This window comes from Cupressus sempervirens, chromosome 2, assembly GCF_028749045.1.
Source record: "Cupressus sempervirens isolate cs-2001-9-10 chromosome 2, ASM2874904v1, whole genome shotgun sequence".
Lineage (NCBI taxonomy): Eukaryota > Viridiplantae > Streptophyta > Pinopsida > Cupressales > Cupressaceae > Cupressus > Cupressus sempervirens.
In genome coordinates this window covers 779,595,310-779,667,398 of record NC_143119.1, presented here as the reverse complement: position 1 = coordinate 779,667,398, position 72,089 = coordinate 779,595,310, and the positions used below count along the sequence as shown (strand labels likewise).

General features: G+C 34.9%; 1 long non-coding RNA gene across 3 annotated transcripts; it reads left to right on the top strand.

Moving 5' to 3' along the window:
- The first annotated feature begins 19,913 nt into the window (after window positions 1-19,913).
- Window positions 19,914-58,778, top strand: LOC149575789 (uncharacterized). 3 transcript variants are annotated; one of them, XR_016360235.1, is made up of 5 exons: window positions 19,925-20,850; window positions 20,986-21,046; window positions 58,202-58,298; window positions 58,412-58,489; window positions 58,615-58,778. It is a non-coding gene; the product is annotated as an uncharacterized LOC149575789 (long non-coding RNA). The 3 variants fall into 3 exon arrangements; XR_016360236.1 differs by lacking the exons at window positions 58,202-58,298; window positions 58,412-58,489; window positions 58,615-58,778 and adding an exon at window positions 27,133-27,627 and having other exon boundaries at window positions 19,929-20,850; XR_016360234.1 differs by lacking the exons at window positions 58,202-58,298; window positions 58,412-58,489; window positions 58,615-58,778 and adding an exon at window positions 27,133-27,627 and having other exon boundaries at window positions 19,914-21,046.
- Window positions 58,779-72,089: the final 13,311 nt, after the last annotated feature.

Here is a 72,089-nt window from a genome sequence, read left to right as displayed (position 1 = left end):
CTCCGAGATATGCCCCATCAAAGATTGCAGCCCTGTGGCATTTAGTGACCCTTAGGGACATTCTGGTTCGGCATGCCTGAGAACATTCAAGCATTGAAGGGGACAAGACAAGGTTGGGGATAGGGTTTACCCGGCCACCTGGAGCTAATGGAGTAGACAGTTTGATCCCATGATGAAAGATGAGAGAGATTTGGCAGTTGGCAACTTTTTACTGGCCAACACTACAAGTTTCAGCATCACCCGAGATGGTGTTGTAAAATGAAAACAGAATGTGATCTCCAAAAAGCGAGAGAGTTTATTGTAGGTCTCTGCAACACGGTCCTGTAGGAACTAGAATCGCATCCATACCTTGCACAAGGTCCGAGATATGCCCCGTCAAAGATTGCAGCCCTATGGAATTTAGTGACCCTTGGGGACATTCCGGATTGGCGTGCCTGAGAACGTTTGAGCACTAAAGGGGATAGGATGAGGTTGGGGATAGGGTTTACCCGGCCACTCAGAGCTAACAGAGTAGACAGTTCGATCCCACGACGAAAGGTGAGAGAGATTTGGCAGTTGGCAACTATGTACTGGCCCACACTGCAAGTTTCAGCATCACCCGAGATGGCATTGTAAAAAAAAAATGAAGTGTGATCTCCAAAAAGTGAGAGAGGTTATTTTAGGTCTCTACAACATGGTCCTGTAGGAACTAGAATCGCATCCATAGCTCACACAAGCTCCGAGATATGCCCCGTCAAAGATCGCAGCCCTGTGGCATTTAGTGACCCTTAGGGACATTCTGGTTCAACGTGCCTAAGAACGTTCGAGCACTGAAGGGGATAGGAAGAGGTTGGGGATAAGGTTTACTCGGCCACTCGGAGCTAATGGAGCAGACCGTTTGATCCCATGACGAAAGATGAGAGAGATTTGGCAGTTGGCAACTTTGTACTGGCCAACACTACAAGTTTCAACATCACCCGAGATGGCATTGTAGAATGAAAATAGAATGTGATCTCCAAAAAGTGAGAGAGGTTATTGTATGTCTCTGCAACACAGTCCTGTAGAAATTGCAATCTCATCCATATCTTGCACGAGCTCCGAGATATGCCCCGTCAAAGATCACAGCCCTGTGGCATTTAGTGACCCTTAGGGACATTCTGGTTCAGCGTGCCTGAGAACATTCAAGAATTGAAGGGGACAAGACAAGGTTGGGAATAGGTTTTACCCGGCCACCTGGAGCTAATGGAGCAGACAGTTTGATCCCATGACGAAAGATGAGAGAGATTTGGCAGTTGGCAACTTTGTACTGGCCAACACTACAAGTTTCAGCATCACCCGAGATGGCATTGTAGAATGAAAATGGAATGTGATCTCCAAAAAGTGAGAGAGGTTATTGTAGGTCTCTGCAACACAGTCTTGTAGGAATTGGAATCTCATCCATATCTTGCACGAGCTTCGAGATATGCCCCATCAAATATTGCAGCCCTGTGGCATTTAGTGACCCTTAGGGACATTCTGGTTCGGCGTGCCTGAGAACATTCAAGCATTGAAGGGGACAAGAAAAGGTTGGGGATAGGTTTTACTCGGCCACCCGGAGCTAATGGAGCAGACAGTTTGATCCCATGACGAAAGATGAGAGAGATTTGGTAGTTGGCAACTTTGTATTGGCCAACACTACAAGTTTTAGCATCACCCGAGATGGTGTTGTAAAATGAAAACAGAATGTGATCTCCAAAAAGTGAGAGAGGTTATTGTAGGTCTCCACAACACGGTCCTATAGAAACTAGAATCGCATCCATACCTTGCACGAGCTCCGAGATATGTCTTGTCAAAGATCGTAGCCCTATGGCATTTAGTGACCCTTGGGGACATTCTGGATTGGCGTGCCTGAGAAAGTTCGAGCACTAAAGGGGATAGGATGAGGTTGGAGATAGGGTTTACCCAACCACTCAGAGCTAACGGATCAGATAGTTCAATCCCACGATGAAAGGTGAGAGAGATTTGGCAGTTGGCAACTTTGTACTGGCCCACACTACAAGTTTCAGCATCACCCGAGATGGCGTTGTAAAACAAAAATGGAGTGTGATCTCCAAAAAGTGAGAGAGGTTATTGTAGGTCTCCGCAACACGGTCCTATAGGAACTAGAATTGCATCCATACCTTGCATGAGCTTCGAGATATGATATGCCCTGTCAAAGATCGCAGCCCTGTGGCATTTAGTGACCCTTAGGGACATTCTGGTTCAGCGTGCCTGAGAACGTTTGAGCACTAAAGGGGACAGGAAGAGGTTGGGGATAAGGTTTACCCGGCCACCCGGAGCTAATGGAGGAGACAGTTTGATCCCACGACGAAAGATGAGAGAGATTTGGTAGTTGGCAACTTTGTACTGGCAAATACTACAAGTTTTAGCATCACCCGAGATGGCGTTGTAAAATGAAAATAGAATTTGATCTCCAAAAATTGAGGGAGTTTATTGTAGGTCTCCACAACATGATCCTGTAGGAACTAGAATCCCATCCATACCTTGCACGAGCTCCGAGATATGCCCCATCAAAGATCGCAGCCCTATGGCATTTAGTGACCCTTGGGGACATTTCAGATTGGCGTGCCTGAGAACGTTCAAGCACTGAAGGGGATAGGACGAGGTTGGGGATAGGGTTTACTCGGCCCCCTAGAGCTAACGAAGCAGACAGTTCGATCCCACGACGAAAGGTGAGAGAGATTTGGCAGTTGGCAACTTTGAACTGGCCCACACTGCAAGTTTCAGCATCACCCGAGATGGCGTTGTAAAACAAAAATGGAGTGTGATCTCCAAAAAGTGAGAGAGGTTATTGTAGGTCTTTGCAACATGGTCCTATAGGAACTAGAATCGCATCCATACCTCGCACGAGCTCCGAGATGTGCTTTGTCAAAGATCGCAGCCCTATGGCATTTAGTGACCCTTGGGGACATTCTGGATTGGCGTGCTTGAGAATGTTTGAGCACTGAAGGGGATAGGACGAGATTGGGGCCACATGGAGCTAATAGAGTAGACAATTTGATCCCACGAGGAAAGGTGAGAGAGATTTGGCAGTTGGCAACTTTGTATTAGCCGACATTGCAAGTTTCAGCATCACCCGAGATGGCGTCGTAAAATGAAAACGGAGTGTGATCTCCAAAAAGTGAGAGAGGTTATTGTAGGTCTCCAAAAAGAGTGTTTAAAAATGAAAAAATAGCGGGGGGTCCTTTGTATGGTTTGGGAGTTTGACCATTAAAACTAGAAATTGTCCTAGTAGTAAGTGCTGGTAATAGTTTTGAAATTTGATTGTTGAGTGTTGAGAAACCTCAAGTTTGGGATTTTTCTTGTTGGTTTGAGTCTATAATAACCATTTCCATCTGAAAAGTCGAGTGTTGAAACCATTTAAGAAGTATTTGCATAGTTTTCCCTAAAATTTGAGTGCATAAAAAGGGGTATGTGATTGCTCCCAAGGTGGATTTAGTGGTTTCTCCAAACAAGAGTTGCATTTTATGTTTGAAGTCATCTAATATAACCAAAGTGAAGGTGGTTGAACCATTTTGGGGTTCTAGAGACATTGCAAAGTAAGAGTTCTAGAAAGCCCTAGGGTAAAGGGGCTAGAAAGGAGGGTTTTGTAAAAACCATTGTAAAGTTGATCATGAGACCAAAAAAATAAAAGAATCCTTGCATTTGAGTTGTGTCTTAAGAATTTTTTGGGTCATGGGAGTTCCAAAAGTCAAGGGATTGTGAGTTGCTTTGTAAATGGCCTCAAACTAGGCCTAGTTGGCAGACTGAAATAGCCAGTTTTGAGTGATATTTTACAAAAGAAGTGTAGTTGGTTTTGGAGTATATTTTAGAGTGAGGAAAAGGGTATTTTAATCACCCAATAGTTTAGGACTAGCAAGGGCTAGTTGGAACAAGCCTAGAAGAGGCAAAATTGAGAAAGTGTAAGAGATGAGTTGCAAGAAACAACTACTGTAGATGATGCAAATATTGACGAGTTGTAAAGTGAGGGGGAGGAAATCAATATTGAATCCTTCCTAAAAATAAATGGCTTATTAGATGAACCAATTAACACTTTGTTGAGGAGTTATGGACAAAATATGAACGGACTAGGTACAATTGCACCTAAAAATACCCAACCAGAAAACCTGAACCAGCCAGTGGACTATTATAGGAGATAAAACCTTGAGCATACAACAAACATTGATATTAGATTAAGCTTGCTAATGCAAGATTCACAACTAGATTGGTTGTAGGAGGTTGTCACAAACCTTGGGTAACCAAATACTTGTGGGGATGAAAATGTTTCCCTTTTAATTCCATCCCCACCACATGTTGACCCCAAGGACGTCATCTAATGCTTTGAAAATGGTGGCAACCATGATGAAATAAATAGTTAACAATTTTTTGATACCCAGGCCCAAAATGACTATGATGGAGATGATGATTTTATATGTTACATGCCACTAGACAGAAAACAACATAGTGGTTTACCCAGTAGATTCCTATAGCTACCAAAGAAAAGGATACAAAATTCTAAGGAACAAGAGAGACTAAGAAGTTATTTGAGGCTAATGCACTTTACATGAAGGAGAAGATCAGGGATAGGAAAGATGGGAGAGAGGAAAAGATTGCAAGAAATGAGATCTTATATGCTATAGAGAGGGGAAAATGAGTTGCGGAGAAGGTTGCACTAAAGGAATAGAAGAGGAAAGAAAGAGAGGATAATATAAATGTTTGAAAGAGATATAGACCAAATATTGGAGGTGCACCTTCAACAACTATAGAAATTATATTTACAACACTAGTGGAAGGAGATGTAATTGCACTAGCCCTAGAATCAATTAGTATGCCCAACATACCTCTTCTCCCATAGCATAAATCACATTTTGATATGTTCAATGCTCTAGATTAGGAAATATTCTTACTTAATAAGTGTAACCCCAAGCATTGTCACCATAGTTGGCAACAAATGGTGAGAGTCCTAATCAACTAGTGAAAAAAATGACTAAGTTGATGGAGATGAATCCTACATTACACACATCTCCTAGTAGTGGACAGGAGGATGTTGGGATTGGGAGCATAGCACCTATTCCCTTTCCCAGTTTTATGGACAATTGATGGGAACTCAAGTAGATGGGAGAAATTCAAATTTTTTTGAAGCGATAAAGTTTTGTGATGCATTTAGAATATCTAAGATAGACTTATTTTTTAAGTGAACTAAACCATTCTTACATTACTATTTAAATGTATTTGTATTGTTATAATAGTTTGATTGTTGGTCATGGCGTAAAATATGTAAAGTTTAGAAATATAAATAGTTCATCATAGAGATATTATAGAATTAATTTATTTTAAATAATAGAAATAATCATAACAAATAGATAGAAATAAAAAATAATAATTTTATACAAAAAGTTTTAATTTATTTTAAATAATTAAATAATAGAAACATCGTAGAATTAATAATTCAGTATAATCATAACAAATAGACACTAAACAATCCCAAATTCAAACATACGAAGGTCCAACTAGAATAATGACTTTAAATAACCAAATACCAAAGCCAAACAAAGGAAATGGGACTTTTACCTTAAATGAATAAATTACATGAAGAAGGGTGGCTGGCTGTTTGGAAATCTACTTATTTTTCTTCTCTCCCTCCTGTCATCCAAGAGAACATGCAATGAAAGAAAAATATCATCACAATAAGAAAATATGAAAAATATTGTTCTAGCTTTAAAAAAATTGGAGAAATCAAAACATAAAATCTAGATTCTAAACAAATCAAAACATAAAATCTATGATTTAAACTAAATCTCATCACTTACGCATCATAACAATACGGTCCACCTTATTCATGTGGACAGTCTTGGGGAAGAGGTTGCAACAATGTATTTGGATCCAGTTGATCACTCTTTCTCTCTCTCCCTCTCTCTGTATTCAATCTAATGAGCCAACTGGATCTGCTCGACATTTTAATGTCTCAAGTATTGCCTCATGGTCTGACTCGCGAACTCTCCAAAGATTCTTATTATGTGGTTTTCCACCATATTTTATCAAGTGGACATTTGATGCGACAACAAGATTTGAATAATGAAGAATCTTCCTCTCTGTTTGCCAATCCTCGAATAACCACAAGTTAGGGTTCTTCATAAAATATCGTCTAAGCCATGTGCCGGTTACAACCACCGCACCGACATGGTACTCTAAACCTTCACCATCTATAACCGAGTGATCCAATTTTTGTTTGGCTTGAACACAACGACACAAATAATAATCTGTCCCTTCTTCATTGTCTTTAGGTGCAATAACAGCAAAAACATGGCCTGCAGTGACAAATGTACAAAATGCGGTCATTAATTTAGAAAATACTTGTGTAAAAGTTATAAAGTTACATATTGAAATTACAAAGATATATAAATATATATATTACCAGGTTGCACTAGATCAGACAAGCGGTCAAAGTCAATAGACGATTCCATCTGTACCATTTCTAGTGCTTGTGGGGGACGATAGGTGTCAATTGGGTCCAAAACCCGTATATCCCATTTGTCCACCCATTCAGTCAACTCACAGTCATCCCAATTTTCCTCTACACATGATGGACAATAGCATGCCATTTTTTGTTTGTGGATACTCCATGAACCTGCATCAGAGCTTCTAAAAGAGTGCAACTCACTGGATCCTGTTAGTGTGCAACAATCTTGATATGGTGCAATGTTAGTATTATCTATCAACCAAAAAAATCTACAAACCGTAGACTCACCTTCCTTACCTGGACCCATTGTAGTGTTACACCATTGGACAATGGATTTTGCATCTGTCAATATTGCTCCATCTTTGTACTTTAGTTTTTCATGAGCTAAGGCTCTTTTGATGCATGCGCCTGCACCATCGTGCTCTCCCTTTCCATGACCAGCCTCTGTGAAATTCCACATGTATTGAATTCTACACAACTTGTGCATCCTGCTCAACCAATAGAACATCCGTGCATTCTTGAATTGAGATGCACAATTGTCTAACCAAATAATGTGCTGACGATATGTGATGCCCCTGTTAGCCAAATCTCCATAAAATAGTTGAAAACAACCATGTACGAACTCCGTAGAATGTGATCGATCATCGCTGATGTAAAAATGGTACTCCCTCAAAATCTTCCTGTCATCCTCTGTACTTGTAGGTGAATGCATGAATGTTATGTGAACAAATATGGAAACCTGTTGAGAATTATAATACTTTGCATGCACCTCATTTTGTGGTTGTAGTGTGTAGTTCTCTGTGAAATCTACAACCGAAACAATGGTATCTAGTGGAAACGTATCCTTGCACAACTTGAATTGCAAATCCAACCATCGAGCTCTATGGGTATGCCTTGCATACTCGTAAATAATCTTTTCACGAAAAATCTTCATGAACTCATACACTGGAATCTTTTCAATGACTAAATCACACCTTTTACCATGTTTCCCATCTTTTAGAGCATATGTCACTGTCTTAAATTTTCCATAATCTACTATTTCATTTCCAATTGCATGTGTACTATCCATATGTTGACAAGTTGATAAAAGTTGCAAAGAACCACAAAATAAGCACGTACCATCCAAGCATGATGTCTTGTAAAATTGTTGGCCGTCCCTTATTTCACATAAAATGTTGGATATGAATTTCCTTGAAGATCTTGGTGGCTCATTTATGTCACAATCCTGCAAAACAAACTAAGAATGCAAAATTATGCATATATGCCTAAAAACATCAAAATGGTTAGAAAATTCAATATGTATCCTACAACAACAAGTTGTGCGTGTGTTATTTATCTTCACATAAAAAGGTTTACCCATCTCAAAAAATCTTTGACTTATTCGAATTTGAGGATACATACCAATAAATTTTGCAAAAAATTGTGTCTGAGTTGTGTCCAAAAAATGTTTTGCATGTGGCTCGCGATTTTGGCTACCAATCCTCCTTCTTACAACATCTCTTTGATTAGGGGAAACACGTGTGTTATTTTTCCAAAAATCTTCGATCAATGATTTCAAGGCTTCACTAATTTCTTTATCCTTTCGCGGTAGTCTATCGCTAAATGTCCATAACTCATTTTTTGTTGGATCTTCCAATCTCTCATGCCTTAGCATGGCTCTCCTTAGAGTACCTCTAGCAATTTTTAATGTTTTGCTTGTCTTTCTTATGAGTCGAGCTTTCTTCATTTAGCTACTTACTATTTTCGATGTAAGTACTCATCTTGCGATATTACTATCTTTGGTGCGTGATTTAGAACCCACTTTGTCATAAGCATTCATTAGATTCTTTACAATATTTTTTTCATTTGAATCATCCATCATTCTTAGCCCAAGAATCTTCATGATAGGCATAAATTTTAAATTCTTCATCATTTCAACAAATAATTGGCATTGACCTGTAATATTTAATTCATCAAAAAATAATCTCCACATACAATTAACTTTTCTTTGACAAGTACACTAGCTAATCTTGTCAGGCATTGATTTCAAAATGTTACTCTCAATATCAATCAAATATTTTGGTCTTCTAAAATGAATTCTAGAAGGTGTTATAATCTCTTCAATTCTCTCAACATTTTGAACATCAAAATAAGGTTGAGTGTATTGCGTACCTTGAATCGAAGATGATGTGCCTTGGCAATAAGATGCAAAAGATGGAATATCACCTACTTGATGTGTTGATGTTGTGCCTTCAACATGACATGATGGAGTGTGTATATCGTCGGATCTACAAATCGGTGTCTCTTCAACATGAGAGGACGATATGACTTCAACATTGGAAGATGGTGTAGCGGATGATATGACTCCAACATTAGAAGATGGTGTAGCTTCACAATTCAATTGTCTTCTTGAGCGTAACAGTCTCATTTGTTCTCTTTGTCTTTCCAATTCTTCCTCTTTGTTTCTTGGTACCGGTGGTTCTTGATCCTCTTCGAAAGTCAATTCTTCATTATTGCTTTGCAATTTTCTTTGCTCACGTAGTAATTTCATTTTATCTCTTTTAATTGCCAAATCTCTCTCCCTATCTTCATTTGTTTGATTTTTTGGTTTCTTCCTTGGCATGATGATGATTTCTACATGTCAAATTATTCAAACATTTGAATTACTTAAAATGTGTAAATTACAAATTATTCAAATACATATAAAAATTATAATTATTTGAATGAATACACAATATATATATAAAATGACTTGTCAAATTTCTAACCATTTCGAAATAACATTTCATTGAAACATACAAATTTCAATGAATTCACTATATATTAAACATGTCAAATTATAATCAAATTTGTATCTATATATCAACAAACAATATTTAAAATAGATTGCACTAACCTTTTTTATACAAGGAATATTCAAAAAGTCTTCAAATCGTGTATCCAATGATTGAATTTGGTGTTTGTTAGCTTCCAAAAGTGTTTGCCACCTTAAAATAGTGTTTGTTAGCTTGAAATAGTGTTTGCCACTTTGAAAGAATGTTTGCTGTGTTGAAACCCGCAATTTCTGTCGGGATAACAGAGTGTAGAATAGAACAAAAGCAGAGAATGAATGAAACGGGCCCCAAAGTTGCTTTTTGACCGTTTTTAGGTGATTTCACATAGTGTGTATGCGCTATAGTGCGTACGCACTATAGCGCGTACGCACTATATTAGAACACATCACTCTCCACCTTCCCTACTCTCTCTCTCTCCCTACTCTCTCTCTTCCTACTCTCTCTCCCCTCTCCCATCCTTTACTCTTTAGATCTCTCACACACACTCCCATCCTCCCTCTCCCACTTCTTACTCTCTCTCTCTCTGCCACCTCCTACTCTCTCTCACACTCTCCCCCATCCCCTACTCTCTCTTACACACACTCCCATCCGCTACTCTCTCTCCCCTCTCCCATCCCCTAAACTCTCTCTTTTGTAGATACACACTCCCATCCCCCTCTCTCTCTCCCCTCTCCCATCCCTTACTCTCTAGATCACTCACATGCACTCCCATCCCTCTCTCTCCTCCTCTCCCACTCCCTCTCCCACCACCTACTATCTCTCTCTCTCAAGTTCTCTCTCTCCCTCTCTACTCTCTCTCTCCCATCCCCTACTCTTACTCTCTCTCTCTCTCCCATTCCCAAATCTCTCTCACACTCTCTCCCATCCCCTACTCTCTCTCACACTCTCTCCCATCCTTTCACTCTGTCTCTCCCATCTCGTACTCTCTCTTTGCCACCCCCTACTATCTCTCACACTCTCAGACTCTCTCCTATCCCCTACTCTCTCTCTTTCACAGACACACACACACTCACACTCCCATCCCCCCTCTCTCTTCTCTCCCATCCCCTACTCTCTAGATTTGTCACACGCATTCCCATCCCTCTCTCTCCTCCTCTCTCACTCCCTCTCCCAGGTCACCTACTATTTCTCTCTCTCAAGTTCTCTCTCTCCCTCTCTACTCTCTCTCTCCCATCCCCTACTCTTACTCTCTCTCTCTCCCATTCCCAACTCTCTCTCACACTCTCTCCCATCCCCTACTCTCTCTCACACTCTCTCCCATCCTTTCACTCTGTCTCTCCCATCTCGTACTCTCTCTTTGCCACCCCCTACTCTCTCTCACACTCTCACACTCTCTCCTATCCCCTACTCTCTCTCTTTCACAGACACACACACACACACACACTCACACTCCCATCCCCCCTCTCTCTTCTCTCCCATCCCCTACTCTCTAGATTTGTCACACGCACTCCCATCCCTCTCTCTCCTCCTCTCCCACTCCCTCTCCCAAGTCACCTACTATTTCTCTCTCTCAAGTTCTCTCTCTCCCTCTCTACTCTCTCTCTCCCATCCCCTACTCTTACTCTCTCTCTCTCCCATTCCCAACTCTCTCTCACACTCTCTCCCATCCCCTACTCTCTCTCACACTCTCTCCCATCCTTTCACTCTGTCTCTCCCATCCCATACTCTCTCTCTCTCTGCCGCCCCCTACTCTCTCTCTCTCTCACTCTCTCCCATCCTTTCACTCTATCTCTCCCATCCTTTCACTCTATCTCTCCCATCTCGTACTCTCTCTTTGCCACCCCCTACTCTCTCTCACACTCTCACACTCTCTCCCATCCCCTACTCTCTCTCTTTCACAGACACACACACTCTTATCCCCCCACTCTCTTCTCTCCCATCCCCTACTCTCTACATCTGTCACGCACACTCCCATCCCCCCTATCTCTCTCCCTCTCCCTCTCCTACCGCCTACTAGATCTCTCTCTCTCAAGTTCTCTCTCTCCCTCTCTACTCTCTCTCTCTCTCCCATCCCATCCCTTACTCTCACACACTCTCTCTCCCATCCCCTACTCTCTCTCACACTCCCATCCCCTAATCTCACTCTCTCTCTCCCATCCCATACGAGCTCTCTCTGCCACCACCTACTCTCTCTCACACTCTCACACTCTCTCCCATCCCCTACTCTGTCTCTCTTACACACATTCCCATTCCCCCTCTCCCTCTCTCCCTCTCCCACTCCCTCTCCCCCATCCCCTACTCTCTCTCTCCCCTCTCCCATCCCCTACTCTCTCTCTTTCATAGACACGCATTCCCATCCCCCCCTCTCTCTCTCCTCTCCCATCCTCTACTCTCTAGATTTTTCACACACACTCTCATCCCCCCCCTCTCTCTCTCTCTCCCACTCCCTCTTGCACCACCTACTATCTCTCTCTCTCAAGTACTCTCTTTCCCTCTTTACTTTCTCTCTCCCATCCCCTACTCTCACTCTCTCTCTTCCATCCCCTACTCTCTCTCATACTCTCTCTCTCTCTCACCCCCATCCTGTACAAGCTCTCTCTACCACCCCCTACTCTCTCTCAAACTCTCACACTCTCTCTCCCATCCCCTACTCTATCTCTCTTATACACATTCCCATTCCCCCCCCTCTCTCTCTCTCACTCCCTCTCCCATTGCCTACTCTCTCCCATCCCCAACTCTATCTCTCTTACACACTTCCATTCCCCCTCTCCCTCTCCCTCCCACTCCCTCTCCCATCGCCTACTATCTCTCTCTCTCTCTCTCTCTCTCTCTCTCTCCCTCTCTCTCTCTCTCTCTCTCTCTCTCTCTCTCTCTCTCTCTCTCTCTCTCTCTCCCATCCCCTACTCTCACTCTCTCTCTTTGCCACCCCTACTCTCTCTCACACTCTCTCCCATCCCCTACTTTCTCTCTTACACACACTTCCATCCCCCCTCTCTCTCCCTCTCCCACTCCCTCTACCATTGCCTAATCTCTTTCTCCTCCATCCACCCTCTCTCTCCCTCTCCCACTCCCTCTGCCATTGCCTACTCTCTTTCTATCCCATCCCCTACTCTCTCTATCTCTCTCTCGCCTCTCTCATTCCCTACTCTCTCTCTTTCACACACACCCATCCCCCCTCTCTCCTCTCCCATCCTCTACTTTTTCTCTCACTCGCTCTCCCTCTCCCACTGCCTACTCTCACTCTCTCTCTCACTCTCTCTCTCTCTCACTCTCTCCCTCTCTACTCTCTCTCTGCTACCCCCTACCCTCTCTCACATTTTCACACTCTCTCTCTTTCTCTCTTACACACATTTCCATCCCCCCTCTCTCTCTCCCTCTCCCACTCCCTCTCCCATTGCCTACTCTCTCTTCCATCCCCTACTCTCTCTTCCATCCCCTACTCTCTCTCAAGCTACTCTATCTTCCCCCTCTCCCATTCCCTACTCTCTCTCTTTCACACACATGCACTCCCATCCTCCTCTCTCTCGCTCTTCCTCTCCCACTCCGTCTCCCACCACCTACTCTCTCTCTCCCCCATCCCCTACTCTCAATCTCTCTCTCCCAACTTGTACTCTCTCTCACACTTCCTCTCTCTCCCATCCCCTACTTTCAATCTCTCTCCCCCATCCCATACTCTCTCTTTGCCACCTCTACTCTCTCTCTCACACTTCCTCTCTCTCCCATCCCCTACTTTCAATCTCTCTCCCCCATCCCATACTCTCTCTTTGCCACCTCTACTCTCTCTCTCACACTTCCTCTCTCTTGCATCTTGTACTCTCTTTGCCACCCCTACTCTCTCACATTTCCTCTATCTCCTATCCTATACTCTCTCTGCCACCCCTACTCTTTCTCACTTCCTCTCTCCCCTCTCCCATCCCCTACTTTCTCTCTATCTCTCTCACACACACAAATAGCCATTCCCTTGCCCCACCCCCCAACTCTCTCTTGGTTTTGATTTGCAATTTAGGTCTCAATAGTGCATGCGCACTATAGAGTGTGCGCGCTATAGCACGTGCGCACTACTTCGAATTCAATAGCGTTTTAATAGGGCGTGCACGCTATAGGGCGCATGCGCTATTCAAAGCTTTGCATTAAAACCAAGCCTAAGGCTTGGTTTTGCCTTGGAGATCCAACCCAAAGGTTTGGAGTTTATAAACAAGTTTGAGACATGTTTTCCAACAAACATACAAAAAATGATTGATTTTTCTTGTGTTCTCCCCTTCAAGATTCTTCGTGGTTGGGTATCGATAAGATCAGGTTACATAACATTATAGGTCTCTATGTTAGCTATCTAACCATATAATTTATTTTTAATTTGAACTATTTTAAGTCTTTCATCTATAATTTATTTTGAATGTATGTTCATTTTTTGTCAAAAACCACCATGTACTAATTGGGCTGTAGATTTTAGCTCATTCATCAAATTTTGTAACAACTTAGTTTTTTAGAAACTAGACTTCATTGTACACACTTTGAAAAAAAGAAGTTTTGATTTTAGATTAGTTTTCAATCATTTCTAGGGGGAGCACACAGATATTTCACATTTTTGGGATGGGTCTAATTTAAAAATTCATTAAAAAAAAAATACACATTATAAAATTACCCGAAAAATCTGGGATAAACTACATAGTGTTAGGTAACTTTTGATTAGAGCGATTAAAGAATTTCAAAAAAAAAGTTAAAATTTTAGGGGGGCCACACTTTGTACTATGTTATGTTTTTTTGGAATAAACAGTACCACTTTCTGTGGCCCCCTTTTTTGAGGACCTAAAACTAAACCATTTTGAAAAAAAATTAGTAGTTTAGAAACTAGATTCAAAGGACTACGACTTTTGTTTTTTTCATATCTTAAAATTTTGAGCGTAACTATCTTCAAATTCTTGTTGAAGTCCAGAATTTGCTGATTTTAGGAAAAAGGTGTCCACTTATACCCCCCTTTTGGCACCACAACTTTGTGCACTTACCCAGATGTCATTATAAACTTTATTATTTGAATTAAGATTTATCTTTTATGAGTTTTATGCTATTGAGCATTTATGAGAACTTGGGTTTTGAGAACCAATGTTATTTTTTGGGTTGCCTGCTAAGGAACCAAATTCGATCAATATTACTTTTTGTGGTATGGGACACTATTATGGTTTGTAGTTTTTGGGAAGGTAGTCTAGGTGCATGTCTATGGGAGTGTCTTGCAATGGGGGCTAAGGCCCAAAGTGGCTACTAGGGTAACACATTGTAAGTTGTGCAACAAGTGATAACATAGTAATTAAAATATCTTGCCTAGCCCTTTTCCTTGAGATACATTAAAAAGATAAGTTAGAGATTTTTCCTCATCCATGCTTTCAGTGCTTGTATAGACTAAGGATGAGATGGAGATGATACCTTCAGAGGTATGAGTAGTTTCCTCATCATCACAAGAGGGTATTCTAGTTCCGCATAGAGTCACTAGGGGGCCAAGGTCCTGAGAGATTGCTAGGGTAACCTTAGAGTTGGCTCATGTGATGACACTCCATAATATGTAGCTTGAGTCTCCTTCATGATTTTTTTAATATTTGCCTCTAGTGGTGTACTTGTTGGATATTCTTTTAATGGTGCATTTATTGTGAGTTTTTACTCATTGATTGGATGTCATTTTATTATTGATAGATGACTTTTATTAATGAATGATCAGTTATTCATTGGTGGTGTTTTTATTGTTGGAGTTAATGATTGGTAGTTTGGTTTTATTGATAATAGTTGTCATTTATTGGTCATTGTGCTTGTGACACTTAACATTGATTTCAAGGCGGTTGTATATTTTTGGTCTTGGTATTTGTATGTTGACTTAATATGAGATGTTAGTATTGGAATGAGTATCCTTTTGATTTTGGTTATCTTTCTTCTTTAGTAGTTTGTGTACCCTTGAGGTAGTTTTGGCTATCAAGATGCCTTGCCTAAGATTATTTTATGATTTGATTATTTGTGTGTGGATCGTACATTATCTCTCCTGCATAGTGGGAGTGGGAGCCTGATTAGGTAACCACGTAGTCGGGAGGTAGTGTATTCTTACCATTTGGGTCCCCCTTAGATTGAAATATGTTGGATGCTCCTTGATACAATGGTACCATTGTCATTCTTCCTCTTATCTTGAAGACTTCTATTCATTTGATGTATCTATGTATCACATGTTTTGAGATCCTACAAGATATTGTATTGTATATTGATGTACTTGTATCTATTTTCACATACCTTGTGACATGTGCAATGGATGTTATTCATTAGATATGCTTTCATATTATTAGTTGTACTTATGCATTTTCTTATATGATCATATATGTGTTTATTCATTTTATAATTATGGACATTGTAATTGAAACTTAAATTTACTAATAAAACTTTCTTAAATGTGACTCAACGTGAAGGATCCCTTGAGGAATTGAAACTATATTTGCAATTGATTACATGTTCTTGATGTGTATGTATATATAGCTTCTATATTATTGTTACTTTGATGTTGTTTAAACTTAAAAAAGAATAGTTCAGTAAACTTTGTAACATATTAGGTTTATTTCTTTTGGGTTCCCGAGCGGGGCGTTACAGTGGGCTACCCCACAATGAAGATTCCCACTCTTTGGCCAAAACAACATTTTGCATCAGATCTTCACTTGGTGATATTTAGAATAGTTGACACTTCTAATAGCTAAATACAAAATAATTCTAAGCTGAAACAAAGGACTAATTTGTCATATTTTTTGTATAGAGTCTAATTTTTTTAGATAGATAAATTGTGAATCTTTCTACATGCAATTTTTAATAAGAGTGTTGTTTATGTTGTCATACAAAACATTTTCAATAGAAAAAATAGAATTTTTTATTTTTATTTTTTAAATATAGTTTTTTCACACCAATATCCAATGCATGGATATTTTTTCATATGTTTTTGTTTCGTGTAAGCATAATTTAAATAGAGGTGTATGTTTTCATGTTCAATTTTTTTATATATATTTTAATAATTTTTTTTTTGTTTTGTTGAAATCAAAGTATTAATATCCAATGAAAAATATTTTTGAGATCTTTTTGAAATATAATTTTCTATTTTTTCACGTGTGCAAAGAAGATCTTAATGTTCAATGAAAAACCTATATGTACATCAGAAATTAAAAAAATTATAATGATAAAATTAAACATATTCAAAACTACACTCTTTAAGAATCTTAGCATTAGGGCTACGTGTTTACACAAAAGCAATTTCTAAGTGTATTTTAATTTAACTCCCCAAAAGGTAACTATAAGTGATTTAAAATAATAATAATCATAGTTTCAAAAATGGTTCCATTAAAGGCATGACTTAAGATTATTTAGGGGTTCTATTCGAAGGGGCTTAATCTAGCCATCTTCAATTAAATTCCTTCAGATGGAACATTTCAAGGCTTAAATCATTATATTTTCTCAAAAATATGTGATTCTAAGAAAAGAACAAGACACCCTAAGATTGTAACCCAATATTGTGAGATTACCCCTTTATAAAGGAGAGGTCACATATAAATGATAAAATAATACCTTTTTAGATGTAATACATTTTCATTCATAGTAAATAAAGGCATGGATGCATTAAGGATGGAATAATCAAAAGCCAAAAAATACAGGAACATAACAGGGTTACAAATGTATGCATGTAAAAACCTATGAGGATCTATGTGATGATGGATAATTCAGGGGAAGTTGGTTGGGATTAGTAAGATATGACCAAATGTGGTCATAAACCCTTTACAATCAAAATGTGATAGATAAACATAAAAAAATGATAGAGTCAAAAATCCTTCAATACATACTTTATAAACCATGATGTAATTAGAAAATAATAGAAATTAAAAAATACTAATTAATATGAAGGATACAATCCAAGGTCAAAATATTAGGTCATGAAAGAATGGTAGATTCATAAGAAAATATTAAAAAACCACTACTATAAAATATATAGGCTAGTTAAATAATAACTAGCCTAAAATAAAAGCATTAGGGATGATATTAAATAGCTAAAATAAAAGTTAAACATATTCAATTCATATTCAAATATATCAAAAAAAACTAAAATGATTATTACGTTGAATAAATCTGCAATTAAATACACCTTGAATGCAAGTGTAATTAGTTTAATTTTTTATTATTATTAATGTTAGGAACCTACTTTCCATAGTCTAAACAAATATATCCCCATGGAATTTTTGTTACTTGTCAAAATACTTCATTGTTTATGTAAACCCTAGTTTACTTTTGTAGTTGCGAAAGTGATTTCTATATACACAAATTTGAACTCATGTGTTGAACTGAACTTGCCAACTTGATTTGGTATACCTTAGAAACACTTGATGTACCAATTCAATGATGACAAATTATGGCAAGCTAGGGTTTATAAGAAACATGTGTGACGCCTTCATATAATAAGACTTTTTATTCCTTATTACTCTATAGATTATACTTGTGATTTATTTAAAATCGTGCTACTCCTTAAATTTATCAATCTAAGAGGAAATTTGAAATAATTACAGTTTAGTTAGTTGACAATAATTGGTAAAACTGGAGGGAAAGAGGCCAAATTCGAAGTTGAAGTTTAGATCTAAAGGTGTCACTTTGGATTGAATAAATTTTAGAGCTATAAAATTAAAGCAATATATTAGATAATAAATTAAGGGATACGAATAATTTCTTAAAATAAATGATGATAAAATTATTGCGAAGAGCTAAAATACATCACCCTAGATACATTGATTTTATTAAAAATTTAATTACAATAAATCTAAAATATTGTTTAAAATCTATAAAGTGGTGAGTAAGAAAATGTGTCACCCATATTCCAATTAACATTCATCAAATTTGCTAATTCAAATCTGACTAAAAAATATTTAGATGGCCAATAGTCATATGTTGGTATATTCAATAGCTGGAAAAAGGTTAGTAAATGAATAAACCACTTGATCAATTTTTTTTTGCAGGGCGATAATGCATGATTATTAGGGCACTTGTGCATGAGTTTTAAAATAATTGTACAACTTTTACAATGGTCAAAGTGAACTACTCACATGGAAAGACATAATATGTGTGAGAATTGAACTCAAATAACCACTTATTGAAGCTTGTGTGCATAACTCCTCCCTAGTAGACATGAGATTTCTAGAATCCATTATATGCACACAAAGTTTCTAGAAACAACTATTTATGGGCTGTGAACTTGCAAATGACCACTTTTTGACTCTTGTGTGCACAAAAATCCCATAGCAAGCATAAGCTTTCAATAGACAAATTTTCATTCCCAAATTTTCAGGGCAAAACAAAACTAACAATTTTTAATTTTTAATTTTTTGAAGATAAGGCTTAGAAATTTCCATAAGGAACTATACATTATCAACTAGGTCATCGAATGACTAGGAGTTCAGAATACCTGACTAAGAATACCTGACTAGGTCATTATCAACTAGGTCATCGAATGACTAGGAGTTCAGAATACCTGACTAAGCTTACGAGGATTGCAACATTCTTTTGAACCTTAACCAAAAAGATCTTAACCAGGTTGGTGGAAGATTCTACTCCAATTGACTAGGGATTAGTGGATACATCCACAAGAAGAACTCAAGTATTACAAGTTTTCAATGTCAAGTATTGCAACATTCTATTGACTAAGGAACTATACATTATCAACTAGGTCATCGAATGACTAGGAGTTCAGAATACCTGACTAAGCTTACGAGGATTGCAACATTCTTTTGAACCTTAACCAAAAAGATCTTAACCAGGTTGGTGGAAGATTCTACTCCAATTCACTAGGGATTAGTGGATACATCCACAAGAAGAACTCAAGTATTACAAGTTTTCAATGTTAATATACATATTAGGGATTAATAAATGTCGTGTCAAGGCATTCAACTAGGTATGAACTAGAATTTTGCGCCTAGGGTAGGGTTACCATGTATGCTATCCTTATTTTAAGTGTGTAGGTAGCCATACTATACACCATGAGTGACGCAATTAGTTCTCCGAACCAAGATAATGATCTCAAGTAACTTACCTTCCCTCAAGTAATTGATCTAGTAACTAACATTTCTAATTTCCAAGATGTTGTGCCTACTAATGATACTAAGGTCTTATCTTGTTCATCCAATCCATTCTAGAACCACTTATTTCTAGTTAAAGTAGTATGTTGAATGATATCTAGCTAACAAACATCCTACAAGTTATAGCTAATAACTACTCATTTACAAATCAACTACTAATATATATCTATATGTAATAGAAATCTAAATTAAAACTATACTAACTAAACTTCTCAATCTAATTACCATCATCAACTAATGACTTTACTATCACAAACCATGTCACTATTAACAATAGATCACTAGGATTATATAGTAATATTATTATGTTCATAAGGTACTCGTTTAATAATGTCTTTAAAAAATAAAAATTCTATAACAATTTTCTTTACATTCTATGCTTTATCCTAATGAATACTTTAAATCATGACCACCCTTAAAAATATATTATTTTAAAATTTGAATATTTAATACTTTTAATATAAAAATCAAACCTCAATATATAATATTTAAAACACCCATCAAATCAAAAACCTTCCAATTAGTACATTTATCTTCACCTTGATAATGTTTCTTCTCATCATGTGAAAGAGTCGTATACAAGTTGCAGTATCTTATTCGGCATTTTTCTGGAATATTCGTAGGGATCATTTATTGCTTCCCGGTATATACTTTTCCCCCCAAATGAACAATGACAAATGCCCTCAGTTTCAATCAATGCTTCACTGCTTTTCTCAGAAAAAATGGCAGAGGAAGATCTTCAAGGGATCAACATTACAACTCAAAGATTGCTATTTTCTTTCGATCCAGGCATTCAATTGAGCAATTTCACAAATTATCGCAGTTATTTTGTAGGTTTGGGCAGGATGGGCAAATTTCAAGGCAAAAAAGAGGACATATTTGTGGCAGTGAGATGAAGATTTGAACAGGAAATACTGTAATTCCATCGCTTCGATCAGGTGGATTTACAGGTATATCTTCTGAAAGTCACGTTGTTGATGGTGTTGTATGAGTTATCTGAGTTTATTTATGGAGAAAACGAAACACCGGGGCTGTTTTAGCTTTTCGAAATTGCTTTACTCACTATCATTATCTTCCTCTTGGAAATCTTCATCTTCCTTCTCACCTGTGTTTAAGGCCTTTCCGGTCACGTTGTTAGTGATGTTGTATGGTTAATGAAAGGATTTTTCAAGCTGATTCTGGTCTTGGATTGTTTATGAAAGGATTTGGATTATTGATGAGAGGATATTTTTCCCATTGGAGTCTGATATTGTGTGGTTTACGAAAGGATTTTCCAGTGGATCTTCTTGTGAGAAAATTAAGGAATGTCATCTGGATTATGCAAGGTCAATACAGATCTGGTGTTCCATGGACAATTAAAATGTCTGGTTTGATCTGGTATTTCATGGACTCTGAAATTGTATGTCTGCTTCGATCTAAATATATTGTATAAACAAATGAAGAACAGTATTGTTCACAAAACTTCTATGTTTGGGGGTATTTGGCGACCCTCGTCATTTTTTTCTCCGAGAAGCCAGTTGAGTAATTTTAATCTTCCAAAAAGGAAATTCGTTTTTGTTCTCAATTTTTATTTTAACCAATGTGTTTTGAGTCAGATACACAGAAATTATAAATTCTAATGGTCCTTATACACTCAAAGTTTTGATTTTAGGCGAGCAATCTGGCAACAGGAAATGTTGTAAATCCATCGCTTCAATCAGGTGATTTTACGGGTATGTTTTCTGAAACTCACGTTGTTAATGGTGTTGTATGATTTTGAACATATTTAAGGAGAAAACGGAAAATCTCGGCTGCTTTAGCTTTTAAAAATTGCTGTTCATTGTCATCCTGTTGGAAATCTTCATTTTTCTTCTCACTTGTGTTTATGCCTTTTCATTCACGTTGTTAATGGTGTTGTATGGTTGATAAAAGATTTTTTTCCGGTGGATTCTGGTCTTGTATAATTTATAAAAGGATTTTTCCGATGGATTCTGGCGTTGTATAGCTTATGAAAGGATTTTGTAGTGGATTTTATTAATGAGTCTAAACTGGATTATTGATGAAAAACGTTTTCCAATTGAGACTAGTATTTTCTAGTGGATCTTATTGTAAGAATGTTAAGGAATACCATCTGATTGTGCAAGGTCAATACAGATCTGATGTTCCATGGACCTCAAATTGTTTGTCTGCTTCGATCTTAATATATTGTATAAGCAAGAAATGAGTGGCATTCTTTACATAATTTATAGTTTTGGGGTAAGTGTGGAACCTCATCTTTCTTTTCTCACAGAAGCTAGTTGAATAGATATCAATCTTCCAACAGGAAATTCGTTTTTTTTTTCACTTTTAGTTTTAACCAATGCTTTTTGAATCAGATGCACAGCAATTTACAAATTGTAACGGTCCTGCACTGTCAAATTTCTGATCTTTGGCTGTAAATTTTAATGGCGATCAATCTATTATGGAATCTATTTTCACTTTTCACATAGAACAGAAATGTTGTCTACAAATAATACTGTAGGATAACTGAGACTGCTGATTGAATAGATATAAATCTTCCAACAAAGAATTTCTTTGCTTTTTTTATAAATATACTTTGAATCGGATACAGAAAATTATAAATTATAATGATCCTTGCACACTAGAAATTCAGATCTTTGGCTAGCTGTCTGATCTGTAATTTGTAATTTCTAAATTAAAATCGCAATCAATCTTGCAGAATCTTATCTTTCTTTTGTCAGACCAGAGAAATATGATGTGTACAGATAAGATAAGATAAAACTGTAGGATGTTTAAAGTGCTAACTGAATACAAATTAGTCTTCCAAAACTTACAAAGCTTTATTCAGATGCACAGAAAATAATAAGTTATAGTGATCCTTGTACATTAAAATATCTTTTCTTTGGCGAGCAGTCTGTTTTCCGTACAAAATTGTAATATGTAAATTTCAATAGCGATCAATCAGCTGCCGGTGCGACATTCTCTATTCTCTTTTCTTTTTCTTAGCTAAATTGTCATACCAATCATATTCTACTTTTGTGTTGCTAATTTGTCATACCAATCATATTCTACTTTTGTGTTGCTAATTTGTCATACCAACCATTTTACTTTTCTAGTTATTCTACTTTTCTGTTGCCAAATTGTCATACCAATTATTCTACTTTTGTGAGAATATATCATTATTGCTATATTCCAATAACTATCATTTTACTTTCTCAGTGATGAATCTACTCCATCTCTTCTGGCAATTTTTTCAAGCGTGATAATTCTAATACCATAATATCTTTTATGTTGGTATATCTTAATGGTGATCATTATACTTAGCAGGGTATAATCTACTTTGTACTTTTATGTAAAATATTAGTGGTGATCAAAAAAAAAAATTGTTGTTTTTAAAAAGTTTTTTATTTTTATTAATAAATTTTAATCTAAATTAAGTAGTTTTTGATATTGATGAATAGTCTTTTTTAATTAATAAATAATATATTTAGTTACAATTCATAAAAAAGAAATCGGGAGATACAAGATCGAAAGTTCACACAGTCATAGTTAGAATCAACAACTATTCATTAAAAAAAACTTATAAGAAACAACCCTTAGGCAACTAATGAAGTGCCAACAGAGGGGGTGGCTCATTCCAATCATGAAATCTGCAGTCATCCCTAGGATTGGTAGGTGAGTTGGGAAGAATCTAGCCATCAACAACATCGTCGAGGGCCTGGTCTTCATCTTTGCCATCAGTCCGCGGAGGTGAAATAGCCAATTTTGGACGAAAGGGCCATTTACCACAAACAACACGCCGAGCACCAAGAGGGGAGCCACCAGACTCAGGGACCAATCTGTGCCACCCTGGGATGGGAAAGTTGAGCGACAATGCCAACCACCATCGCCACCACTGGAAGAGCGGTGGCAAGAACCCTGCAAGTGTGGCATGTGCAAGCAGTGGCCAGTTCTTGCAAGTGTGGCATGTGCAAGCAGTGGCCAGAAGAACTGTGCCCCAACAACCACTGGTTGAGTGGTATCAATGGAAGCATCAATTTTATTATATATTTAAGTATAATATAAATTGTTTAAATTTGAATTTATCTATAAATATATAAATATACGTATGTTTTATATAATTATCTTTTTACTTATTTTATATATATATATGATTATGGATTTTAACAAATATTAATATTTTGTTGATAAAGAAAAGAAAATTCAATATTTACAAAACTTTATAACTGATATGCTTGTGTGAGTGGTAAATAGTTCAAGTTCAACAACTATCACTATATACTGATTAGATGTAGAAAAGAATCCAAAGACCTTTAATAATAATTTATCCAAAGACCTTTAATAATAATTTTTGTTTGTGTGTGTTCTGTGTGTAAATAGTACAAATTTAACAAACACTATATATTGATTAGATATTGAAAAGAATCTAATGACTATTAATAATAATTTTTGTGTCTGTGTGCATTTCTATGTGTAAATAGTACAAATTTAACAAACACTATATATAGAAAAGAATCCAAAGACATTTTATAATAATTTTTATTTCAATGTGCATGTCTATTTGTAAATAGTACAAATTTTACTATCACTAATATATAAAAGAATCCAAAAACCTTTAACAATAATTTATTTATTTTATTGACTTCATTTTCAAAAACGATATTATGTAAGTTTCTTGTAAAGTTCATGGCTGAGACTATGTATTAAAGAACTCAAGACTTGCAAGTGTAATTAATTGAAATTTCATCATATATAAAAAAGACCATTTATAAAGAAAATAATATAAATATAACTAGCTATATATCTTTATTTTTTAAATGTGAAACATTTTTCAATAGTACATTTATATAGCAGCATAGGATGGGTGTCTTAAGAATAAAATTTATAATTCATTCATTATATAATATAGTTTAACATGAGGAAAATGATACTTTTAAGATATGTCAAAAAATAGTTTATGTTTGACTTGGGTTTTAATTAAAATTTCACATATTTTTAAAAATGGTTTACTATTTGGAAAAATATTATATTAGGTATGTGATATAGGGTAAATTAGTTTGGTATAACGTTAATGTTAACATACTATATATCTGTATGTGCATGTATGCATATATGTGCATTTATACATAAGTGTCTCTCTCTCGCACACATCCATCACTATATGTGCATATGAGAAAAGTGTAGGAGTATGTAACAACCCCCACCTTGCCCCTTTTTTTTAATAACACAGGGCTAAAATTTGGTATATTATATTTATTAAATGTATAAATTAATAACCAAACTCAAATTTTGAATTATATTGTTATAATATATTTTGATATTACATATATTCACATTAAAAATTATAAATATACAAAAATTAAAATAATTCATATAATAATATTCTTGTATTAGTTGTTTTAAAACAACTTATCTTATATAATAATATTTTATCTATTGCTTAATGACTAAAAAAAATTGAACCTATTTTAAAAATATTTTATTTCAATATTTTAAATTTACTTTTTTATGTTTATTTAAATTTAATAATAATTTAGTTTAATGATTAAAATATATTTTAAAATAAAAATTAACGATTCAATATATCCTATTATTTTAATGTTATGAAGTAATAATTTTTTGTAGATAGTAGTGTGATCTGAAACGTTGATGCAAAAGTTAGAATACAATCTACCCAAAAAATACATCAAAGAATAATATTTTTTTAAGATGTAATGAGGTTAAATCAATAAATAAATATATTTATAAAAATACTTAACTGTAGATCTGATTATGTTAGCAAACAATAATTTTTAGTCAAAAATAATGAATTATAACTAATAATACACATATATTAAAGAAAAGGGGCACAATTTGCAATTGAAAGAATAAGGAAAAACATATTTAATGAAAAAACATATTGTGCTTGATAATATGAAAGTCTATAATAGTTTATATAATGTGAATACTTTTTTTATGCATGAATAAAATCACATCTTTTATCAATAATAGCTAATTTGGTTGATTTAAAGACCTTATAAAATAACCACTAATGAGATATGTATTGCGACCTTCATTTTTTTCATAATCAGCTTTGACTTCATCCAAAACATTTGGAAAAATAACTATTTTATTAAATGTCTCCCTTACTTTTTCTATCACATCTCTCATTCTCAAAATTTCATTATTTGAGATGAAATCAATTCTTGCTACTACATTTTCAAAATGTAGATGAAATTTATAACAACTCTTCAATGTAGATTTTTCACATTTATCAATAACAATTTGAGGGGATCCATCAGAGTTCACTAAGCCAACTGGACTTGGCATATTGATTTCAGACCCATGGTCACAGTGGTCCATTATATTAATATTATATCCTAAAAAAACTTAAAAGATTAAAAATTAAAAAATATTACATGTAATTTATCATATATGGCGACCGTGAAAAATTTAGAGCATGTATACAGAAGAAAATATGATTCCCAATAAAAAAAAAACATTATATTCATTTATAATTCAAACAAAAAAAAAACTCATTATAGAAGTGTAACACATCAATATTCTAAATTATTGCTTATAAATTGTACAGTGCGTGTGGTAATCTAAAAGTATAAATATATTTCATAAGAAATCTAAAAGCTATAATTTCAAATTATAAATTATCAAAAATTGTTAATTAAATATGAAATATATTAAATAATTAGAAATAAATATAAATATTGTATATATTCTAATATGAGTTAGTAACACAAGTAAATGTAAATATGAATGACAATTTTGTTTTCCATTTGAAATTGTTTGATTGAATATTGAAATTATCATGGAATTATTTTAAACATTTGAAGTTGTTTGATTGAATATTGAAACCATCATGGAATTATTTTAAATATGATATTGAAATTGATTACAATAGTATCAAGAATCAATCATTTGAATATGAGTCATTGGATTCATTACAGTGTATTCTATTTCATCGAAGTAGGTCATTTGTATCAAGATCCAATACATCAAACCAATATAGGTGCTTAGAGGTTCTTTGTCTCATATATGAAGTATAATTATTTGAGTGCCTCAATTAAGAAAATTCATACATTGATTGCATCCATGTAGGTATATGTTTTATTACAAATTTTCTTAAATTCTTTCATGAAATGGAAGATTAAAAAAAAAACCCTTGAGACCCCCATCCTTCAACAACATGCCGATTCCAAAGCGTATCTAGTAATCCAACAAATTGTATACAAAAAATTTGGCCATGATAGTGAAATTTCTCTAGACCCCAAGTACTAATTTGCGAACCTTGAAACATTATTTTCAACCAATGAGAACCATTTTCATCTAAATATGTGGGGTAAGGAGCTTGTTTTAAATAGATCTTTGAAGGAAAAAAGTACAATTTAGTGGGATCACACTCCTCACAACAAACCAATTAATAAAAAATAAGATCGCTATTGAAATGGTTGAAAATTTGAAGAGTTGGAGGATGAAATCTAAGAAAACTTGCCTTTAGAAGATTTCTTTTTGAAGATAAATATTTTCCCCTTTCTTCACTATGAGTTCTTCTAAGATCAACATACTCATAGAAATTGATGTAGGAGCATCCTAGGTGTAAGGGCAATCTTGCATCACTGAAAAAATATTTTATTTTCAGTCTTTTCTATTTTAATAAGGAGTAGTAGACAGTGTGGTTACTATTTATGGGAACTTTCTATTTTTAGTAAGTTTTTTCTATGAGTTCAGAATGTTCTAATTTTCTATAGGAAGGTTCATTTTAGAGATATAAGCCTACTATAAAAATCTCATTGCTCTAGCTTAAGTATCAAAGAAGTTATTGCAGATTTTTGGTGGAAAAATTTGCAAAAAAATCTGCAGGCTCACCATCGGAGGCTTTAGAGTGCCCAGATGAGGTTTGAAAACTCGATGAAAGGGTGTTGGCGCAGTTCCAAGCCTATAGATCAAGAGCTGGCATTTTCGAAAAGTGGTTATAATAGCCAATCAGAGCAATGGTTCATGAGTTATAGCCTTCAAAAGTTGGGCTACCGAAATTTCTAAAATAATTTGTCAAAAATGTATTTGGCTGATTTTATGTGTATTGTTAGGGTCTATCAACCCTAGGTATTAAGTTTGAGCATTTAGAACCCTCCCGGATGGCATAAAACTGCCTATTTAAGAAAGGCCCGAACATTGTCTAGGACAACTCTGGAGGATAGTTTGCAGCACTGTCTTGCAGATTACTATAATGAAGGCACCCATTTGGTTAGCATATTGTAATTGAGAATTTTGTAATTTTGCATTTGCAGTGATAATAAGAAATCTATATTTTGTTCTCACATTTGCTATTGTTTCTTTGTTTCTATTATGAGTTTATGGTATTAAGGGGAGTCCCCTACATTAGAAATCATCAGTTCTAATTATTCTTTGCCTTACCATTTCCTTTCGAAATATCTAAAAGAAAAGAAAAGAAATGAAATGAAAAATTACTATGTAAAAGAGAATGAAATCTAAATTAAAAAGTTAAAAAATTAAAAAATTATAATTATAATTAAAAAAGTATAATTATAATTAAAAAATTAAAAGAGTACTTGTCAAGTAAAATAATTTAACATAAATAATTAAAAATATGCTCTTTAAATTTTTTTTTTTTTTACAATTTAGCTAGTACCGATATCAAAGAATGATAAAATATTCCTTTTCCGTCCTTCCAAGAAAAATAACATGTATAACCTCCCAGTAAATGATCCATAATATTTTCATAGAACAACTATTTATAAACAATTTTACAATTGTATTTAAATAAAAAAAATGTACGTATTGCAGTCAAAGTTACTGTTATATTAAAGAGAAATGTTTTATGACATATTTTCTATTTCTTGAAGCCTTATTTCTTCTCCTCTTTTATTTTTCCCCTGTGTTATTTTCCCTTTTTGGTTTTCTCATAGTGATCTTAGGAAAATGGTGGCATTATCCTCAATCCCTTTAATGACTTTACATGATAAATTGCATTAAATCTCATTCATGTTTTCTCTATTGGACCTATATCAATTGTTTCTTTTTCAATTGTTAAACCTTGAGATTTGTGTATTGTCAACGCCTAAGCCAACCACAATGGTATTTGAATTGTACAACCTCTTTGTGCAGGATATATCGGAACTAATTTTGGATTTTCTTCATTAAAAGGGAATCTAGAGTAGGTGTCAAATTTCACCAATACATACAAGGGTAATTTTGGTGGCATGGTTCCTAACTTGTACACAATTTCATGAACAAAACCTAGAGCACCATTTACAAGTCCTGGTTCTATCCATAAATTGGAATTCAACATTACTCTTGCATTCTTTGAGATCAACAATTCCATATCTAGTTCATCTATAGAATTGTTATCTGCTCCAATAATATTTGATACTTTAGTTGCAATAATACACGCAACAAGTTCTCTAAGAGAATGTAACACACTTCTATTATGAATGCGAACATTATCATTTGTCAAAAATAAATTATTTTGTAAAATCAAAATCATCATTTATTTATGGAATAATATTACTCCTTATTCTCAACATCGATAAATTCCAATTCACAATTGTCATATTTGCATCTTTAAGATTACCGAGTAATTGACAATTTTTTTTGTTCCAGGTCTTCTCCATCTTGCTTAAAAATCTTTTCTAATGTGACCACATTTTTAAATTCTTCCCATAGTATATTTTCTCTTCTAAAACTCGCATATGGTACTTAGTCTTTTACTAGAGGTAGTTGTCCGAGATCTCCAACTAAAATGATTGAAATTTTTAGGAAAAATAATAAATATTTATCAATTCATTATATTTTCAATATAATATTTTTATATATCATGAATAATATTAATCAAACTTAAAAAAATTAAAATAAATAAATGCCTCCAAAGTTGAGATTGGATTTATGAGGAAATGTCTGACTAAGCCTTGAGTCTATATTCTCATGTAGCTTCTCCCCAATAAAGATAATTTCATATGTCAATATGTATTTAATACGACTCATTTCCTCCTAAAAACTTGTCAAACATGTTCATTCTAGTTGCATGAAATCCTTAACTAGAATTTTCAACTTTGAATGTATTGTTGATCCACCAATGTTAAATGTTGCTACTCCAATTGGTGTGAGGAGTAGTAGAGGGAAGTGATTTGGCATTGCAGCTTGTTTTAGCTATTACTAATTCCACCAATCAAATATGACTTTCCCATACTTGCAATTCCTTGAACAATTATATACAATGGATCCACACTCTCACCCACTTGATAGTGTGTCATAATGATGTCAAATGCTTTTTACTACCTCTCACTAATTTGTTTTTGTTGATATTTTTCTCTGTGATAGAATTTGAAACCAATCCATTTTCTCTCATTTTGTTGATAAAATTTATTGCCACATTACTTTCTTCATCTGACCTATATATATTTGACCTATTATACTGTCTATCTATATCCCTTTGTCCCAACATATCATTTTCAGAAACTTGCATTTCTTATTAATGTTGCAACCATGAAATTATTTCCCATTCATGCTTTGTAGTGTTAACCTGACCAATAATATTGTCTTCGCTTTCAAAATCACTAACATTCTCACTATCTTCTAATTCCATTGCTTGGTTTACATGCCATTGAACATAATTAAATAACCCCCAATTTGAAATTATAGTGTTATTATCTTCACCAATATCAATCACAATTTCTCTAGATGGTTTGTACAAAAGAAAATTTGAGAAACAAAATTCAACAAAATTTATAGACTAATGTGTAGGAACAATTACAAATCTTGGATATACCCTAACAATTGTATTCTTTTATCTTCTTTTCCATTTGTTTTCATTTTTTCTATTCTTGTTAAATATCCACTATCTGGAGGCATCAATCAATGAAAAATATCCATAGAGCCGGGTCTCCTTCTATATGCATCAATAAAGGATTTTGTTGGCTTCTCACTTTCACCTTCATTTGTTTTTGTTATTGGTTTGAAAATTTTGCGTGAAACATTTAGATGAACAAATTTTCTATTACATTCAACCAATGCAAGTTCTAGTAGCATATGGCATGTCTCTTGAGCTCTAACATCTCTTTCAATTATAGTTTTAGTCAAAATTTTCCTGTACACTTTTGAGGAAAACTCATCAGGATTATCTATATTGGCCAAACACATTAGCATTTGGTGGTAGGTTTCTGATTTTCTCTCTGCCTTTGTTGTATATTTTGCAATGTACCTAATAATTTCATGCTCTGACAAAAATGGTTTCCAATCAATATGGCTCTCCAAAATTGGACTATGTAACAATTTTGTGAGTTAACTCTATCATCATTTCTAGTAGGCTCAATTTTTTTTCAACATTTTCAATGTCCTTATATAACTTTGCACCATTTAGATTTAGAGGCCAAGGCGCTTTATACCAATACATTTAAAATATATATTATAGTACAATAAATCATGGTTAATAAGTTTGTTTTCTATATGAAATACACCATTGAAATAATTTATACCTGCAAGCCATTTTTCCTTTTTTTCCCCTAAGACATGCACCTTCCGTACACATTGTCTGTCTTTCAACTATAATTAGAATTTCCTCACAATATTGATCAATATCTACATCCACAAGTTGTCTCGTGTCTCTTAAGCATATATGTTGTGAATTTTTTTGAAATACCTAAATCAAATCATAAAATTAAAATATTGTGCCCAAATCTAGAGGTAGACCTAAAGGGTCTAAGACTAAAATTGAAATTGCAATAGCTATTCAGACTACCCTGGATGATAGATTTATTATTGCTAAATGAGTGACAAAGAGAACAAAAGGTTCTCCTTGTTTGATATGAAGATTAATTCTTGGAATGTCAGAGGCATTAATGCCTCTGACAAAAGATGTAGGATCAAGTAGTTAATTGATTCTATGAATGTAGATATTATCTTATTACAGGAAACTAAGTTATTCAATAATTTATTTGACAAGACACTTACTAAATGGCCCAAGTGGTCTTCTTTGCATTCCCCTAGGATTGGTGCTTCCAGTGGTCTTGCGGTCCTTTGGAATCTCCAAACTATTCAGGGTCAACTTATTCAGCAACACTTCAATTGGAAAATTCTTAAGATGTCTCATTTTGACCTTTCTTTCATTATTATTAATGTTTATGGGCCTTCTTCAACCCAAGAAAAATTAAAGGTTTGGAATAGCATCACTCATTTGATTCAAACCCAAGATTCTTAGAATGTTATTGTTGGGGGAGATTTTAATGCAATTTTTAATCAATTACAAAAAGTTTGAGGGATCTACCCACCACTTAAAACCATTCATGACTTTTCTCATTTTATGGAAAGAAATAATTTAATGGATATTCATCCTACTCAAGGATCATTTACCTAGACAAATAGGAGAGTTGGGTTTGCAAAAATTCTTGTTCGCTTGGATAGATTTCTCCTTTCTCAAGATTGGAAACTATACAACTTCCATTTTCAGTTAGAAGTTTTGTCTTTGCCAGGTTCAGACCATTTTCCAATATCTATTTCACTTTCTCAGGATTCCAATGAGGTCAACAATCAGGAAAAATCCTCTTTTAAGTTTGAAAGGATGTGGCTCTACCATCCTCACTTCCTTCAATTGGTCAAACAATGTTGGGTTAGTGCGCCCTTTGTTCATGGTTCCAAGATGCATCAATTTGCCAACAAACTGAAGCATATCAAAGTACTTATTAAAGATTGGAATCATCATGTTTTTAAGAATGTCTTTCAACAAAAAAAGGTTGTTAAAGCACAACTAAATGATATATACAACACCATCATTCAAAATAGCATGAATAATGATACACACCATAAGCAAAAGAGCCTTCAAACTGAATGGGATGAATTGTGTAATAGTGAATAAGAATATTGGAGACCAAATTCTAAGGAACTATGGCTACAACAAGGTGATAAGAATACTAAATATTTTCATGCATCAGCCAAACAAAAGAGTATAGCTAAAACAATATTTTAGATTTAGAATGCTACTTCAAGAATGATTTTAACCAATGAACAACATATTAGGGATGTTGGTGTTAACTTTTTCAAAAATCTTCTTGCTCCTACAGAATATCCAACACCCTTGGATTCTCAAGTGAATGAACTTCTTAAGGCTATTCCGACAATGGTGTCTCCTTTAGAGAATTCTATGCTTATGGCTTCCTTTTCCATTCACAAAATTCATAAGGTTGTCTTCTCATTCCCACTAGATAAAACCTTAGGCCCTGATGGGCTTACTGCTCTCTTCTACCAATGTTGTTGGGACACCATTGGTTGGGATTTATTTGTTTCTATTGAGAAATCCAAGAAAAATAGATCTATGCTGAAGTATTGAACAATACTACCAATATTGCTTTGATCCCTAAATCCATGGAACCTAAAACTTTTGCATATTTTCAACCCATTTCCTTGTGCAATCTAACATATAAGATTGTCACTAAAGTAATCTACTTGCAACTGCAACTTCTTTTTCCAAACATTATATCTCCTGAACAAGGTGGTTTTGTTCTAGGTAGGGAAACTATGGAGAGAGCTTTGGTTGCTCATGAAGTCGTTCATTCTATTAACTCTTCACAAAATTTTGTGGTCAAATTTGATATGATGAAAGCATATGACAAAGTTTGTTGGACTTTCCTTTTCCAAGTTCTTTAGAAAATGGGTTTTTTGAAAACATGGTGTAAATGGATTAAAGCATGTATTGTTGGATACAATTGTTCAGTTGTGTGTTGTCTTTGATATTACACAAATGTCATATCAGTTATTAGATAGAGTCTACCAAGCTCAATTGGTAAGTAAAGAAAATTACAGAGTCTACCGAGCTCAGATGGTCAGAAAAGTGAATTACAAAGTCTACTGAGCATTCCTGGTAGCTACATTGTGGAGATAGTTTCTACCGAGCTCACTCGGGCGTTGAAGGTTTCTATGACAAAAGTCAGTTTCTACCAATCTCACAAGGTCAACGAAGGAAAGTTAGTGTCTACCAAGTTCACTCGGTCTCCAAAGGATTTTGTAGAGTTCATAGTGTTTACCGAGCTTTAGTTGGTTAACACTAGAAATTTTTTTTGGAGCAGTGTTTATTGAGCAGGGTCAGCCAATGAGGGATTTCATTATTTTGGGAAATAAAGTTTAATGTTTGTAGTCGACTGATGTAATGATTATTGGTAAATGTAACTTGTAAATGAGCCGACTAAATAATTTGTAAGGTATAGATAAAAGGTCAAGTTGTGAATTCAAATATATGACGAATGAATGAGTGAGCATGCAAGTGAGTTGATTGTGTGAAGAGGAAAGTGTGAGAAGAAGGATCAGATATCCTTGAGGAGCAACAAAGGTGTATTAAATCAGAGAGGATCTAGTGAATCAGAACATAGATCTATAACAACAACGTTCATTTTCATCTCATTCAAGTCACTTCATTGTTACTTTTTCATCATTGTAGCTATGATTCCTAAATCTTTTAACAAAGTTGGTTTTACAACCATTTTTGTAAATCCTCTAACAAGGTGGACAATTCTATTGAATTGTTCTTAAGTCCTCTAGCAAGGCCACTCCTAGCAGGGTGATTAAATCCTCTAGCAAGATCACACCTAATAGTGTGTTTTGTAACCTTTAACAGGGTTGGCTCCTAACAGGGCTCACTTCAGAATAGTGAAAATTGGTAGCTAGTTACTTGGTGGTTTTTTTCATATTGGGTTTAAACATTAAATATGGTGTCTCTTGTGTTGATGTTATTTCTTTTATGCATGCATGTTAAATCTTTTTGATTAGTAATAAGATAACATACATCTACCGAGTTACATCATTTTTTTTGTGTGGCTATTGAGTGACAACAGAAACTAAGTTTATAAGACATCTAAGGGATATGTGGATTTCTTTTTGTGGTAACTGATTCACCCCCTCCTCTTAGTTACTCCATGTATATTACCAACAATTGGTATCAGAGTTGTTAGTGCTTGTAGGAAGGATTTCAAGGATCTAAGCTAAAGATCAGGATGCCTTACAAGAGGGAAATTCTAAGGCTTAACAATGATAACTTTTTAGCATGGCAAGGTCTCATGAGACTCCATCTGGCTTCCATTGGAGATATAGGATTAAAATATCTTGATGAAAAAAATGTGACTCCTTCTGGCACACTATCTGCCCTTAGCTATGAAGAATTTGATGATGTCAAAGACTGCAAAACTGCCTTTGAAATGTGGAACAAGCAGAAAGATATCTATGGAGGTGATGATAATGTGAGAAGAGCCAAAGCAGAAAGTCTAAGAGGACAATTTGATCAGACGAGGATGAGAGAGGATGAAAACATTGTCAAATATGTTGAAAGAGTCAAAGTAATCATTAGTGCAATCAAGGCTTCTAGAGGAGACATTGAGGAGGAAACAGTTGTAAGTAAAGTTCTTGGAACATTACTTCCCATTTATGCAATTATAGTTTCTGCAATTCAAGAAAGAAGATGTGAAGCAAATCATAAGATAAATTTAGAAGCAATAGTAGGAAGATTGACTACATTTGAGCTAGATAACTATGACAACTATGTTCTAACTTCCAAGAACATTGAATCAGCATTTGAAGCTAAAATTTCACTTAAAGAAAAGGGCAAGAAGATAAAGGAATCTTAGTCAGAAAGTGAAGAAGAATCAGAATAGAGTTTTGATAGTGATCTTGAGGTGATCGAAGCTCTATTGGCAAGCAAATATTCTAGAGGCAAAGGGAAATACAAAATTAAAGTTCCTCTAATCTATTTTTCACGTGAAGAAATTGGACATATTGCTGCTAGGTGCCCAAACAAGCAAAACAAAGATGAGAAGAAAGGTCACAAGTGCAATGGCAAGAAATATTTCAAATCATTCAAGGACAAAGGTAAGAAAATATGTTTCATGGCTAAGGCTTCTAATGATTATGATGATGGTGAAGATGAAATTGTTTACATTGCTATGAAAGATGAATCTAATAATGATGAGGAAGATAAAATGACACTTATCTCTCATGTGAGCAAAAATGATACGTAGATCATAGATAGTGGTTGCTCTCATCATATGATTGGTGACAAAACAAAGTTTGAACATTTTGAAGACTATGATGGTGGTAGTGTGAGGTTTGGTAATAATGAACCTTGTTGCATAAAAGGAAGAGAAAGAATCTCACTAACCAAAGAGCTTGTATGTGATAATGCCTATTGGGTTGAAGGTCTAAAACACAATTTGTTGAGTGTGGCACAACTACTTAGTATTGGATTCAAGGTAGAATTCATGCATGGAAAAGCAAGACTGCTGGATGACAAAGGAAAGTTGATTGGATCAGGTATACAAGGTAACTTGTTCTATCTTGAACTTGGTGAATGTTCATGCTTTATTACTCAAGTTGAAGAAATTTAGTTATGGAACAGAATATTATGTTATGTGAACTTTGATAATCTGGTAAAAATAAGCAAATTCAGGAAAGTAAGAGTCATTCCTAGTATAAAAAAACCTGATGTTGGTCTATGCAAGAATTGCTAGATTGGTAAGATGGGAAAGACTAGCTTTAAAAGTAAGAACTATCAGTCTAAAGAAGTTTTGGAAATTGTGCATACTAATTTGCATGGACCCATTAGAATTGAAAGCTATACTAGAGAAAAGTTCTTCATTCTTTTTGTTGATGATTACTCTAGAATGATGACTATCATGTATTTGAGAGAGAAATCAAAAGCATTTGAGAAGTTCAAATGGTATTTGGCCAGAGTAGAGAAGGAAACATGGAAAATAATGAAATGCTTGAAGTCAGATAGAAGTGGTGAATTCATCTCCCATGAGTTCAATAACTTTTTCATTGAAAGGGGAATCAAAAGATAGGTATCAACACTTGGAACTCCTTAGCAAAATGGAATAGCTGAAAGAAGGAAGAGATCTATCATGGATTGTGCAAGAACTTTAATGATTAAAAAAAACATTGCTATCAAATACTGGAAGGAAGCTATCAGCACTGCAGTTCATACCTTGAACAGAGTATAGCTGAAGAAAGACTCATTCAAAACCCCTTATGAGTTATGGTATGGCTATAAACCCTATGTAGGTTACCTAAAATTATTTGGAAGTAAATGTTATATTCTAAAAGAATCAAGAAAAGATAAATTTGATGTGAAGGGTGATGAAAGAATATTTTTGGGATATTCTTACAAGAGTAAAGCATATAGATGTTTGAATTTGTCTACTCACAAAGTCATAGAAAGTGCACACATGAAAGTTGATGTGTTTGCAGAAAGGACTAAAGAAGAAAGCAAAAAGGAAGCAGAAGATTACATGAGATTTGTTTTCATTGAACTTGATACAATGCCAGATACATCTATCGATTAGGAAAATCCTACTCCCGAGTCTTTATTCACCAAGTTGCAAGAAGTTTAAACTGAGCTATAAGAACTTGAGTCACATTTAGATGCTACCGAGCCAATGCCTATTGAGTCTAAAGTACCCGAGCAATAGAAAAAAAAACTAGAACCTGAAGTTGAAATACAAAAGGATGACAATGTAATTCATTCAAAAGGAAAGGAACTTGTATTAGCCAAGTATGTTAAGAGACATCATGCATTAGATCAGATCATTGGAGACAAATCTGAAGGTACTATGACAAGAAGTAAGCTAAAAGGTACTTATTTAATTGTTGATTCTGAACCTAGAAATATCAAAGATGCATTAGAAAATGAAAGTTGGATTGAGGCTATGAATGAAGATATATAGCAAATAGAGAAGAACAAAACATGGACTATTGTACCCAAGCCTAAAGATAAGAATGTGATTGTAACTAAGTGGGTATTCAGAAATAAGTTGAATGAATATGGTAAGGTGTCAAGGAACAAAGATAGACTAGTATGTAAAGGCTACTTTGAAGAAGAAGTAATAGACTATGGAGAGACTTTTGCTCCTATTGCAAGATTGGAAGGTGTCAGGACCTTACTTTCATATGCTACATAGAAAGGATTTAAGGTATATCAGATGGATGACAAATTTGCATTTCTCAATGGTATTTTGGAAGAAGAAGTCTATATTGAACAGCCAAAAGGTTTTATTGATCCAAAAAAGAAGGACATGGTCTGCAAATTACACAAAGCATTTTATGGTTTGAAATAAGCCTCTAGAGCATGGTATCAAAGATTACATAACTATCTTATTCAGATAAGTTTTCAAAGAACTAATGATAACAATAGCTTGTATATCAAGGAAAGACCAGATAACAAGATTATTTTGGCAGAAATATTTGTGGATGACACTTTTTTTTATAGGAAATGATGATTTATGCAAAGAATTTTTAGAACAAATGAATAAGAAATTTGAGATGTCAATGTTTGGTGAGATTAAATTCTTTGTTGGTCTTCAAATTTAATAGAGTAAGAGTGGTATCTACATCACTTAGTCTAAATATATTAAGGGGATACTCAAAAAGTTTGGGATGGAAGATTGTAAACCAGTTGGAACTCTTATGTGCATTGGACTAAAGCTTACCAAGGATGATGAATCAAAAGAGCTAGATCAGACATTATATAGATCAATGATTGGAAAGTTGCAGAATGTAGTTCATACAAGGCTAGATAGTGCTCTTGCAGTTGGTATTGTAGCAAGATTTTCAGCAAAACCAAAAGAAAATCACATGATGGCAATCAAAAGGATCGTGAGATACGTAAAAGGCACTGAAGATTATGGATTGTGGTACAAATTTGGAGGTAATTTGGACTTGCAAGTGTTTACTAATGTAGATTGGGCAAGAACCATTGATGACAGAAAGAGTACAAGTGGAGAAGCATTCTTTCTTGGAAAGTGGTTGGTTTCTTGGATGAACAAAAAGTAAAACTGCACATCTCATTCTACAGTAGAAGCATAGTATGTTGTAGCAACAATAAATTGTTCTAATATTGTTTGGTTCAAATAATTATTGGAAGGCATGAACGTGGAAATCAAAGAACTTATTGTTATGTTTTGTGACAATACAAGTGCAATCAACATATCTAAAAATCCAGTGATGCATTCAAAAACCAAGCACGTTGCAATAAAATATTATTTTGTTAGAGAATTGGTGTAGGATAAGGAGATCAGATTGGAATATGTCCATAAAAAAGAACAAATTGTTGACATATTCACCAAGCCATTACCTAAGGATGCATTCTTGTATCTAAGAGGTAAGTTAGGGGTCATTCCCCTATCTGAGGCTCACTAAAATAAAGTTTTAGTGATGCATCAACGTGTATCAAGTTGAAGATCTATCAGTTGATGCATCATAATCAAGAGAACATTGCACATGAATCAGTACTTAAGGTACATTGCTACTTATTTGGTTTGTGTTGTCTTTGGCATGTATTGTCAAAGAGGGAGAGTATACTGTCATATCTATCTAAACTTTGAATTGATTGTGGAGAATCTACTATTTGAAAAGAAGCTATGTAATTCCTTCACAAAGGGAGATTATTGTATTTGAGAAGTTTGTGGCATAAAATATAAGAGGGAGAAATATTCTATTAGAAAAAGACTTGTTCTCAAATTTCATTTGCCATGACATGTTGTGTTTCCATTAATGCGAAAGAGGGAGATTATTGGATACAATTGTTCACTTGTGTGTTGTCTTTGATGTTACAAAAATGTCATATCAATTATTAGATAGAGTCTACCGAGTTTAGTTGGTCAAAAAAGAAAATTATAGAGTCTACCAAGCTCAAATGGTCAGCAAAGTGAATTACAGAGTCTACTGAGCATTCCCAGTAGCTACACTGTGGAGATAGTTTCTATCGAGCTCACTCAGGCATTGAAGGTTTCTATGACAAAAGTCAATTTCTACTGAGCTCACAAGGCCAACGAAGGAAAATTATTGTCTACCGAGTTCACTTGGTCTCCAAAGGATTTTGTAGAGTTCACAATATTTACCGAGCTTAGGTTGGCTAACACTAGAAATCTTTTTTGGAGCAGTGTTTACCGAGCTAGGTTGGCCAATGAAGGATTTCATTATTTTGGAAAATAAAGTTTAATTGTTTCATGTAATGTTTGTAGCTGATTGATGTAATGATTATTCGTAAATGAACTTGTAAATGAGCCGACTAAATAATTTGTAAGGTATAGATAAAAGGTCAAGTTCTGAATTCAAATGCATGATGAATGAATGAGCGAGCATGCAAGTGAGTTGATTGTGTGAAGAGTAAAGTGTGAGAAGAAGGATCAGATATCCTTAAGGAGAAGAAAATGTGTATTTGATCAGAGAGGATCTAATGAAGTAGAACAAAGATCTGTAATAGCAAAGTTCAGTTGCATCTCATTTAGGTCACTTCATTGTTACTTTTTTATCATTGTAGCAACGATTCTTAAATCTCTTAATAGAGTTGGTTTTACAACCATTTTTGCAAATCCTCTAACAAGGTAGACAGTTCTATTGAATTGTTCTTAAGTCCTCTAGCAAGGCCAATCCTAGCAGGGTGATTAAATCCTCTAACAAGGTCACACCTAACAGTGTGTTTTGTAACCTTTAACAAGGTTGGCTCCTAATAGGGCTCACTTTAGAAGAGTAAAAATTGGTAGCTAGTTACTTGGTGGTTTTTCCCATATTTGGTTTCCACATTAAATCTAGTGTCTCTTGTGTTGATGTTATTTTTTTTATGCATGCATGTTAAATATTTGTGATTAGTAATAAGTTAACATACATCTACAGAGTTACAACATTTTTCTGTGTGGATACTGAGTGACAACAGTAACTACGTTTATAAGACATCTAAGGGATTTGTGGATTTATTTTTGTGATAACTGATTCATCCCGCCCTCTCAGTTACTCCATCTATATTTCCAAAATGTATATCTGGAGCCTCATTATCAGTTATCATTAATGGGAAAGCCTCTAGTTTCTCTTCTACACAAGTTGTTAGACAGGGTGATACACTATCACAAGCTTTATTCATCATTATGGCCAAAACTTTCGGCAGGACCATCAAGCTCAATAACTCATTTGGAAAATGGAAGGCTGTGCACATTCATGGCACTTCTTTATCCATCACCCATTCATTATTTTCAGATGACACGCTTTTATTTGGTAGTTCTCATGTTTCTAAGGCCAAGCAGATTAAGTATGTTTTGTAGTTATATTCTGATGTCTCTAGGTAGAAAATTAATCCTCAAAAGTTTAAAAAAAAATCTTTTCAATACCAACAAAGTCATTTCTGACAAAATTGTATGAGTTTTGGGATTCATTGAAGACTTTCTACCTTCTAATTACCTTGGAATTCCATTTTTTATGGGGTCCAACAAGATAAGTTATTAGACTTCTATCATTGATAGAATTAAAAGTAGAATTGTTGCATGGAATGTTAGATGGCTCTCTTTACTAGGAAAATTTCTTGTCATTAAATCAATACTTACAGTTATTCCAAATTACTACCTTGCTATCCTTAAAGCTCCAACCTTAGTCATCTTACAAATTCAAAAACTGACTAGAGGTTTCCTTTGGACAGGTAATTTGTCTGATGATAAGAAAATTCTTCTTATTTCTCTCCAGGACATAACACATACTCTAGTTGTTGGGGGTGTAGGTGTTCATGATTTATCAAATTAGAATATTGCATTTGGTAGTAAATTAGCTTGGCAAATGTATACCAAGTCTCACACTACTTGGTGCCAAATAATGCAACAAAAATATTTGGATAATAATGATCCATCAAGAATATTCTCAATGTCTGATCCTCCAAAGGGGTCTGTGGTTTGGGACTTTTTGGTCTCTTCAAGAGACATTGTTCTTACATATGTTACTTGGGAAGTAAATAGCATATACAAAGTTAACTTTTGGAGAGACTCTTAGAATGGTCAACCTCCATTGATCACTTTTCCCTATACCAAATATCTTTTCTTATTTTCAGAATCTATTTGGGGAACACAAGTTCACCACTATATTTCAACAATTTACCTTTTTTCTAGGAAAGTCTTCTGGAAAGATCTAGATCTACTTCCTCTTTCCTATCAAGATCAATAGCATTTTCATACCATTTTAAATTAGAAACATGTCCTTTTATCCAATTCTGAAGATAAATTGTTGTGGGCACCTACCAAGGATGGTAACTATACTATTAAAGAGGGATATAAACTTATTCAAAGAATTGCTTCAAAAAAGAATCCTTGTAGAGCATACTTATTTTGTTAGAAAAATGCAGTTCTTTCGAAAGCTGGTTGCTTTGCATGACTTGCTATTAAGCATAGGATTCTTACATGTGATAGACTTGTAAGATTGAATATTGCTTCAACTTTCAAATGTGTGTTATGTAATGATGAATTTGAAACAAGTGATCACCTCTTTGCCAAATGTTTGTTTGCTTATTAGTATTGGACCTTTCTTCTACACAAATTAAGCTCTTTTACCCCTCTCCAAAATAAAATATGGGATGTTTTCCAAGCATGGAAAATCATCCATCCTCGCACTCTATTTGCAGGGTTATGGAAGTGCTCCCTAACATTAGTCATCTGGGCTATTTGGTGGGAAATAAATAAATGGATATTCAGAAAAGAGTTTTCTACTATTGATAAGGTGCTTGAAGGTATCAAAAATTCAATTTTAGAAGTAACAAATGCAAGCCTTAGTAGATGTAAGTTTAATCCTATCATTACTCAATGGGATGCCAACATTATGCATGAATGGAAATCACTCTTTATTCCTATTAGCGGTGGATTAACTAGTAAATTTCAAACTAAAGATGATCATTCTAATGTACACTAGTATCTTCCCAATTTAGGGTATGTGAAGATCAATTTTGATGGTGCCTCTAGAGGAAATCCAGGTAAATTAGGGTTAGGAGCATGTATTCGTGATTGTAATGGAAAATTGTTAGCATTTATTTCTAGCCCCTTAGCAATGGGTACCAATAATCTTGCATAAGCTCAAGCCCTTTTTGCTAGTTTAGTTCTTGCCAAAAAAGGTAACTTTCAACAATGCATATTGAAGGTGACTCACATGTAATCATTGATGCTTGCATTAAAAGGTAGACATTCTCCTAGCAACTAAAGTACATTCTCTCTCAAATATGGAATTTGTTAGATTAGTATCATGAGGTATGTATTTCACATACATTATGGGGGGGGGGAATCAAGTTGCTAATTACCTTTCAAATCTAGGTTGTGATGGCATCACAATTTCCACTTTTCAGCTGTCCTCATTTCTTGATCAATTCAATGAGCTACAATTATTGATTACATCAAATATTGTCAAATGTTGTTCTTGATGATATTTTATTGGGCTTGTGTGCCATGATGAATATGATTTTTTCCTAATCGAGATTATTTAAACATAGTTCTCAAAGTTTTGTAATATAGACTCCATAATTGTACTTTGTGTGCCTTGGATGGATGTGTGGTTTATCTCATCTGGGCTTATGGTCATTTCGATGTTTGATGTTATTACATATCACAAGAATATCTATCTTGCATATCCCTTGAGTGTGCTAGTTTCTAATGGAATTTAATTCACACATGAGAGGCAATTTTCGTTGTTCACGCTCACTTATTTCCATCAAGCCATTAGTTTCAATGCTCTTTCATTATCGGTGGTTTGGTATTGTTCTTTGACATGGAGGCTTGTATCAAGTGTGACTCTTGTTCTTAGTTTCCTAGATTAATTTTGCCAAAAAATTATCATATTTGGCTTCAACCAAACATGGACAAATGTGTTATCCCTTTGAATGTTGTTGATTTAGATATGGATGTCATGTTCTTTGTTCATTCATCTTCTATACGATAGGCGATTAGATACATGATTGGGGATGATATTCTCTCCCCCTCCTTTAGGCATTTCCTATTTCCATCCAACATGGTGTCGATATTTATGTCAAATGCAATGGATTTTTTGCAGTTTGTTCCTCTTCTAGAGATCCTAGCTACTAAGGTAGTTCTTTACAAATTCTAGCGTGATCAAAAATTGTAGGTTGCAATGCAACATTATGACTTGTGGGCAGGTAATGCTTTGGTGGGTGGTCTCTTCATGCAGTCCCAGCTCATGCAAAAGCATGACTTTTTGGCTACTTATGAGGCCCTCCAAAAATTGGTTGAAAAATAGAGCTCCTTCCTCATGAAGAATACTCTACAAGTTATGGCGAGGGCACTAGGCTTTCAACTAAATGAGGGGGTTAAGCATGTAGGGCATGCCATCTTGGACTTGTTGGAGTTTCCAAATTATGCTAATTTTCTGTCTCCCAATCCATGGATTTAATCTTAGCTAACCCTTGCTTCTTAGCAATGGTTTGTTGATTTGTAGGATTCTCATTTTTCTGACTTGCAAGAAGCTTCAGGTGAGTTGAGGGGTCACCATCTTCCTTGTTGAAACCAACTTCTCTCCACTCATGATGTCCTAGTATCTTTGGCCCCTTGGGGTGCAACTCACGGGTCAGGTTGGGATTCATCTCCTCAACCCTTACCCAAAGCTAGTTGGGGATGTGAAACTCATGATGCCACTATTTTGACCCCATCTAACATGTCTGCATATGTTGCAATGGAGGAGTGAGAGATTGTTCCATTTCAACTATCAATTTTTTGAAATTTAAACAATTTTTCATTTAGATGACTAATTTTAGTTTTGGAGGAAGTATAGGATCTAAATTATATTCAGAAAACTTATCTCATTGATTTGGTATTTTGTAAATATTGACATTTCTTATCTTTTGTATTTAGCAAGGTTTCCAAGTTTTCTTTTCGATTCTTTCCCGATTGAGCTTTGAATTAGTTTCTTTATATATATATATATATATATATATATATATATATATATATATATATAGATATGTATGTATGTATGTATGTATATATATATGTGTATATATATGTGTATATATATATATATCTATACACACACACATATATATACATACATACACATATATATATATATATATAAATATATATAGGTATATGTATTTATATATATGTACGTATATATATGTATGTATGTGTATATATATATGTATATGTATGTGTATATATATATATATACATATACATATATATATATACACATACATACATATACATACGTACATACATATACATACATACATATACATACATACATACATATATATAGTGGCTTGCCCACTTTTGTCAAAAAATAAAAATAAAATAAAAATTAAAAAACTCTATATTAAAGACATACGAAATTTGTAAATTTATTGTAGATATACCTGCATGTTATGTTTGTGAACATTAGCTCTTGGATTACATGCATGGACAATCTTGTGAAAATAATTTCTAGCTTCATTTACCTTCTCTTCATTATGCCAATCTATTAAATACATACTTGGAATATCATGAAGCTAGAAAAAACCATGTACATGTGGATACCCCCTATGTTTCCATTCATATCTAGATCAAAAGTCTTTAACATTCAATCCCTTCTCTAATATCTCCTTTCAAAACATAGTATGTTTGAGGTGCATGTAGTGAGTGACAATGTGTGGGTAGTCAATAACATTTTGTCTTTTCCAATTCTTGGCTTATCTTGGTTTGTTGGTAGAGTTCCTAGCATTAGTGCATGTAGATCAGGCCAATACATATCAGCTACACTTAACATGAAGACAATTGTAGGCATCCCTAATTGCCTAAGCATGTCACATAATTCTCCTTGACTCTTAGCCCAATATGACCTTGTGCCTTACAAAGTTGTGCCAAATTGTATCAATTTATCCACAAGATGAGAATTTGGTACATTTTCAATATGTTCTCTCAATTCATCTATAGTAATTGGCAATTCTTGGATATGTCTTTTCGCAAATATAGCACTAGACTTTTACGCTCAATGTCTCATTATCATGTTCATCATGTAATACTGAAATCTAGGATGGTTCCCAAATTTGTTATCTCTAAATCAAATTAGATGTTTCATATGTTCATGTAGATGAACTTGTCTCACTCATGGCTCTAGCCAATCACAATCTCCTTTAGGAAATAATGTAGGAAAAGCTATAACTAGTAATTTGGGTGTTACATATTCATTCACTAGAGATGCACCAATTGATGGCCAATCAATCAACCTCAAAGGAATAATATTTGTATTTTTAACCCATGCTTGGATAAATTCCATTTCTCTTTGAAGGTTTGGTGTTCATGTTGCCATAGATGTCACGTGATTTCTATTATCATCATCTCCCTCTATTTCAGGTTCTACATACAACATATCATTTAATTTTGAGTCAAATTCAACATGAACTATCTTTATCTTATTGAAAATATTGGAGTCTTTATATTGTTCAACATCATCTAAAGCATGATCATCTACTTTGACATTAGAATAAAATTTATAATTATTAATCTTATACTTTAGTGCTTAATATACCCGATCTCTATTGACTGTAAAGTCATAATTTGTACCTCACAGATCTTTTTTATGGATAATTATTATTGACAACTCTTTAACTAGATGTGGAAGAGTTTTATATATATTTTCTATATTTTGGAGAAAGCTTATTGTGTCCTTTGTATTTATATTGTCCCCCTATTGCATGTGTCACCTACAATATTGGACTTACATGTGAAATCAACATCTCTTCTACTTGAGTTAAACTTACATGTTCCTTTGGTTGTGAGCTTGGATCCATATTGTTTGATGAATATAATATATTATTTTCTTTAAATCTTGTTGACATCTTGAACACATCAAACCTTCTCTTGTATGTCTTACTTTTAGGCCAAGATAGTATTCTTGACACACATATCACATTTCTGGGTGTACCAAACTATCTAGTTAATGTCAAAAAAGTAGTTGAAGGTTATGAAAAATATTCCCAAAAAAATCATGATAATTCTCATGCATTTTCACATTGCAACTATGAATTGTTTTATTATTATTTTGAACTTGCAGTCCTTGTACTATATTATCTACCCTTCTTCTATCACTTCTTTATCCTTTTTGTTGGTTTTGGTTCACCCTTCGACTTTCCCTTTCCATCTCATTCATTTGTTAATGATGTCTCTTTCTATATTCCCTTTGATAATTTCTTGTATATTCTCTTCCCTCTATGACAAATTGGATATTTATATTTGAAGTACAATTTTTTTGCTCCATTTCTATTTGAGGCATTGTTTGTTGTGGAATTATTCTTGGGTCTCTTTCATTCACATTTCCATCTACTAAATTGTCATTATTCATTCCTACCAAAATTGTTTCTTCTTTTTCTCTATCAGTTCTTTCTTGATATTGTTGATTATAGTACATACTCTAACTATCTCTTTCATTTTCATTCATTTGATCTTGTTTCCTTCCTCTAAACTCTCCTTCATTGGTAGTCCCACAATACTAGTTCCCACTTTTTGGTCAATTTTGACACTTATTTGTTTAAAAAAACTTACATACATATGCTTAAATTACTAAAAAAACTGTAAATAATTTGGAGATGATGTAAACTAGTGATTTGTATAATTTTCTTTCTAGTTTCTAAAAATATTTTTATTTTATTTTTTGAATTGATTGAAGTCCATTTTTCTTTCTCCTTTGAGAAGTGGTGTATATGAAAAGTCAACATTTTTAAAGGGTGATGGTTGTTTTGATCAACGCAACTTGTTCTAAAAATATGATAATGATAAATTTCTTTCAAGACTCGAATGATAACTTCAACACCTAGCAACATTAGTTGATTTTATTCAATTTTGTTAAAAATTGTAGATTTGTTTTGATGGTAAAGTGATGTCAATGATAAATTAGACATAGGTTGATTTTGATCGATATAATTTATTTTGAATAAATTGAAATGCATTTTTTCTTATTTTTCTAGAAAGTTAAAATTCATACCTTTGATTTTAAAAATTATTTTCTTCCATTTTCTATTTTTTCCAAAGCTTCAAACAAAGATTTATGAAATGGCCAAACAACCTATATTTGATAAAATTACTAAAAACATATCACAATAAATACAATGTTTATTAAAAGTATAGTCATTAGAAAGATTATTCAGAGTACAACAATGTGATATATTTAGTTTCATAAAATGGACCTATTTTTCCCTTGTTTGATCCCTCAAAATGACAAAAAATGATTGAAAATTTAGGAAGTTTGAACAAATTTCTATTTTGGGACCTTTGGACGAAGGGGGCTTCAAATGAATCCCTTAAAGAGGCTTCATATGGAGGGGGTTTCATTTGAATCCCCTTAGGAGTATTTTGTGTGGCCCTAGGGGGTTCAAAAGAACCCCTTAGCCCACTTTTTGTCCTCTTATTGGCCCTAGGGGGGTTTGAATGAAGCCCCCTAGCCCACTTTTTGACCATTTATTGATCCTAGGGGCTTCATTCAAAGCCCTTCATGCCGATTAGCATAAAGGGCTTTGAATGAAGCCTAGGGCTTCAAATGAAGCCCCTAGGGCCACAACTTCATTTGAAGCCCCTAGAAAATGATTTTTGCACTTTCCATCTAATTTCTTCATGATGGAAAGTGGGAACCATTATTATGGCCTTATCCTCATATTCCCTTATACATATGATTTGGTGTTTGTTTAGAACCTGCAATTCTTGTACTATACTATCCACGCTTCTTCTTTCATTTCTTTTTCTTTCTTGTTGGTTTCATTTCACCCTTCTATTTTCCCTTTCTATATCATTTACTTGCTCATGACATTTCTTTTTATATGCCCTTTGATAAGTGCTTCTGTATTCTCTTCCCTCCAAGTGAGATTGGATATCTATATTTGTAGTATAATTGTATTGGTCAATTTCTATTTGAGGCATTGCGTGTTGTTGTGGAATATTTATTCTACTGTCCATTTCACTCATATTTCCATCTATTCAATTGTCATTATTCATTCCTACAACAATTTTTTCTTCTCTTTCTTTGTCAATTCTTTGGCTAGGGTACATACTTTGAATTTTTCTTTCAATTTCATTCCTTTGCTCTTGTTCTCTTCTTTTATACTCTTCTCCATATTCCCTTATACATTCAATTTGGTGTCTACGATAGTTAGAGTCATAACTTAGTGTTTTCATATGATTCCTATTTTGTTCTTCGATGGAAACCAATTGTTGTGGACACATATTACTGGGCATAGTATCTATATTTCCTTGAACAATGTTTCGATCATGTAATTCTTCATGTAGTTTTGTTATTTGTCTTCTAGAAAATATTTCCCTATCTTGTTCATTATGAATGAGACGTCGGTTTTCCCTTTCTATAGCACTCATTTGTTCTTGCTTTCTTCATCTATACTCTCTTTGATGCTCCCTTCTATGTTGTCTTCTTTATTCATCAGTTTGAAAGTTCAAAGCTCCATGTGGAATTACTATGAACATCAAATAATTAAATGAGAGTATTTCTAATATAAGATTAAATAATGTGATATTTAATATATATTATTTAAAAACTATATTTTAAAGAATACTATTTGATAATTGTAGACAAATTTAAAACTTAGATATTATCACCAAAAATTAATATGAAATAAGAACATAAACTAAAATTTGATTTATAATTTATATTTTATCAAAATGTAATTTACAAGATACTACTGATTTTTCTAACCCTTGTGTCTTATAAATCATTTTAAAAGTTAGTATTCTATCAGTCATGCAATTAACAAATAATGGTAATTTATTAACACCCAATTTTTGTAATTGAACAAAAAAAATCAGCATATAAAATTGAACATACAAACCATGTTTCAAATATTTACCTAATATACAAAATTGACATATATATAAACATATATAATGTACAAAAAACATATTTATTTTCTTAGAAAAGAAGAAATCATTACATTGTAAAACACATATTTAATTTCTTATTGTTTTCAAACATGATTGATATCACCTGCTTGCTGTTCTATGTGCCTGTTTATCTGCTTGCTTACTAAAATGATCTAAAAAGTCCAGAAACCTTGTCAAAATTAGTTTCTATTGTAAAACTGGTCTGCCTTCTCACGTGAAATCATTTGGGTCTCGTGCAAAATCATCTAGTCCTCGTGCAAAATCATTTTGTTCTCGCATGAAATTAAACCTCTGTCGTCAGTCTTCATGTGACCCTGTGAACTTCTTCGTGTGAAATTAAAACACTGTTATTGACTTTCGCACAATTCAAGAAACTTCTTCGCACAGCCTATAAAGGTTTCTCGCGCGAGATCTTGTGTCAGCATTACCAATTTGGGTCTGTTTTAGCTATCTGCGGATTGCACACTATCTTTTTCTGTGTCCGTCTATTTCTTTGTTTGAAAAAAGTCCCAAATAGTGGCATCCTACTTAGCTAATGACTTGCGATCCATACTTTAACTAGTCTTGTCTCTCAGTTATCTTGCTCTTGTCCTTTAGTGCTTGTTGTACTCTGTGTCATGATAGTCATAATCTTTGGTTTTTCTAGCCTTCAAATCTGACTATTCGTACCTTAATATACTGCAATCTTATCTTGCTTTTTTGAGACTACATTCTAGTTTGGTCTTTGTCTAAGCTTTTGCTTTTTGTCATTGTCTATGACTATGGCAACTTAACTTACGTTCTAAAACTTGGCTATCACTACTTGAAACATAGTACATCAAAATCGCTAATAACCAATGTGCTAAATCCAATATTCCTAGTGAGGAAGAAAAGCTACTTATTGCAAACATGAAGCAACAAATCCAATCAATGAGTACTCAACTTCACAGACTAAAAGAAGAGGAAAACATGTCATCGAACAAATTCTCCTTGAGGGAAATTTTCCCTTCCTTCTATGACAACCAAAAATCACATTCTTGTGATCTTGAATTTAAGATATCTGAGAACACTTCACAAACACCCAAGAAATCTAGAAATATCTTTGAAGAAAAACCTTGGGAACCTAAACCAAAGCGTGATTTCACACCTTTGGGAAAATCTTACAAATTAACCTTGGAAGAACTTCTTCAAGAAAAACTCATTACTTTACCTAAGCTCACTTTGGCAGGAGTTTCCTTTATGAGTAACTATTGTGTCTATCATAGACATAATTTACATAAAACTTCCCATTGTAAGGAGCTGAAAAACAAGATCCAAGATCTCTTTGACAATGGTATAATTCAAAAATCTAAGCTCTCAACTACTAAAGATTCTACTCTCAAGAAGGATCAACCTCATGAAACCATGTCTAGAAATGGTTCAAACACAACTTCTACTGCCTCCAACATACATCCATTTTCTAAATTGTCCAATCTTTCCAACCCATATTCACCAAAAGAACTCACTACTCCCCTAGTTGACTATGTGTACCCTCAAGGACTACCTTTAAAGGAAACTCAAGCTAATTTTGACTTAGCTACAAATCTCTCCAATACTACACAAAGAAAAGATCCAAAACCTCCATGTGTTGCTCCTCTTATTATCCCCAATCCAACTATTCGTCCATTTTCCCTTCAAGAGCTTGTTATGGAGACTCTAGAAATATATTCAAATATAGATTCAGATACTCCCTCATCCTTGGATTTGGTTTCATGTCAAGAGGACCACTTAAATGATGAAGAAACAAGTGTTGATCAAGACCAAGATTCCTTCATCCCCTTTCAAGTCTTCCAAGATCTCGTGCTTCCATCTCAAGAGCCACATAGTCCTCCATCTCCCATGTCATGCACCTCTACTAAGCAAGATCAAGATATTCCTTCCACCATCCTTAAGGAGATTATAAAAGACCAAGAGAAGGATACTTTTCCTATGTTACCTAAAATTTCTTTTGAAGAGAAAAGTGTTCCCTCACTCTCTTGTTCTACCTCACTACATTCACTTCAAAACTATGCTCAAGCTTTAAATAATCCTATCAAAGATATTGCTCCTATAATAGTTGCTCATAAATCTATTAATGGCATTGGTCATGTTGCTCACTCTAAAGATGCTGATATCCATACTCATGGTCCATTCACATCTTCTAAATCTATCCTTGGTCCCTACCCATCTAAGCTAAAGCCTTCAAACCTTCCGTCTATTTTGGGACCTTATGTTCCTCCATCTCCTACTTCCACTCTTAGCTCATTACACATTCCTCCTACCCTACCTCAAGATCAACAAAGATACACATACTTGAGCTCTTCACATCCATGTTTCGATCTAAACCAGTCATATTGGCCTCATTCATCCATAGATCCCAAGTCCTTTGGAAGCAATTTGGATGATCAACTCAAACACAAGTGCATGAATCCATCCTCAAAAGCTCACTGTGTCTCCTCTAATCGACATGTGAATGTCAAGAAGAAAAAAACAAAAAAGAGACCGCAAAGGTCCACTATTCAAAGAGCTCAACCAAAGAAAGTATGGGTTCTTAAATCTATTATTGAAGAAATGCATTCCAAAGCATCTAATGAAAAATCAAAAGCTATATGGATTCCCAAGTCTCTTTTGAAGGACTTGAATATTGAAAACAAATCAAAGTTGACATTCAAGCTTCTAAAGGCTTCCACTCCATCTTCTTCCCAACATCTTCCTAAAAAGGTTTCAAAACCTTCTACTCCACCATCCTCCAAAGTGGCTTTGCTACCTCATATATCTAAGCCTCAATCTATTTCATCCATATGTCCTCCATCATTCCACTACCCTTCAAGGTGTGTGTCAATGTTGATCTTTCTTAATATCTCATCCACCCTCATGAGATCCTCTAAATCTTATGCCTGCTTGCCATCCTTGCTTGTTTCAGTCTTCCAAAACCAACAACCTTATCCTCCATCTACCTCTCATTTTCCTATCTCCCTTCCATTACCCTATCAGCATCTTTGGGCATACCTTTCTATGGTTTTGGCTTATCATAATTTATCCTTCCAATAGGAGCACTATTCAAATTGAAGAAGGCTTGAATTCTTTCCAAAAACTCTAAAAATCCAAAAAAAAGAAAAGAAAAAAAAAAGAAAAAAGCAAAAAAATGTGCCTTGGTGAAAACCTGGAAACAGGCACCTTGGTAGCAAAAGTAAAGGAAAATAAATCTGTCCTATGGTGAAAACCACTTCTTGTGGCACCTTGGACAAGTACCATGATGAAAACCTGGTAAACAGGCGTCATGTTTAATTCTTCCATCCATGACATCCGATTATGATCTTGCTTATCCTTTAGATGTCCTCATTCCTGAAGTCATTCACTCATAACCTCCATAACAAACTTTGCTGTCCTATTTAGTTAACCCTTTGATCTTGATCAATGAAAGAAAGAAGAAAACTTAGTTCTTAGCAATCTCTTGACATGGTTATTTTCTTGGATTACTTACACGATACCCTTCATTACACCATGATCTTATATTGTTATATCCTTTTTCCCTAGCTTGGGTAATCTTGTGAAGCCTTTCCTTGAGGGTAACATTCACTGCTTCATACTCCTTGCCTATCCATCTCCACTTATCCACCAGCTTGCTACTACATATTGTCCTGCACCTTGCTAGACGCTGAAACAAAATCAAGGTAATCCTTCTTGAGAGCTAGTAATCTCTGAAAAAGTTCTAAAATTTTGAAAAAGTCCTAAAAAAAAGTCCTAAAAAAATTGTTATCCTGGTGAAAACCTAGCAAAAGGTGCCTTCGTAACACCAAAAAAAGTGAAAAATCTAAAAAATACAAAAAAAAATAAAATAGAAAAATACCAAAAAAAGTTGAAAAACAAGAAAAGTGCCATTGGTGAAAACCTAGAAATAGGCATCATGGTAGAAAAAAAAGAAAATCCATCCAAGAAGGTGAAAACCTAGTAAATAGGCGCCTCTTGTTCCCAATGCTCCATCTTGTAGCGCATCTTCTGGCTATTTTGTATAGTTGCTTTCACACTTTTGCTTTCCTGCTTTCCTACTTTTTGCTCATGTATCCATGGATTGAGTCTTGTCATAGCTCAGGGCATTCCCCCTTTAGTGTCACTATTTTTGAGATTCTCTTCATAGAATCTCCTTCACAACAATCACCAGTGGTTCTCACTACGTCTGCCTAATGTTGCTAGTCACTATTTTTGAGATTCTCCTCATAGAATCTCCTTCGTGACAATCACCAGTGGTTCTCACTACGTCTGCCTACTGTCGCTAGTGTCACTATTTTTGAGATTCTCCTCAAAAAATCTCCTTCGTGATAGTCACCAGTGGTCCTCATTGCGTCTGCCTACTATCACCAGTGACACTCTCTTTAAGATTCTCCTCATAGAATCTCTTTCGCAACAGTCACCAGTTGTTTCAATTGTGTCTGCCTACTACTGCTAAGTTCATGTCTCAAGATTCCTTTATGGAAGATCTCTTTTGCATCAGTCACCAATCATCCTAGTTGTGTCTTTCTATTGTCACTTAGTCCTTCTTAGGTTCTTCATCGTGAAGATTCTTCTTTGACCTCAGTCACCAGTCGTTTTGGCTGCATCTACCTATTGTTGTCACCTTACTGAAAAGATTTCTTTCAAATGTATTCTGGACATTGACACTTGACATCAATCCCAAAACATTGAACGCAAAAATGATATACTTGTTTGGATATACTGAGCTTTTTCTTTGTTTGCTTTTTTGTTGCTTTATCATATCTCCTCGAGTAACTCGATGATGTCATCTTCGACTAGAGAAGTAATGACTGGGGGCATGATCTTTTTTTGGCTTTCTGTCTGTGGTTTAGTTCCAACAAGTTGATACATTCCTATAAAAGGGGTGTCCACTATAAGAGCCTCCATCTCGTATTGGATGGCCGTGTTTACCTCGACTCCTTTTATACAGATACATTAATGACATTGGTTCTTCTCCTTGTTTGTTGGAGTGAACTCTTCATGCTATAGTACATACTGATACTCATCCTATTAAGTGAACGTACGGGTCATTGCAAGTATATCTAGCACATTTCTATCTCAGGTTACGAATGCAAGGGTCATTACGGACAGTATAAATACTGAGTATTTAGCATAAGATGGATCTCCTATGTGTTTGGTGTGTCTGTTATGCAAGAAACATTCAGGTCATCCTAGCATCTATGCTTTGATGCTTATGCTAACTTGCTACATTAAAAGGGACAAATGTTTTGGTTATTCTAGCTTCTTGTGCCTCGAATGCTTACATTTAATCTCAAAAAACCAATAACATATGTTATATTCATGTTTCCATGATTGCATTGTCAGTGGGAATTGTATAACATACGAGCTTTATTTTATATCCGGTGATGATTAAATATCAAGGCTTGGTAACTAGACCTAGGGTTGCATTTAACATAATCTTGCATTACATACTTCACTTGCATAAGCATGCGATTCAATTGCAAATCTACTTTCACCTTCTCTAATGAGGGATTGCTGATCTCTTCAAAGTATCATGTTATTTCACAAACTGTACAAATGATTGATTAATCACCCTCTTGGCTACTTTGGTTGCTCTAAACCCATTTTTTGGGATTGAATTCAAAATATGACACACTTAAGTGGCTCAAAATGCATTTTAAATTTTTTTGTGCAATCCAAATCTTTCTGATACTTTGCAATTCTTGGAATCTTTTCAACTCAAACTTGGTCTTTTGGATCTCAAAATCACTTCGGATCAACCTCAAAATTTCTTTTGATCATTTTGATCTCTTCATATTTCTTCAAATCGTTCTCATCTCTTTATATTTCTCTAGATCATTCTGATCTTTTTATATTTTTTCAGATCGTTCTGATCTCTTCATATTTCTTCAGATCATTCTGATCTCTCCAAATTTCCTCAGATCATTCTGATCTCTTCATATTTCTTCAAGATCATTCTAATCTCTTTATATTTCTTCTAATCATTCTAACCTCTTTATATTTCTTCTAATCATACTAATCTCTTCTATATTCTACTAAACCTTGGATTTCTTCTGTATCTTTCATCACTCTCCTTACATCATAATTCTGGTGTGTCATCTTTCGATTTTGCTCCTGAGGGGGCAGGATGATTACATCATTGAACTAAATTTCAACTCATTTTGTGTCTCATTACTTGGGGCATCTGGTTCCCATTTTATGTCCTTCTCACTTGGGGCATCTCATTACTTAGGGCATCTTGTCCTCCTCTTTCTAGCATCCTTGTCATCTACTTCATCTTTTCATCATTTGATTACATCTTATAACATTTCTGATCTGATTCTAATGGACAGGTATCGGGATAGTCTAAACCCCGACTCCTGAGGATCAAGCCTCGTTCTAGGGATGATTCTGTGACTCATAATTAGTTCTTATCAACTTAGGTATCTAGGTGTTCTACTTGGATCCTTTAGTATTAAGCTTCATGCTGGAGATGATCCTTAAAAGCTTATCTATTTCAACTTAGGTATCTAGGTGTTCTACCTAGATTCCTTAGGATTAAGCTTCGTGTTGGAGATGATCCTTAAAAGCTTATCTATTTTAATTCAAGTATCTAGGTATTCTACTTGGATTCCTTTGGATTAAGCTCTGTTCTAGAGATAGTCCTTAAAAGATCATCAATTGGTCTCCATAGAATCAATTTTGGAACCAATCTTTTTTTTTTGATATGCGCATCATACTTTTTGATTTTCTTTGAATTGAACGTGTTGCTTGCACATTCATTCAAAGAGGGGCAAAATGTAATACCCCAAAATTGGCTCATTGCCATGATACCAATTCTGGTCTATTTTGATCATTGCTAAAGTCCTATTTCATTAGATAGATTCTTAATCTAACTCGCTACTTGACTTAATTGTCAAATGCAGAAGACCCTAATATGCATTCATCACATTTCTTATTTAATTCCTATAGTACGTACTCATATTAGTCGTATTAAACCTACTTGATTAATTATAATTTAATTTAAAAGTATTTATACTTTATTAAATTCAATTATCTCCTAAGACTAATGTACTATGGGATTAAATTTATTTAATTTAATAAATACGCCTATCTTGATTAACTAAATGTAATTATTTAGTTAAATGGGAAAGGTATTTCTAATTAATTAAAGAAAATTATTTAATTAAATGGAAGGCTATTCTTTAATTAATTAAACAAAGTTATTTAATTAAATAGGAGTAATTCCTAATTAATTAAATATAGTGATTTAATTAAATAAGAAAGTGTCTGTAATTAATTAAATGAAATTATTTAATTAAATAGGAAATATATTTATGAGAGCATATCTCATTTTATTAAATTAAATATCTCTCCAAAATCCTTCTTCAGTTCAAAAAGGGAAATTCCCAGTTCACTGTTGATCAAAAAGGAATTAAATCAGTTAACTCCTTATTCTACTCAAATTAAATCAATTAACTCCTTATTCTACTCAAATTAAACAGTTAACTCCCTTTAATTTCGAAATCTTCCTTTATGACTGAACTTCACCTTTAATCTTGACCATTGATTGAAATCGATCTCAACCGTTGATGGATTCCAGGAAAGTCTATTTAAGAGACCCTCATCTCTTCATTTTGGGGGAGGATAAATTTGGAATTTGCATCAAATTGTTGCTGGAATTCATACTCACATTTGCTCATATTTTACATACATTTGCATCCTTAGCTTAATTTCATTTAGCATAATATGCATATGATTAATCTAGTTTCCTTTACTTGTTCTTAGATTAGAATGCATTTCTCATTCTAGATTAATTTGCATAATCATATAGATTAATTTCATTTCTTAAATCCTTCATTCTTAGAGGGTCTGGTTGCTTAACACCTCAAATCTGAGGATATCTAACAAGAAATATCTCTTTAGATAGAAGGCAATAGGTTGCATTGCTAGCTAATTTTTGGATGAGCAATCCAATGTTCATTCCGGGATGAATCCGCAAATAAAGACTGTGTTGAAGTGTGTGTGTTAGCGAAGGCCGCATATTCACACATAGAGGTATTACCTATTAGTGGGGGGCAGAGTGTGGGGGGTGAGGCATAATCCACTAACAAGGGAAAGGTAATTAAGTTCTTTTAAAGTGATTAAATATTGATGAATTCTTGTAAAATATTTGTGCTAATGAAATTTAGTTACTTTCTTTATTATACATGGCATGGCTACTAGATGAGTCCAGGCATATTCGGTGTCATAGACCCTCTGGCATTTCCATTTGCAATGAGAACCCCATTATATGTATAAGTATCATTTATTTGTTATTTTCCTTATTTTCATAAACAAATTCAAAATTTATTTCCATGATATTAATAGCTAGGATTTTGTATCTCATAGGAAACACCTAGTGCGTAGGACGCTAGATGTGATGGGGACACAACCCAAGCACAGAATGGACACAACAGGAAAGGAAAATTTTATTAACTATGAAAATATGCTATTACACTTAGTGCAGAGAAACAGACTCCAAAACATGCCTTATGGGCTTACAAAAGCATAAATCTGGAGATAATTTCTTCTCCCAGTACCTTCTCTCAAACTCCACTCTGAACTGCCTTTAACAATGCCAGAAATGTTCTTAAATAGACCCCGAAGAGTTAAGGATTAGGAACAAATTCTAGAAAGTGCTAGTTGGCATCCACTGACCAAATAGAAGGCTCTAGAAGTTGCATTAGAAGTTGGCACAAAATTAGAAGAAACTAGAAATGGTAACCGAACTTTTGAGAGGCATAACTTTTGAACCGTAGCTCCAATTGATGAACTGTTTACATTTTCAAAAATCTCTTGAAGTGCCTATAGCCCTATGGACCACCTCCGCTCATCCCCCATTTTTTGGCCCTATTCAAGTTCATTTAATTCCCCTAACCTAACTTTGAAACATTCTTAGGATGTCTCCAGAAACCGAAAGCTGCGATAACTTTCAAACCATGGGGCCTTTTGACCTAATTCTTTTTTTGGAATTCTCTAAATAAAAATTACATTCATCTAGCCAATGTAAACCCTCTAATTTACCAAAATTATGGCTCAATTACATACTCCTATTTTTTTAGCATTTACACATATCCCAAGGTGATTAAAAACTCTAACCCAGAACACTAATAGTGGAACTGTGAGAGTTGGAACCTTTATTTGACCCAAGTGGGTATCCAAAAATGAAAACACATGAAATAGAAACTAAGTCTAAGTACATTTTTTTGGGTGACACAGGATTGCCCTTATACTTATGGATGCTCCTGCATTAGGATGTCAAAGTTTTGTATCTTTTCTCATGCAGCCATTATATCCAAAGGAGGAGTCGATAGAGGTAAGTTTTAGTTTGAATTCTTGATCATATGTTGTAAATTTAGTGCACTATTAATTATAATGTTATAGTTTAAGTTGTAAATCCATATGAAAACCATATGTGAACATATGTAGGCCATAATCAACGAGGTGTAAGCATTGCCGAGGACATATGAGAAGATTCCTAACCCCTGCATGAGGTCAACAAGAGAGGTATTTATGATGAAAGTTTAAAACTATAAAGGATCATTATGCATTTGAGCAATTTCATTTCTATATACATAGAATCATATAAATTCAGTAGTCTAACTTTGGGTTTTCCTTTTTTGTTTATGTAGGAGGCATCTAATCCACCTAGTTCAGTGAAGAGGCTCCATTTTGATGATCCACCAGTAGTATAGGATAGTATAGTTGTCATAGGATGCATCATGAGACATTTTGAGATGGAATATGCCACACTGTATACAAAAGCATTGATATTATACACATTTTGGTGGCATGATCAATCACATTTTGTATATGGATCTATGTATTTTTATTTTTATTTGCATAACTTGTTTATGGATACATGAAATTTGATACATATTTGTACATAATTTGTCTATGGATACATATGTGTGTGTGTGTGTGTGTGTGTGTGTGTGTGTCATTTATGTGCACAAAGTATACATATTTATTTAGTATAGTATAGTTCAATTTATCATGGATCATGTATATTGTTCATGTTTATGGTGTTGGTGTTTCAAAACTACCAAGCAAAAAAGTACTTAATACTAGGATTTTGAGGGTAAATCTTGGTCTAAGGGCTAGCAACCTCCTATATTCAACTAAGAAAAATTCAGATTTGGATCCAACTTCAACAGAATCATAGAGATTCTCTACTCTTTAGGTTCTGCAAAACCAAGGCATGCACACTTGAGGGATATATGGACATATAACTAATTTATAGTTCTTGACTTCAACGTATTCTTATTTTGCAAATAAGTGTTGACCAGCAATTTAACTCTTCACAAAATAAAGTAAAAATTGATTTGATTTATATTTGTGCTCTATGTAATTCCATGAACTCAATAGTTTGCATCCTAAATGGTGACCAGTTCCTAATCCATTGGTACAAAGAAAATCACACCAGTATAACTTGATCTATTCAATTGCCTTATAATTGAAACTATTAAAAGTTAACTCTAAATTCTTGTCTTATGAACATCCTCTCATACACCTAGAAAAAATATCAATTCAATGAAAGCATATTCATTTAATTCCTTGAATTAAGAGCAATCAATGAATAGACATACAACCCATCCAAGCTAAATTAAAATGAAAGAACATTATTCATTCATTCTCAAATCTTTAGATTTATGAAATAGGAGACAAAATTTAGAGACACAGATGTTTGTAGAACCTTCCCTTTGTATTTATTTTTCTTGAAAATAATACATCACTGGCATCGAGTTCAAAATAACTCAAGATTAAATACTGAATCCTTCTATGTTCTAATTATTTTTAGGTATGCAAAGATGAATACATCACAAAATTCACACAAAGACTATTGGATCAACTACAAAAATATCCTAAGACTCAAACTATATAGAATTCAAACCCTTTTTCTAGCCTTGGGATCTCATTTATATAGCATGAGATGCAACAAGCTTCAAGCTTAGAGAAGAATGATACCTATCCTTAAAAAAAAAATATTTTACAAACAAAAGGTTGCTATCATAATAAGAGAAAAATTTGTGCTTCCTTTCTTTCTTGCAACAAAATGTCTCTATCATGAATCTTCTTGTTGTGGGGCCATTTCTATTGCAACTTCTTGTTGCTGAGAGGCTTGATGTGATGATTTGCATAGATGCATTTATTGTTCCTCTAACTGTGGGACCATTTGATTTGCATGTGATGAGTCATGTTCTGATATCTAAAAACTAATTGTGACTCATGGCTCTCTGATGTAACACCCCAACCTTGCTTCCAAACCCCAAGCTCTCTCTCAGGGCTACCTTAGGTCATTCACTAGACCCACTAGGGCTTCTTCACACCCTATAATTACTAGGACCCTGCTCAAGAGATCCTAATCCTTCAGTTGGGGGTACACCAACAAAGTAACATCAAATTTCTTACTAGCTGGCTCCAGTCCGCTATTAACCCTCAAATCCATCTATAGCTCCAAGGGTACCAGTTCTTCATCTAGGGTTTTTGTAGACTCCTTCTAACATCCATGACCCTAAACAATGCTGATTTCATAGGTGCATTCAATCTACTAGGGAAGATACACCAAATTGCTCCAAAAAGGCTACTAGGAATTAACCCTCCTAAATAGCTGGAAACAAGATTTCTTGAAAAACTTCTTAACAACCCTACAAAAAAATTATATTTTTGGATACCCTTTTTAGAGTACTTCAAGATTCTGTAATTTTTTAGCCTCCAAACTTTCCGTACAATGAAAGTACAGTTTTAGGCCAAAAATGAGGATTTCAAGTGCTTTATCGCTGTTGTGATGGAAAACCACCTTAGACACCTTTCCAAGACCTCTCCTTTGGGCTGGAGCAAGTTTAGACCTTCTCATTACTCGCTATGCAGCCGGATTAAGGTATTTGTACACTCAATCCTCTCCATAACTCATTTTCCAACTGTGATTCCTAGCCAAGTTGCATTTGGCTTGCCTAGGGCATCACCTTAAAAATTCTTGCTGATGCTTTCAAGGGCCCTCCTTCTTGATACATAATGTACATGGATCCTAGTTCCAAATCCCAAAATACCAGAGGTTTCCAATGGTGGGAAGTGGCCCTAAGATCCCATTTTCTAAGTGCAGCCCTGTTCAGATCAGCAACTTGCCAAGAACAAAAAGATTTTTCTACACTAATGCAAACGAATTAAAATGATCAAATCAACACTACAAAAAGATTAAAAACAATATTTCAGAACTTTTCCAACACAAAAATTAGGCCATTCAATCCTCCTCTATTAAAAATGCCTTCAAATGCATAAAACCGGCAACAAAATACTTGCTCAATTCGTACAAAATGCAAAACCAACTTGTCCAACCCCTTGAAAATGGCTGTCCTCACATTTTTAAAGGATCCTCCATCAGTTCCATAACTGTTCTAAACAGTTAGGACTTTCTAAACACACAAATGCCAAAAAGTTGCTTTTTGCAAGAAAATGTTGTCATGACAACATGACAACATTTCAACAACTTTTGTTCTACATGGAGTTAGACCTCCAAAATTGGAACAAAAACAAAGTAGACATATAATATGCATAAAATGACTTCAAATAAACAATTCAAAGCCATTGGAACCTTTCTAGACCATTTTAGCCTTTTCCGGACCTAAGTCACCTAGTTGACAATAGTCGGCAACTTCTAGCAACTTGGTCACTTTGGGTCTTGCCAAGTCTCCTAAACACACCTAAGGACCACATAGGACCTATTATTAGAATAGTGATGTGGCTAGCATCACTACAAGCCAAAAATTAAGAAATACCTAGGTTTCACACTTAGCCTACCTAGGTGCTCCTGCACCATACTCCCCCCTCCAACAAAGAACTCAAGGTGGATCAGTTTGCAAAAAATCTAGAGGTATGCCAACCTTCTTGAACTCTATCTCAGCAACCCATGTAGCCTCTGAAATTGGTTTCTCCTTCCATTTGATGAGGTGTTCCATGTAAACCTTGTGCCTTGTAGTCTTCTTTACCCTTGAATCTAACACCTTTTCTACCTCCAACTTGTTGTTTGTAGGTGTTGAAGCAAGTTCAAGATCTTCATGAACATCAGGACTGAGCTGAGATGGGTCACCTTTGTATGCCACCAAGTCTTGCACATTAAAAATAGGGGATATGCCCAAATCGGAAGGTAAATCTACCTTATAGGCATTTGCTCCATATTTAGCCAATATTTTGCAAGGCCCTACCCTCTTCATCTGTAACTTAGTAGGAATGCCTTTTTGAAGCCTTGCTTTGTTCAAATGGACCATCACATAGTCCCCAACAGCAAACTGAACATCCGTCTTCTTTTCATCCACCTTGGCTTTGAGTTTTAGAGTGTTGTCTTGAATAGTCTTCTTGACTTGCTCCTGAATCTCCTTCATGGTTTGTACAAAGTCTTCAGCTTGACCACTAATCTGATCCATGTTTCCAAGACACCTTAGTTCACACACACCTCTTGGGTGCATGCCATAAAAAATTTCAAAAGGACTCTTTCTGGTAGTCCTATTCTTGCTATCATTGTAGGCATATTCTGCTTGTGAGATGATAACATCCCAAGTCTGACCATACTCCTTAGTTAGGCACCTAAGAAGGTTACCTAAAGTTCTATTAACCACCTTAGTTTGACCATCAGTTTGAGGATGGTAAGCTGAACCAAAAGACATGTTAGTGCCAAGCTTCTTCCATAAAGTCTTCCAAAAGTGACTCATGAATTTCACATCTCGATCCGACACAATGCTTAATGGAAGTCCATGAATCCTTACAACCTCTTTGAAAAACAAATGAGCTATATGACTTGCATCATTAGTTGTCTTACATGGAATGAAATGTCCCATTCTACTGAATCTATCAACAACAACATAAATGCTATCATACCCTTGCTTAGTTTTAGGCAAACCAACAATGAAGTCCATACTTACACAATCCCATGGTCTGCTAGGAATTGGTAAGGGTTGGTAAAGACCTGCATTGCTCATTCCTCCTTTTGCCTTCATACACACCATACATTGCTCCACATACTTGGTTACATCTTTGACCAATTTAGGCCAATAATAGAACCTTTGCACTAGTTCTATTGTCTTGCTGATACCAAAATGCCCACTCAAGTTGCCATTATGCTTCTCTTGTATTAGGTTCTCTCTCATGGAACCTCTTGGTACACACAACTGGTTACCCTTAAATAGCAACCCATTTTGCAAAGTGTATTCTGAAAATCTGCTATGAAAGTGGTTTCCAAAATCCATGCATACCTTATAGGCTTCAGCAAAGTCCTCATCATTCTTGTAAAGATTCTGAAAACTCTCCACTCCAATGCTATGGAGCTGAATCTCTTGGACTGTTAAAACCCTTCTACTTAATGCATCAGCAACCTTGTTCATTTGTCCTTTCTTATGCTTGATTGTAAAGGTGAAGGCCTGCAAATATTCCATCCACTTCAAGTGCCCGTTGCTCAACTTCTCCTGTGTGTTGATGTAGCTAAGAGCTTGATTATCTGTAAACACAACAAATTCTTTTGGCAACAAATAGTGTCTCCACTTCCTAAGACACTGGACTAAGGCATACAATTCTAGATCATAGGATTAGTATTTCTTCTTGGCCTCATTTAGCTTTTCACTATAGAAGGCTACTGGTCTACCTTCTTGACTCAACACCCCACCCACTGCTAGGCCACTTGCATCACATTCTAAGGTGAACAACTTTTCAAAGCTAGGCAATTTTAGGATGGGTTGAGTAGCTACTTGTTTTTTTAACATATCAAATGACTTTTCAGCCTCTAAAGTCCACCTAAACTTGGACTTGACTCCCCCCTTTATGGTATCAAGAAATGGTGCACAAATACCACTAAAGTTCCTAATGAACTTCCTATAAAATTGAGACAAACCATGGAAACTTCTTACCTCACTAGATGTGGTAGGTGTAGGCCAACTTAGGATAGCAACAACTTTCTCCTTGTCCATCTTCAAAGTTCCTTTAGACACCACAAAGCCTAGATACACCAACTCTTGCTTGAAGAAGTCACACTTCTCAAGGTTGATAGATAGCTTCTCCTCATGAAGCCTCTTCAAAACCACTTCTACATGCTTGACATGTTCCTCTTTGGTCTTGCTATAGATGAGGATATCATCCAAATACACCACCACAAATCTGCCTGTGCAGTCTTTGAGCACTTCATTCATGAGCCTCATGAAGGTGCTAGGGGCATTGGAAAGACCAAATGGCATCACAAGCCATTCATAAAGACCATCAATAGTCTTAAATGCTGTCTTCCATTCATCTCCCTCCTTTATTCTAATTTGGTGATACCCACTTTTCAAGTCCAGCTTAGTGAAATACATAGCACCTCCTAGACAATCCATAAGGTCTTCAATTCTTGGAATAGGAAACCTATACCTGATTGTAATGCGGTTAATGGCCCTTGAGTCAGTACACAACCTCCATTTTCCTCCCTTCTTGGATGCCAAAACCACCGGGACTGCACAAGGGCTTATGCTCTTTTGGATCAAACCTTGGTCCATCAACTCTTGGACTTGTCTTGCCACTTCAAGGTTTTGATCTGGGGTTAACTTGTAAGCTGCCTTATTAGGTAGTGAGGCACCTGGAACAAAGTCAATTTGATGGCTGATAACTCTTCTTGGTGGTAGGGTAGCTGGTGTACCATCACTAACAATCTCCTTATAATTTACAAGCAACTCTTGTACCTCTGCTGGTAAAGGTTCTTGGACTGGCTTTTCTTCACTTGCAGCCTTTAGTATGACAGTAAATCCTTGGCTCTCCTCATGCTTGAGGTCTCTAATAAACTCTTTCTCTCCACATAGCAGCACATTAGGCACCTTGGACTGTGGTTCATCCCCTTCTAACAATGACTGAATTTTGAAGGTCTTGCTTCCTTTCTTAAATGTTATGGTATTTTCCTTGCCATCATAGACCACTTCCCTATCAAATTGCCAAGGTCTCCCTAGCAAAAGATGACAAGCATCCATTGGCAAAATATCACATAATAAGCGGTCTTTATATCCTGCAATTGAGAAGTCCACCCATGCTTGTTCATTCACTAGGATGCTTTGCCCTTTGTTAAGCCATGTGACTTTGTAAGGGTTTTCATGAGGTATCTTCTTCAGTTTGAGCTTTGTAATAGCCTCCTCTGATATTACATTATCAGTTGATCCAGAATCAACCACCACCTTGCATACTTTTCCTAGGATCTTGCACTTGATCCTAAACAATGCCCTTCTATGTCTAGGCTCATTAGAAGCTGGTTGCTTGATCAGCACCCTCCTAAACATGAGGTTCTCACCTTTTTCAGACTCAATATGGTCTATGTCAACATCCTTGCAACTTCTATTATCTTCTTGTGCATATGCTAGCCTTTTATCTTGGCTTGAGGAAGAGGGTTTGTCCGGGCACCTATAGGCAGGATGGCCTAGTTGACCACAATTGTAACACTTCATTATTGCAAAGTAAGAGCTGCTCCTACCTCCTCTACCCCTACTTGATCCTCCTTGATTGCCTCTCCCTCTATTATAACCACCTCTTGAAGAGTGGTCAATAGTTTGCTCCATGGGTTTGCTTTCACTTTGGCTCTTTTGATCACTACCTTTGCCTTGGTAGCCTCCTCTTTGATTTTTCTGATTTCTGCCTTTGCCTCTATCTTTGAAGTTAGAATCTCCTTTCCTCTTGTTCTTTTCTTCTACCTTCAAAGCTAGCTGATGACATCTTTGGATAGTGGTAGGGGCCCATAAGCTAAGCTCCTCTTGAATGTTCCACTTCAAGCCACCAAGATACCTTGCCACCTTGAGTGACTCCTCTTCTTGCTTCTTGGATCTCAAACACAACCTCTGAAATTCTTCAGTGTAGGAGGTCACATCAAGATCTTTTTGCTTCAGTCCTTGCCTCTTTTTATGGAGTTGGATCTCAAAGTCTTTAGGTAGGAAGTTCTCCTTGATTTTGTTTGCCATAGCACTCCAATTTGCAATTGGATTCTTGCCCATGCTGACTCTTTCATCTTGTACATACTTCCACCATGTTAAGGCTGAGCCTCTAAGCCTTGACTTAGCAACCTTAACCTTCTGTGCCTCTGAGATACCCTCACACTCAAAGTGGTTCTCCATACCCTCTAACCAATCCATAACTGCATCAATATCCATCTTACCACTGAAAAGTGGCACTCCTTCCAAAGCTTTACCTCCTAAGGCTTTGATTGCCTTCAAGAAGGGCTCTTCTTGCAAGATAGGATTAGGTTTAGGTACAATATCTTCCTCTGCTACCTTTTTACCATTCCCATCTTCTTCTTCATCTCTTTTCTTGGCTACCTCTACAACTGCATCTAGTTTTTGCTTCACCTCTTCTAGTGCTTCTTCAAGAAGCTGATTTCTTTGCCTTTGCTCATCAACTTCTTTAGCTAACTCCACATTTGTCACCATCATGGATTCTCCTACTGATTCTTCAGTGGCTTCCAACATTAACTACCTTTCCCAAATCTTTAACTAGGCTCTGATACCACTCTGATGTAACACCCCAACCTTGCTTCCAAACCCCAAGCTCTCTCTTAGGGCTACCTTAGGTCATTCACTAGACCCACTAGGGCTTCTTCACGCCCTATAATTACTAGGACCTTGCTCAAGAGATCCTAATCCTTCAGTTGGGGGTACACCAACAAAGTAACATCAAATTTCTTACTAGCCGGCTCCAGTCCGCTATTAACCCTCAAGTCCATCTATAGCTCCAAGGGTACCAGTTCTTCATCTAGGGTTTTTTTAGACTCCTTCTAACATCCATGACCCTAAACAATGCTGATTTCATAGGAGCATTCAATCTACTAGGGAAGATACACCAAATTGCTCCAAAAAGGCTACTAGGAATTAACCCTCCTAAATAGCTGGAAACAAGATTTCTTGAAAAAATTCTTAACAACCCTACAAAAAAATTATATTTTTGGATACCCTTTTTAGAGTACTTCAAGATTCTGTAATTTTCTAGCCTCCAAACTTTCCGTACAATGAAAGTACAGTTTTAGGCCAAAAACGAGGATTTCAAGTGCTTTATCGCTGTTGTGATGGAAAACCACCTTAGACACCTTTCCAAGACCTCTCCTTTGGACTGGAGCAAGGTTAGACCTTCTCATTACTCACTATGCAGCTGGATTAAGGTATTTGTACACTCAACCCTCTCCATAACTCATTTTCCAACTGTGATTCCTAGCCAAGTTACATTTGGCTTGCCTAGGGCATCACCTTAAAAATGCTTGCTGATGCTTTCAAGGGCCCTCCTTCTTGATACATAATGTACATGGATCCTAGTTCCAAATCCCAAAATACCAGAGGTTTCCAATGGTGGGAAGTGGCCCTAAGATCCCATTTTCTAAGTGTAGCCCTGTTCAGATCAGCAACTTGCCAAGAACAAAAAGATTTTTCTACACTAATGCAAACGAATTAAAATGATCAAATCAACACTACAAAAAGATTAAAAACAATATTTCAGAACTTTTTCAACACAAAAATCAGGCCATTCAATCCTCCTCTATTAAAAATGCCTTCAAATGCATAAAACCGGCAACAAAATACTTGCTCAATTCGTACAAAATGCAAAACCAACTTGTCCAACCCCTTGAAAATGGCTGTCCTCACGTTTTTAAAGGCTCCTCCATCAGTTCCATAACTGTTCTAAATAGTTAGGACTTTCTAAACACACAAATGCCAAAAAGTTGCTTTTTGCAAGAAAATGTTGTCATGACAACATGACAACATTTCAGCAACTTTTGTTCTACATGGAGTTAGGACTCCAAATTTGGCACAAAAACAAAGTAGACATATAATATACATAAAATGACTTCAAATAAACAATTCAAAGCCATTGGAACCTTTCTAGACCATTTTAGCCTTTTCTAGACCTAAGTCACCTAGTTGACAATAGTCGGCAACTTCTAGCAACTTGGTCACTTTGGGTCTTGCCAAGTCTCCTAAACACACCTAAGGACCACATAGGACCTATTATTAGAATAGTGATGTGGCTAGCATCACTACAAGCCAAAAATAAAGAAATACCTAGGTTTCACACTTAGCCTACCTAGGTGCTCCTGCACCACTCTCCCTCTAGATAATCAGATTGAACTACCAAATCAACAGTTACAAATTGTTGCTCTCTTGTTAAGTCACCAATTTGAACTTCCATATCTATTACTACAGTTGGTTTCTCTTCTTTCATTTCTTCTATTTTAGCCAGTGCATCAATTATCTATAATTCATCTAGATCAGCACCATCTTCATCAGTTTCTTCAAATATTAATTGATTTTCTTGAGCAAGATCTGCCATCCACTTTTTTAAAAATGAATCATTTGGCCAATTAAAGTTCAAATTTCTTATTTTTTCTTCAAGATTTCTTCTCCTAACTTCTCAATTTCAGAAAAATCCTTTTTAAAAGAATGAAAAAATATTTGCACCTTCGCAATTTCCTTAGTTGTCTTAGAAAACCATATGTGATCCTTTTCATTTATGACCTTAAGTCTAATGCATATCAAATCATCCAATTTCTTAGCCCGTTCTTCTTTATCTTTTAGTTTATCCACAACCTTAAGTGCAGAAGGGAAAAGCCAAAAAATTTCACCAAGATATTTTGATAAATAATTTATAATTTTCCTTTGTAGCATAATTCTCTTATTATCAAAATTAGAGAGGCCATTAGTCATGTCAAATTTTTTCTCTACTCACTCACAAGAAAGACTAATGACTCAACAACATAAAATTGCGACATCACTATCCCTATTGTTCTATTTTTTCACAATTGGATTCAAAGTGGCCTCATTAATTTTTAGTTCATTCCATATATCCATTAATTTTGACAATTGTACATAAAATGTCGATATATAATTGTATTTCTTATTTTATCTTCATACTCAACATCCAATTCCACATGCATTGCCCATAATTTGTTCTTTTCTTCCTCAAGTTCTTCAATTATGTATAATTGGGATTCCTATGGGGTAGCTTGTATTTCTACAATTAGGGTTGTGTTGAAAGGTGGCACTATGGGATGAGGATAAGTAATTATGGGTTTACTTATCTGTCCTCTGTGTTGTGCCATTTTTTTCTCAAGTTCAATCTTATTTTGGACTTCCTTTTTATAGGCCTCTAGGACTTGCTAATATTTCTCTTACAATTATAGCATATTTCTTTTCTCCTTCTTGGTAGCAGGTAAGGTAAGAGTAGTTATTTCAAGATTAAATTTTGTTGCTTCATCATGTGGAGTGTCTCTCTTTTGACAATCAAGTTGCCCCTTAATTCAATATCATCAAATTGATAAAAGATGGCTCTAGATCCTCTTTTTAGAGACCAGATTACTAAAGCAACATGGTCTTCACTAAACTTGGAACCTTTGAGTCCTTTATTCATTTTCTCCTCAACATTCAATTTCTCGGTGAGAGTATTAAAAACCATTGCATTTGCAATATCCCAATTTGGAAAAAGTAGAACTCCAAATGATTTGATCATTCTTCTTCCTTCTTCAAGAGTCAAGCTTTTTAATTCTTACATCATTTCATCTTGTACAACTACATCTTCTTTCTATTGATGTTCAACCTTTCTCTTATTACATCTCTCTTCAAAATCTTACATATTTGTCCTCTAAGAAAATTGGTAGAAAGCCCTTGATTTCACAAAGTTATCATCTGATAGAAATTCATGGCTAGCCTATTCTACCATAGGAGCTAACTCTCTTCCTTTAAAATTTTCCATAGTCAATTCAAGGGTGGGCATAGGAGGCTCTTGGGGATTCCCTTCTTCCAACTCTAGAGTAGTAATGAATACTCCCCCTTGAGACCCAATTTTCTCTCTAGTGAGTTGTTCTTCTCCTATATGTAGAGGAGATTGAGAAGGTTTGTAATCTTCTGCTTGTGACACCTACTTCTCATCTATCTTCTTCCTTTTAGGCCTTAGCTCTTTAGGCTTTTCTTCCAATTGGAATCCCCTTGTTGAATTAGTACTAGTTGGCCCAACCACCTACTTTCCTTTGTCAACTGCATGTTCTCTATTCTTGATTATGCTATAACTAGGCTTCTTTTGGAAAACCAATTGTCCTAATCCTACTATAGGAGTAAAAGACAACCTCTTCATTGCCTCCCTTTCTTTATCAGGATAAGTATTGATAAGAAGAGCCTTCTTTTTATTCATTGCATCCATGATCTCTTTGAAGGTCATCATTAATTTTTCCACTCTATCTATTGATGTCTTTACATATTTTGATGGACTATAATCCTTCGCAAAATAATTAATGAATTCCAAAACCATAGAATAGATTCTGCACTTTTCTTTCTTGATTTCTTATTCTTTGAGGGAAAATTCCTTCCTTATTACATCCTTAGGGAAATAGAATTGATGCTCACGAGCACTAGTCTTGGTCCTCTATCTGAATATTTTAAAAGATTCCTTACTATCATTAAATCTAGAATGGGAGATTACCATTTTGTATGGATTTAGAACTTTGTATAAGAATAACTGACCATCATTTGTAATTATAAATTGATGAGCCATGGTGCATGATGGAAAAATGGAGCCCCTTGACCTACGAGTTGATTTTTTCTCCTCCAAACAACCTATCTGCCATAACATCTTAGCTAGCCCTACCTTAAGAGGTACTTAGTAGGGGAACACATGTGGAGTTCCTTGGAATTCATATACCCTAAAAATTGTTGATAATGGATATGGTATAATATTTTCCCATTATGAGAAACCTTCAGATTGCTAGGATTATCCATAGGCCTAATGAAATCCAACAATGCTTTTGGTATCCTAGGATTATCTTTCAATAAGAGGCTTCTCAACCTAGATACAAAATACCTATCAAATCTTACAAAACTAGTCTCTGTTGCATCCCAAGTCATGTCTGCACTCCATAATCAAACTAGTAGAGACTCTTCATCATGCTCTCTTGTTAATACCATTTCTTTCTCAAAATATGTAACTCTATTATACAAAAACCAAAGAGTAAAAACCAAAGGTCTTTTCAATTTTCCCTTTTGCAATCCCTATTAGACCAATATGAATTTCTTTAGCTATTAATGAAGCAAAATAAAAAACAATATCAACCCCATAGGATGTGATTTGTATCATCATATACATGAATGATATAGGCATAAACTCCTGCTCATCATCATTGAAAACCTTACACAAAGTCATGTATATGTCTATAGCTCTGGAATTAAAAAAATGTTTCTTAAAAAGTTCCTTGATTGAGGATGTGAAAAATGTTAGATTTCCAATTGTAGCTAAATGTTCTCTCAATTCCCCTTGCATGATACGATCTATACAAGATAGATATTCCTTATCCAAACCTTAAAAATTAATGATCTCATGATACTCTAAAATAGGATCCATCCCAAAAACATCCCAAATTTTTTTAATAGTAATCTTCACCAAACATTCTCCATTTATCCCTCTCACCATCCTATCTATTGGATCATAATTTTAGGATACAATAGTGAGGAGGTTTGAATCCATAAAGACTTTGGGAACTACCAATTTTCCTAGGTCAAAATTCCAAATATTTCCATGGGGGGCAAGAAACTCTCTAAGAAAACCTTTTTTTGAATAATTGTACTCTAGTTTTAGATGATATCATATCCCAAGTCCAATTCCTTTGTCATATAAATCATCTGCAATGTGCAACCTAGGGTTTATGGGAACTAACTTCTTTATTTGGGAAGCCTCATTGGTAGATTCATTAAATTTTTCTAAGAAATCATTGTGAATATTTCTACTAGCATAATCAATGTTCCCAAAAAACCTTCTTTGGAGGCATAATGAACGAAAAATGAGAAAATACTAGGATTCTTATTTATATGTAGAGGAAGATACTTACTTGGCCTTTTCACTTCTTTTCTAAACATTGAAATGGATTGTTTATATAGAAAAATTCATGGCTCAACAGGGCAAAATAATATGTTTTTTTGACAGGTCCCAAACTCCAGGATTTCAAAAAATCTATTTGCAGAATAAAATTACCAATCTTCTTTACTATATTCCTTGTATCAGCTTGCACGAAAAGCTTTTAATTCCCATAAATGGGTTGTAGAGACAAACATTGTGGCATTCCCTTTCAAATTTGAAAACAGGCCACTGA